This window comes from Lolium perenne, chromosome 6, assembly GCF_019359855.2.
Source record: "Lolium perenne isolate Kyuss_39 chromosome 6, Kyuss_2.0, whole genome shotgun sequence".
In the NCBI taxonomy this organism is placed as follows: Eukaryota; Viridiplantae; Streptophyta; class Magnoliopsida; order Poales; family Poaceae; genus Lolium; species Lolium perenne.
Window position 1 is genome coordinate 202,024,357 of NC_067249.2, and position 72,089 is coordinate 202,096,445.

General features: G+C 41.9%; 1 protein-coding gene and 2 long non-coding RNA genes across 8 annotated transcripts; 2 read left to right on the forward strand and 1 right to left on the reverse strand.

Annotated features, from left to right (window-relative positions):
* The first annotated feature begins 22,421 nt into the window (after positions 1–22,421).
* On the forward strand, positions 22,422–26,527 carry LOC139832884 (uncharacterized). Of its 4 annotated transcripts, none has more exons than XR_011747560.1 (5): positions 22,422–22,559; positions 22,648–22,681; positions 22,910–22,986; positions 24,115–24,226; positions 25,965–26,527. It is a non-coding gene; the product is annotated as an uncharacterized lncRNA (long non-coding RNA). The 4 variants fall into 4 exon arrangements; XR_011747562.1 differs by having other exon boundaries at positions 22,422–22,523; positions 22,605–22,681; positions 25,965–26,526; XR_011747559.1 differs by lacking the exons at positions 24,115–24,226; positions 25,965–26,527 and having other exon boundaries at positions 22,910–23,038.
* A 4,013-nt stretch (positions 26,528–30,540) lies between these two features.
* On the forward strand, positions 30,541–34,515 carry LOC139832885 (uncharacterized). 3 transcript variants are annotated; one of them, XR_011747565.1, is made up of 6 exons: positions 30,541–30,738; positions 30,820–30,896; positions 31,125–31,201; positions 32,086–32,161; positions 32,331–32,442; positions 34,179–34,515. It is a non-coding gene; the product is annotated as an uncharacterized lncRNA (long non-coding RNA). The 3 variants fall into 3 exon arrangements; XR_011747563.1 differs by having other exon boundaries at positions 30,542–30,774; positions 30,863–30,896; XR_011747564.1 differs by lacking the exon at positions 32,086–32,161 and having other exon boundaries at positions 30,543–30,774; positions 30,863–30,896.
* A 6,483-nt stretch (positions 34,516–40,998) lies between these two features.
* On the reverse strand, positions 40,999–43,354 carry LOC127306382 (aspartyl protease AED1-like). Its single transcript, XM_051337006.2, has 2 exons — positions 43,002–43,354; positions 40,999–42,568 (listed from the first exon to the last, which is right to left on the reverse strand). Exons 1-2 carry the CDS (start codon positions 43,180–43,182, stop codon positions 41,340–41,342), a joined length of 1,410 nt encoding a protein of 469 aa, XP_051192966.1. The 5' UTR covers positions 43,183–43,354; the 3' UTR covers positions 40,999–41,339.
* Positions 43,355–72,089: the final 28,735 nt, after the last annotated feature.

Here is a 72,089-nt window from a genome sequence, read left to right on the forward strand (position 1 = left end):
CCCTAACCCTGTAAGATGTCGAGAGAGAAACCTGCCCCCCTTCGATGCAGTTTTGTTTTAAAAGCGCGAAATTTCCCCGGAATTTACGATGCAATGCACATCCCTTTCTAAAATCTACCCCTCGATCGTCTCTAAACCTGGGACATTACAGCCTTTCCCCCTTAAAGAAAACTTCGTCCCGAAGTTGTGGTTGTAATACCTGAAGATTTCGCGGTATGTTTTCCTCAGGTCTTCCTCCTTTTCCCAGGTCGCTTCTCTCTCGGGATGATGCTTCCATTGTATCTTGCAGTATTTTATGGCTCGATTACTGAGTTGTTTCCAGTTCTCCTCGAGAATCTTCGCTGGCTTCTCGATGTAGGTCAAATCTGGTTGTAACTCGAGCTCTTCATGTGATACTGGCTCATCTGGGGTCTTCAAACACTTTCTGAGTTGCGACACATGGAATACGTTGTGAACTTGGGATAACCTTCCCGGTAGTTCCAATTCAAAGGCTAACCCTCGGTTTTGACTCAGAATCTTGAAAGGTCCGATGTATCTAGGGCTTAACTTCCCTTTTACTCTGAATCTCTGAAGTCCTTTCATCGGGCTTACCTTGAGATATACCATGTCTCCAACTTGTGGCTCCCATGTCCTTCTCTTCTGATCGGCATAACTCTTCTGTCGGCTTTGGGCTATTTTAAGCCTGTCTCTTATAATGTCAATGATTTGTTGCTTTTCCTTGACATAATCAGGATTGAACTCTTTGCTTGCTCCAGCTTCATACCAGCATATAGGTGATCTACACTTTCTTCCATACAGAGCTTCGAACGGTGCCATCTTGATGCTGCTTTGATAGCTATTATTGTATGAAAACTCTGCTAGTGGCAAGTGCTCCTCCCATGATCCTCCGAAGTCTAGGGCACAAGCCCTAAGCATATCCTCTAGGATCTGGTTAGTTCTCTCGGTTTGTCCACAATACGAGGATGATAGGCGGTACTATAGTCCAACTTGGATCCTAAAGCTTCATGTAGTTGCTTCCAAAATGCTGATGTGAACACGGATCCTCGATCCGACACGATCTTCTTGGGCACTCCATGTTTACTCACGATCTCTTTGATGTAAAGATCGATGAGTTTTTCTCCTTTATCCTGCTGATTTACCGCTAAGAAGTGTGCGCTTTTCGTCAACCGGTCCACGATTACCCATATCATGTCCTTCTTTTTATTGGTCATGGGTATTCCGGTGATGAAATCCATTCCTATCTCCTCCCATTTCCATTCTGGGATTGGTAAAGGTTGTAACTTTCCTGCCGGACTCTGATGTTCAGCCTTCACTCTTTGGCAGGTGTGGCATTCCGCCACGTATTGTGCTATTTCTCTCTTCATATTATTCCACCAGAATAACTCTTTGAGATCCATGTACATCTTTGTACTTCCCGGATGTATGGAGTATGGTGTTTGATGGGCTTCCCGGAGTATTACTTCCTTGATCTCAGCAATATCCGGAACGCAAATCCTCTTCTGAAACCATAGTGATCCTGATTCTCCTCGGTGAAATTCTGATGGTCTTCCTTCATCTATCCTTCTCATCTCCTCTACGATGAACGGATCGTCCAATTGACCCATCATTATCTCATTCTTTAAGTTAACATTTAGCTCATCGGCTACTTGTAAAGCCGATAGTCCTTCATGAGCTTCTTTCTCCCAAAGTTGTATTTGGGCTTGGCTTATTTCCTTCCTCAACTTCGGTGATAACTCTTGTTCCATTCCTCCAGTGCTCTTCCTACTCAAGGCATCTGCTACAACATTAGCTTTTCCTGGAGTATAATTGATGGTCAAATCATAATCCTTGATTAGTTCTAGCCATCTTTTCTGCCTCATATTGAGTTCCTTCTGAGTGAAGAAGTACTTGAGACTCTTATGATCCGTATAGAGCTCACACTTGGCTCCATAGAGAAAATGTCTCCATGTTTTAAGTGCAAATACAGCTGCTACTAATTCTAAATCATGTGTTGGATAATTCACTTCATGAGGTCTGAGTTGCCTCGATCCATAAGATATTACCTTCCGATCCTACATGAGTACGCAACCCAATCCATGTTTGGATGTGTCACAGTACACGGTGTAATCTTTACCAACTTCAGGAACTGCTAACACCGGTGCCGTGGTGAGTTTCTCTTTCAGAGTTTGAAAACTCTTCTCACACTCCTCTGACCACACGAATGGTGTGTTCTTTCTTAACAGCTTCGTCATAGGTCCTGCTATCTTGGAGAATCCTTCAATGAATCTCCGATAGTATCCTGCCATTCCTAGGAATCCTCGGATCTCCTTGACAGTCTTGGGTGCTTCCCATTCTAAAACTGCTGCTACCTTGCTCGGGTTAACAGCTATTCCATCTTTGCTAATGACATGACCAAGAAATTCCACTTGATCTAGCCAAAATTCACACTTGCTGAACTTGGCATAGAGTTGATGTTCTCTTAGTGTTTGCAACACTAACCTCAGATGTTCAGCATGTTCTGCTTTGTCTTTGGAATAGATCAAGATATCATCAATGAATACGATGACAAACTTGTCTAGATATGGCATGAAGATCTTATTCATGAGATTCATGAAAATTGCTGGGGCATTGGTTAATCCAAAAGGCACTACAAGGTATTCATGATGTCCATACCTTGAGACAAAGGCGGTTTTCGGAACGTCTTCCTTCTTGATCTTAATATGATGATAACCGGACCTTAGATCAATTTTGGAAAAGACTCCCGCGCCTCTAACTTGATCAAATAGATCTTGTATTCTAGGAAGTGGGTACTTATTCTTGATTGTGACATTGTTCAAATTCCTGTAATCCCCGCACATCCTTCTACCTCCATCTCTTTTATCAACGAAGATCACAGGTGATCCCCATGGTGAAACACTCTCTTGTATGAATCCTTTCTGTTCCAAGTCATCCAATTGCTCCTTAAGTTCTTTCAACTCCTTAGGCCCCATTTTATATAGTGCTTTAGCAATCGGAGCTGTTCCTGGAATTAGGTCGATAGTGAATTCTATCTCCCTATCTGGTGGCATTCCAGGTAATTCCTTAGGAAACACATCCTGGAATTCATTCACTACAGGTATATCCTCCAACTTCACCTCCTTCATGCTGTTCAGCTGTAGCTCGACTTCGATCTGTGTATGCTTGTCTCCTTGGTAGATCATTCTACTTCCATCGGGACTTTTCAAAGATACAGTCTTGTTCACACAGTCGATCAATGCTCCATTAGCTTCTAACCAGTTCATACCAAGAATGACATCAATGTCCTTCATCGGTAAAATGAACAGGTCCGCGTCAAACGCGCATTTGTTGATCATGATGACTTGTTTTTGTTTGGTATGGGTTACTACTATCGTTCCCCCCGCAGAAAGTATGGTTATGGGTGTATCTAACTTAGTGCAACTAATCCCATGTTTGATGATGAATTGCTGAGAAATGAATGATGTAGTTGCACCAGTATCAAAAAGTACTTTGCCAGGATGAGTGAGTATCTGGAGCGTACCTATCACTGCCTGATCGGAGTTAACCACCTCCTCCAAGCTGGTGCAGTTTAACTTACCGAAGGGTTTCTTGTTCTTCCAATTCCCTCCGGTGTTTCCTCCTCGGCTTCCTCCTCCTCCAGACTGACCTCCTCCAGTATTTCTCTTGGGGCAGTCCTTCAGCATGTGCCCCTCCTGGCGACAACCAAAGCATATTATCCTTGGTTTCTTGCAATCCTTAGCAAAATGCCCTGGAAGTCCACAGCTTCGGCAAACCATTTGATTTGCAGTCTGAAACGCTTGGTTCCTCCTGCTACTGTAGTAGTTGCTGTTGTTGTTGTTGTTGTTGTACCTTGGCTTGAAACTCAAGCTGGTATTGGGCTTGTTACTGACAAACCTCTTAGGCTCAAATTTGGCCTTTTTCCTCTTCTCCTCCTGCAGCCGTTTGAAGTCATCTTCAAGAGTGATGGCTGCATCCACCAACTCTTGGAACTCAGTCGCTCTCATCATTCGTAGCTGTACCCTGAACTGGGGACTTAACCCCCGCAAGAACCTCTTCTTTTTCTTGTCCTCGGTGTTGACCTCCTCAACAGCGTACCTGGACAGCTTTGAAAACTCCCTGACATAAGTCAGGATGGCCTTATCTTTCTGCTCGAGACTTTCAAATTCTCGACGCTTCAGTTCCACAATGCTTTCAGGAACATTGGATTCCCTAAACTTTCTCGCAAACTACTCCCAGGTGAATACCTTTCCAGCCGGATAAACGGCTATGATGTTGTCCCACCATGATGAGGCAGGTCCACACAACAAGTGTGTAGCATAACGGACCTTCTCCAGGTCGTTGCAACCAACAGTGTTGAGCTTTCGCTCAGTGTCCATAAGCCAATCCTCCGCGTCCATTGGCTCGGGCACGTATGCGAAAGATATAGGCTTTGTGTTTTGGAAGTCTGACAAGGTGACTCCCTGATTCTCGGGTCTCTCTACCCTGTTCTGTTGCAGCAGTTCTTGGAAGAATTTATTCTGCTGCTCCAACGTTATACGTTGCCTCTCTTCCATCATCTGCATGTACTGGACGAAATTCAGCTGCGTCATGGGTGGTGGTGGTGGTGGAAACTGATTTCTGGCTGCTTCGTCAGCCTCTTCCTTTTGCTTCGCCTCGCGCTCCATGCGCTGTGCTTCACTCTCCTCACCTACCGGTCCCAACATACCCCCCTAGTTCTGCAACACAAGATGATACTCATAATTACTCCATGCGCAAGTTTTCTGAGCTCAACTTTGTGCACAGAACTAGTCACGCAATGGAAATCAAGAAGAAAATTCAAATCATACAAAACATATACCATGTATATACATACTTAAGTGGTCTTATTACAATACTCAAGTCGATGTGAGTATGCAAACTCACTTATTGAAGTATATGTACAAATATCTACAAATATTACACACTACAATACACGTGGTACTTGTGTATTGTAGTCTCGCCTCCCTTGGTGGTCTCTAATCGATCTTCACTCCCGGTACATTCCAGGCTTGCATCCGATCGAACGTGTCGTCCTCCTGACAGAATCTGGAACGTAGGGTCTTCCCGTTGGCTGGTAGTCGGAATCAGAGGATGATCCGAGGGAGAAATCTGTGTTCATGAATTGATTATTCAAAACATCATAATCCACCCATCGGGTATATTCCCCTGTGACTCCGCCATAGGTATTACCTCCATCAGTATCTGACTCAACCAGTATAGGGTAATCCTCATAGTCACCCCTATTATACTGATTACCCTGGAACTGGTTTGTGGCGTCCTCATTCATCTCCGCATTATTTCTGACAGAATTGCCAGAGTTTCCTGTGTCTGACCCCCAATGCCAACCTGTTGAGTTCTCTATAGGAGTCTCGGAACGCTGATTGTTTCCGGATTCCTCTCCCCCCTCATATCCTCTATAGGAACTACTAATATAGTTCCCAGGTGTAATGGGTGTAGTTTCTAATTCAGGGTGGTCAATACTAATGTAGTCACCAGCTGAGTAAACTGGTGTGTGCACCTCATTCTCCATGGGTTCCTTCCCCTTAGTCTCCTCCTTGGGTTCAGTAAACTCCTCTAGCATTGTATCAATTGCTCCCGACAAGTGTCGGTTCAACTGAAAGAACAATGACAGTAAGTTGCGGCTATTGTCCATATACTTTGCTGCTTCTGCTGGTTTGCGTTTAGCAAATTTGAAGTGGTTAAGCATGGGATCATCTTCCTCCTCCATATGAGGAATGTGTGAGAATTCGGAACCCATAAGCTCTTTCGTCTTATGCTCCCGGATATCAGTGATGGCTCTCATAATGGCGATATGGTAGGCTGTTTGGATAGTTCTGGCCTCACCTGCTGGCATCACTATGCTCATTCCTAGGGATTCTGGGAGTCTTAGTCCTACCCTACACTTTGCTAATACAGTACCGTCGTAGTACATGTATTTCTTTACTTGGATCTGGGGATCACACCCAAATTCAAGTAACATGGCACGTAGAATATCTGCGAGTCCTCCATCATATTCACTCAGTGTTGAATCCATCACTTTCACGTTTCGTCCCAGACGTGAACATGCCATAGTTGGCTGTAGAAATAGAAAGAATATAAGATTAGTAATAATGCATCATAATAGAGATAATAAAGAATTATCGCACTAAAAGATATGATTGTTGTATTCTCAATTGAATATACACCATATTTTTAGAGAATTCTTTACTAGTCCTATTTGACTCCTAACGTTCGGTCCCATTTACTAGGTTCCAACCTAAGGTCAAAGCTTTTGCTCTGATACCAACTGTGGTGACCCTGCATACCACTGCATGTTGTAGTATGCCAGTCGTTGATATAACATTCACGAAGTACCATTCCGCAAATATTACATCCCTCAGAGTAGTACAACAGAACATAGCAGGTCCATAACTCATTCATTTATTATTACAAGCATAATATACATATCGTCTCGGAGCTCCTCTTGGGTCCTGAGAGGGATACTCCTGGGTTCGAGGCGAACCCACCTTAACTTACAATATAGAAGTTTCACTAGGTTATACATTTATTACCTCGAGCAGCTAAGTACTAAGGGTTCGCACTGCTCGGTTACTGCTACTACTCGGTGATTCTAGACTTGTTCTCCTCCGGAAGCCTCCCCGGTTCCGTAGACTATAAGGTAGTCTATGCCTTCAACACCTCCAGAGAGGTCTGGTTCTTCATAGCCGATGATCTCGGCTCCTTCAGGGTTGTCGTAGTCCTCCTCCAGATGGTTCAGACAATCTAAGCAAGGGATTTAAGAGTGGGATGAGTACGAGCGTACTCAACAAGTTCATTATAGATAAGAGGTGTTTAATGCACTAGCTACGATATTAGGCCAGAAAGCCTAATACTGATACGTCTCCGACGTATCGATAATTTCTTATGTTCCATGCCACATTATTGATGATATCTACATGTTTTATGCACACTTTATGTCATATTTATGCATTTTCTGGAACTAACCTATTAACGAGATGCCAAAGAGCCAGTTGCTGTTTTCTGCTGTTTTTGGTTTCAGAAATCCTAGTAAGGAAATATTCTCGGAATTGGATGAAATCAACGCCCAGGGGCCTATTTTGCCACGAAGCTTCCAGAAGACCGAAGAGTCAACGAAGTGGGGCCACGAGGTGGCCAGGAGGTAGGGCGGCGCGGCCCCACCCTTGGCCGCGCCGACCTGTCTCCTAGGCCCCTCGCGACGCCCCCTGACCTACCCTTCCGCCTACAAATAGCCTTCGTTGCGAAACCCCCAGTACCGAGAGTCACGATACGGAAAACCTTCCAGAGACGCCGCCGCCGCCAATCCCATCTCGGGGGATTCAGGAGATCGCCTCCGGCACCCTGCCGGAGAGGGGAATCATCTCCCGGATGACTCTACGCCGCCATGGTCGCCTCCGGAGTGATGTGTGAGTAGTCTACCCCTGGACTATGGGTCCATAGCAGTAGGTAGATGGTTGTCTTCTCCTCATTGTGCTTAATTGTCGGGTCTTGTGAGCTGCCGAACATGATCAAGATCATCTATCTGTAATTCTATATGTTGTGTTTGTTGGGATCCGATGAATAGAGAATACTATGTTATGTTGATTATCAATTCATGTCTATGTGTTGTTTATGATCTTGCATGCTCTCCGTTACTAGTAGATGCTCTGGCCAAGTTGATGCTTGTAACTCCAAGAGGGAGTATTTATGCTCGATAGTGGGTTCATGTCTCCAGTGAATGCGGGAGTGAGAGAAACCTCTAAGGTTATGGATGTGCTGTTGCCACTAGGGATAAAACATTGATGCTATGTCCGAGGATGTAGTTATTGATTACATTACGCGCAATACTTAATGCAATTGTCTGTTGTTAGCAACTTAATACTGGAGGGGGTTCGGATGATAACCTGAAGGTGGACTTTTTAGGCATAGATGCATGCTGGATAGCGGTCTATGTACTTTGTCGTAATGCCCAATTAAATCTCACAATACTCATCATAATATGTATGTGCATGGTCATGCCCTCTCTATTTGTCAATTGCCCAACTGTAATTTGTTCACCCAACATGCTGTTTATCTTATGGGAGAGACACCTCTAGTGAACTATGGACCCCGGTCCAATTCTCTATACTGAAATACAATCTACTGCAATACTTGTTCTACTGTTTTCTGCAAACAATCATCATCCACACTATACATCTAATCCTTCGTTACAGCAAGCCGGTGAGATTGACAACCTCATTGTTTCGTTGGGGCAAAGTACTTGGTTTGTGTTGTGCAGGTTCCACGTTGGCGCCGGAATCCCTGGTGTTGCGCCGCACTACATCTCGCCGCCATCAACCTTCAACGTGCTTCTTGGCTCCTACTGGTTCGATAAACCTTGGTTTCATACTGAGGGAAAACTTGCCGCTGTACGCATCACACCTTCCTCTTGGGGTTCCCAACGGACGCGTGCTGTACGCGTATCAAGCTCTTTTTCTGGCGCCGTTGCCGGGGAACGAAGAAAAGTTACACCACAAAGATTTTCAACTCCCACGTCAATAGCTCTTTTTCTGGCGCCGTTGCCGGGGAGATCAAGACACGCTGCAAGGGGAGTCTCCACATCCCAATCTCTTTACTTTGTTTTTGTCTTGCTTAGTTTTATTTATTACTTTGTTTGCTGCACTAAATCAAAATACAAAAAAAAAAGTTGCTAGTTTTACTTTATTTGCTATCTTGTTTGCTATATCAAAAACACAAAAAAATTAGTTACTCGCATTTACTTTATTATCATGTCTAGTCCCGTAGTTGTTACTCTATCACCTGAGGAGTCAATCTTCACTTTTAAACAAGGAGGTGAAGAGAATTTTAAAGAAGCTTGGTCTAGAATTTTTGATTCTTATAGTAAAACTGAACCTAAAATGACCTTAAGTTTGCTTCTTAGTAATTTTTATTTTGGGCTTATTCTTCGCTATAGATATGCCTTAGATGCTGTAGTGGGAGGAGATTTTCTTCATTGTGATGGGGATCAAGCTTTTAATGCCATAAGGAAATTGATTACATCATTTAGCTCCGATAATAATTTTGATCCATCTCATGCTAGCATGCATAATAGATTAAACACTATTGAAACAAACATATCCTGTTTAAAAGAAGTGTATAACCAAATTCGCGAATACTATGATTATGTTCCATTAAGCTTCGAACCTTCAATGTGGGTGCCTACCGTTAAAGCTACTATTGGTGGTGAAACTTTTCCTGCTCGTTGTGATATTATGTCTGAGTTTTGCCTTATGCCTAAAAGTATTTATGAATCTTTGACACTTTGGGAACTTACTGAAGGGGGAGAAGAAATAACTCTTACGGATAACTCTGTTGTAATTCCTAAGGGTATAGCTGAGGGTGTTTTCACAACCTTTCTTGGAAGGACGGTATCCACTGATTATCTCGTTATTGAATGTGTAGGGACAGGACAAATCACGCTTGGAAGATCCCTGCTGAAACTCATGGGAGCAGTCATAGATGTTGGGAAAGGCACTCTAAATTTTACCTCTACACCCGGATGCGGTCATGTATTCCCTAGACCAAAGAGTAGGAATAAGAGTAAGAAGGGTAAGAGAAACACCCCTGGTAAGAATGCCAATGCTCCATCTTTTGATAACACTTGATGCACACTTTCTGCGCCTAGCTGAAAGGCGTTAAAGAAAAGCGCTTATGGGAGACAACCCATGTTTTTACTACAGTACTTTGTTTTTATTTTGTGTCTTGGAAGTTGTTTACTACTGTAGCAACCTCTCCTTATCCTAGTTTAGTGTTTAGTTTTGCCAAGTAAAGTCGTTGATAGTAAGGTTCATACTAGATTTGGATTACTGCGCAGAAACAGATTTCTTTGCTGTCACGAATCTGGGAAAAATTCTCTGTAGGTAACTCAGAAAATTATGCCAATTTACGTGAGTGATCCTCAGATATGTACGCAACTTTCATTCAATTTGAGCATTTTCATTTGAGCAAGTCTGGTGCCTCAATAAAATTCGTCATTACGAACTGTTCTGTTTTGACAGATTCTGCCTTTTATTTCGCATTGCCTGTTTTGATATGTTCGATGGATATTTCGATTCCATTGACTTTCAGTAGCTTTGTGGAATGTCCAGAAGTGTTAAGAATGATTATGTCACCTCTGAACATGTATATTTTGATTGTGCACTAACTCTCTAATGAGTTGTTTTGAGTTTGGTGTGGAGGAAGTTTTCAAGGATCAAGAGAGGGAGATGATACAACATGATCAAGGAGAGTGAAAGCTCTAAGCTTGGGGATGCCCCGGTGGTTCACCCCTGCATATATCAAGAAGACTCAAGCGTCTAAGCTTGGGGATGCCCAAGGCATCCCCTTCTTCATCGACAACATTATCAGGTTCCTCCCCTGAAACTATATTTTTATTCCATCACATCTTATGTACTTTGCTTGGAGCGTCGGTTTGTTTTTGTTTTTGTTTTGTTTGAATAAAATGGATCCTAGCATTCATTGTTTGGGAGAGAGACACGCTCCGCTGTAGCATATGGACAAGTATGTCCTTAGGCTTTACTCATAATATTCATGGCGAAGTTTCTTCTTCGTTAAATTGTTATATGGTTGGAATTGGAAAATGATACATGTAGTAATTGCTAAAATGTCTTGGATAAATGTGATACTTGGAAATTGTTGTGCTCATGTTTAAGCTCTTGCATCATATGCTTTGCACCCATTAATGAAGAAATACATAGAGCATGCTAAAATTTGGTTTGCATAATTGGTCTCTCTAAAGTCTAGATAATTTCTAGTATTGAGTTTGAACAACAAGGAAGACGGTGTAGAGTCTTATAATGTTTACAATATGTCTTTTATGTGAGTTTGCTGCACCGCTTCATCCTTGTGTTTGTTTCAAATAACCTTGCTAGCCTAAACCTTGTATCGAGAGGGAATACTTCTCATGCATCCAAAATCCTTGAGCCAACCACTGAGCCATTTGTGTCCACCATACCTACCTACTACATGGTATTTCTCCGCCATTCCAAAGTAAATTGCTTGAGTGCTACCTTTAAAATTTCTATCCTCTACCTTTACAATATATAGCTCATGGGACAAATAGCCTAAAAACTATTGTGGTATTTAATATGTACTTATGCACTTTATCTCTTATTAAGTTGCTTGTTGTGCGATAACCATGTTCCTGGGGACGCCATCAACTACTCTTTGTTGAATATCATGTGAGTTGCTATGCATGTTCGTCTTGTCTGAAGTAAGGGAGATTTACCGCTAGAATGGTTAGAGCATTGCATAATGTTAGAGAAGAACATTGGGCCGCTAACTAAAGCCATGATCCATGGTGGAAGTTTCAGTTTTGGACAAATATCCTCAATCTCATATGAGAAAATTAATTGTTGCTACATGCTTATGCATATAAGAGGAGTCCATTATCTGTTGTCTATGTTGTCCCGGTATGGATGTCTAAGTTGAGAATAATCAATAGCGAGAAATCCGATGCGAGCTTTCTCCTTAGACCTTTGTACAGGCGGCATAGAGGTACCCCTTTGTGACACTTGGTTAAAACATGTGCATTGCGATGATAATCCAGGTCTAATTAGGACAAGGTGCGGGCACTATTAGTATACTATGCATGAGGCTTGCAACTTGTAAGATATAATTTACATAACACATATGCTTTATTACTACCGTTGACAAAATTGTTTCTTGTTTTCAAAACCAAAGCTCTAGCACAAATATAGCAATCGATGCTTTCCTCTTTGAAGGACCTTTCTTTTACTTTTATTGTTGAGTCAGTTCACCTATCTCTCTCCATCTCAAGAAGCAAACACTTGTGTGAACTGTGCATTGATTCCTACATACTTGCATATTGCACTTGTTATATTACTCTATGTTGACAATATCCATGAGATATACATGTTATAAGTTGAAAGCAACCGCTGAAACTTAATCTTTCTTTGTGTTGCTTCAATGCTTCTACTTTGAATTATTGCTTTATGAGTTAACTCTTATGCAAGACTTATTGATGCTTGTCTTGAAAGTACTATTCATGAAAAGTCTTTGCTATATGATTTAGTTGTTTACTCATGTCATGTACATTGTTTTGATCGCTGCATTCATTACATATGCTTACAATAGTATGATCAAGGTTATGATGGCATGCCACTCCAGAAATTATCTTTGTTTATCGTTTACCTGCTCGGGACGAGCAGAAACTAAGCTTGGGGATGCTGATACGTCTCCGACGTATCGATAATTTCTTATGTTCCATGCCACATTATTGATGATATCTACATGTTTTATGCACACTTTATGTCATATTTATGCATTTTCTGGAACTAACCTATTAACGAGATGCCGAAGAGCCGATTCTTTGTTTTACGCTGTTTTTGGTTTCAGAAATCCTAGTAAGGAAATATTCTCGGAATTGGACGAAATCAACGCCCAGGGGCCTATTTTGCCACGAAGCTTCCAGAAGACCGAAGAGTCCACGAAGTGGGGCCACGAGGTGGCCAGGAGGTAGGGCGGCGCGGCCCCACCCTTGGCCGCGCCGACCTGTCTCCTGGGCCCCTCGCGACGCCCCCTGACCTACCCTTCCGCCTACAAATAGCCTTCGTCGCGAAACCCCCGGTCAGAGAGCCACGATACGGAAAACCTTCCAGAGACGCCGCCGCCGCCAATCCCATCTCGGGGGATTCAGGAGATCGCCTCCGGCACCCTGCCGGAGAGGGGAATCATCTCCCGGAGGACTCTACGCCGCCATGGTCGCCTCCGGAGTGATGTGTGAGTAGTCTACCCCTGGACTATGGGTCCATAGCAGTAGCTAGATGGTTGTCTTCTCCTCATTGTGCTTAATTGTCGGGTCTTGTGAGCTGCCGAACATGATCAAGATCATCTATCTGTAATTCTATATGTTGTGTTTGTTGGGATCCGATGAATAGAGAATACTATGTTATGTTGATTATCAATTCATGTCTATGTGTTGTTTATGATCTTGCATGCTCTCCGTTACTAGTAGATGCTCTGGCCAAGTTGATGCTTGTAACTCCAAGAGGGAGTATTTATGCTCGATAGTGGGTTCATGTCTCCGTGAATCTGGGGGAGTGAGAGAAACCTCTAAGGTTATGGATGTGTTGTTGCCACTAGGGATAAAACATTGATGCTATGTCCGAGGATGTAGTTATTGATTACATTACGCGCAATACTTAATGCAATTGTCTGTTGTTAGCAACTTAATACTGGAGGGGGTTCGGATGATAACCTGAAGGTGGACTTTTTAGGCATAGATGCATGCTGGATAGCGGTCTATGTACTTTGTCGTAATGCCCAATTAAATCTCACAATACTCATCATAATATGTATGTGCATGGTCATGCCCTCTCTATTTGTCAATTGCCCAACTGTAATTTGTTCACCCAACATGCTGTTTATCTTATGGGAGAAACACCTCTAGTGAACTGTGGACCCCGGTCCAATTCTCTATACTGAAATACAATCTACTGCAATACTTGTTCTACTGTTTTCTGCAAACAATCATCATCCACACTATACATCTAATCCTTTGTTACAGCAAGCCGGTGAGATTGACAACCTCACTGTTTTGTTGGGGCAAAGTACTTGGTTTGTGTTGTGCAGGTTCCACGTTGGCGCCGGAATCCCTGGTGTTGCGCCGCACTACATCTCGCCGCCATCAACCTTCAACGTGCTTCTTGGCTCCTACTGGTTCGATAAACCTTGGTTTCATACTGAGGGAAAACTTGCCGCTGTACGCATCACACCTTCCTATTGGGGTTCCCAACGGACGCGTGCTGTACGCGTATCAAATACCAATGCAGGTTTTGATAAACATTTCTTCAAGAGGTTGCTTTTATTTCAAAGATCTATGTCCGTCAGCCTTCACCGGTTTACTAGAACTTCATGGAGCTCCTTTCCGGCCGCGTTCGCAGTTCCATATCCCGGAACAGGGAGTGACAGGTCACGGTTCTTTACACTCTGCAGAGGTGTGTTGCTTTACCCATAAGAGATCTTAACCTTGGTGCCAACCGGGCAGCTTTCCCGTCCACACTTCCTATGGTGTGAGGCCCGGTATAAGGTCTAGCCAATCATGTTCCTCCGCTACCTCGCACACCCACCCTTTGTTGCATACCCCGACCCTGGGTCCACGTCGGTCCCATTATTCCCATATATTTCAGGGTGGACCCCGACCACGACGACAATGCAGGGCTCTACCATACATTCCTACGCCGGTAGCTGCAACCCATCATAGACCGCAATACCGTGGGGACTTAAGGCTTCCCCAGCCAACCGCTTGTTCTTCGGGCGACAAGTGTCTACGGACTATGCCGTGGGGACTTAAGGCTTCCCCAGCCAACCGCTCGCCCCCGACAGATACAAGTGTCTACGGTAGAGCGCATCCGTTGATGTACGAGAGGTGGAAACACTTTTGACTACTCCGTCCCACTCCGGATCTTATGGTTAACACGGGTATTACGGCACAAGAATCACTGGACGACATGTGTTGTTTAATCCTAGATGGATATAAACCCTTGCAATGGAACCTCCACCATATCCACACAATCTGTGGTTCCATTGCCCACCACATAGTCATATTCATAGTTATGAAAATAGTGGTTTTGGTTTTTACGCAATAGTGATAATCATAGTACTTTGCAAGTAATTTGATAAAGATACTCAAATGGTATGAGCAAGCGATGAACTTGCCTGAACACTGCAAAGTTTTGCAGTTGGATGGTGTGGACTGACCCTTGTCCTCTGTTTATGAAAAATAGCATCATTGTCCGATAAGGGCAATGGTTAAAGAAGCAATTATGCATGATTCCAGTTTTATGGTTTGTTCCCCCCTTCCGATGTCATTATTATTTCATGTAAGAGGTTAATACTAAGAATGATTTGGGGATAATCTGTTTAGGGCAAAATACAACCTTGAAATGTTGTCAAGGTGTTTTTAAAGTCCAAATGCATTTAGGGACTTATTTTCATTATTAAAAATAATATATGTGTTTTGAATGATTATTTTAATCCTCAAATTTCAACTTATTCATAGTTGTCTTCAAAAATTCACTTTGATATTTTATTTAGATAGAGCATTTTATGCTGATCAATTTTCATATTTTTAATTATTTTTTAGAGCTATTAAATATTTCTTGTGTATTTTCAAAATTTCTGTAATTAAAAGGATTTGTGAAAAGACAATAATGCCACTGGGCCCACCTGTCAGGGTGGCCCAGCGGGTTAACCCTAACCCGAGCCACACTTGGGCTCGGTCGGTCGCACCGACCCCTTCTCTTCTTCCTCGCGAAACCCTACCTCTCTCTCTCGCTCTCGCGATACCGTGGTCGCCTCGCCGTTGCCGAATTAAACCGGCCGCCTCCGGCCAGCTCCGGCGGCGAGATCGGTGCCAATCGAACTGCCGTTCGACGGCGCACCAATTGGTCCGCGCCGATCTGCTCTCCCTCGCCGCCACCGTTCTTCCCCAACACCCCTGCGACATGGCCGTGGGGAATCCGCGGTGATCTCGTCGTTGCCGACGAGCCTGGCGCCGTGGTGTGGCCTTGTGCCCCGCCGTGGCTGCGTTGGAGCCCCTGCGCCTCGGCGATGAACTTGCTTGGCTTGGTCATGGCCTGGTGCCGCCGTTCGCCCGGCGTGTGCCGCCGTGCCACCATGGCTGTGCCCTTCTCCGTCTAATTGGTAAGTTCTCACTGCCTCCCTTCTGCTCTACTGCTTGTTCTTCCTCTTCTCCTTTCCTTCTAGGCTAGCTCTGGCCACTGGCCTGCTGTTCCTTGTGCCTATATTGTGCCGAGCTCTACTGGCCATGGCCATTGCTTAAGCTGCTGCTCTACCTCTTTGTGCTCTGCTGCATGTGCTTGCTGTAGATGCGTGTGTGCTACTGCTTCTCTTCTAGCTACTGGCCCTACTGGCCCTGGCTAGTGTTGCCCAGGCCATGCTAGTGCTTGCTATCCTTACTGAATTCCTGTTATGTGCCTCTATTCTAGTTGCTATGCTTGCCAGAGTTCAAGTGTATTCATGTATGATTCTCTGGCTTGATTGCAGTGTGCAATTCTTGCACATTTGCAAGTGCCAGAGCAATTGTGGCTTATTCTGGTGCTCAATTTTATGATTATGCTCAATTGAGCATTACTGTGGGCTTAACAGTGTTAATCAATAATGATTTGGTGTGTGCCTTGCTTTTGCATCTTGATCCAGTGGCTCATCATGCCTTTGATGTGCTTCTAGATATAATTATAAATTATTATGTGATTATCTGTGGGCATCTATTGATTAACTGTGGCTACTACCTTTATATGATTTATGAATTGATGTCAGGATTGATTCTAGCCTGCCTTAACAGGCTCTAGCAAGCTCTGGTGATCAAATGATCATCACTTGCTTGTTGATTGCATGCTTACTTACTGTTTGTGCCTATCTGGTGCTCATCCTGGTGTCTGTGTGACACACATACTTGTGCTGGTGTGTGTTGCTGCTTGCTCAAGCATCATCTGATGCTTGCAGTGATCCATTGGGTCACTGGCAAGATGATGGTGCTTTGATTACTTGTCTGTTTCATTTATCTGTAATTCCTTGCTTTATTAGATGGATAAATGATGTGAACTGTTTAGCAGTAGTGATCATATGGATGGATTTGATGTAGCTAGAGGGATGCCAACCACTGGTTGGGTACCCTAGCTCATACTGAACCCACTTGGGTGATGATGTGATGTCTGGAAGTGTTGACTGTGGGTTGAGGTGGCCCTGACAGCCCCTTGGGTGCTGTCATGGTAGCTCCCCCTTTCTCTGTGGCTTGCTGTGGTGAATAATGGCTCACTGGTTGATCCAAATCTGGACCTCCAGTGGCCTTTTGATGTTGATAAAGTATATAGACAACAAATTGTCTATAGTCTGATGGCATCAATAGCTGTAGGTGTTAAGTGTGTGGGCTAGGCTAGCTGTGTCTTCATCTTTTGCTGGATTTCTTCAGTTATGCATTAATTTACATAACTGCTGTTCCCATAGGATGATTTCCTAATGGCCTTTACCATATTTGCTTGCACCAAATGGCTTAGTAGCCAGATGATGATACAAACTGGGTACTCACACCCTTTTGCTTGTGTGTGTTTGATGCACATGCTTATTTATGAGCAAGACAGATGCTTGCTCATGATTCTTTGTGTATACCTCACTCCAGCTCCTAGAATGAGTTGTTGGTGTAGAGGATTTCTTCTGGTTTGGATTTATGAGCTTGCCCTGCTCCTCCTGGCTTGCTGGTGATGCTTGATTACTTTTTGGTGATTGTGGAGTGGATGAGACAGCTTTAGCTGTTCATCTGTTCTTGGTGTTCTTGAGCTGTTCTTGCTAGCTAGTTGCTTACCCTGCTGCCTGTCGATGGATGGAGCTAATGGCTAGGGTTTTGGCTGTGAAAAGCTTTTATATGATCTTCTTCTTCTTCTCTGATCGACAACAAGGCCTGGCATGTGTTGGTGACTCACTAGTTGTGTGTGTGGCCTGATACTTTGCATCTGGCTTGGGACTTGGCTGTGAGATGGATCAGCTCGGCTGATCTTTGATCATATCCACTTCATTTCATTATTTTTGCTAACCTGCCAAGTGGCAATGCCAATTGGCATAACACTTGTCTTTGTTCTTGTTTGTGTGAATGCAGGGAACAAGATGATGATCCAGATGAACATCAAGTTGTAGTTTAGGAATTCCATTTGAATTGTAATCTTCTTTATTTTGCTTTTTTCTATTTATTCCAATTCATGTAATATGTTGTAATATTTCATATTTCATTTCTGGATATTGTAATTGACAATGTATCATATGTGATTATCAATAAAGCTCCAATTTTCCTTATTGAGCTTTATCTAATTGTTGTACTAGTTACATTCTTGATTACTTATAATTGTTTATTGAATTATCTTAAGTTTTAATTATGGAATATCAATTTGATGTTTGAATTTGAAATTCAAATTCAAATTTGGTTTGAATTCAATCATGCAACTTATGATTGTGATGTAATATCTCTTCTCTCTTCTCAAAACCCTAATTTAGATGAGTAGGAACAAGTTTGTCGCACTCTCGAAACCCTAACCCTGTAAGATGTCGAGAGAGAAACCTGCCCCCCCCTTCGATGCAGTTTTGTTTTAAAAGCGCGAAATTTCCACGGAATTTACGATGCAATGCACATCCCTTTCTAAAATCTACCCCTCGATCGTCTCTTAACCTGGGACATTACATTCCCCCATGGACTACGGGTTCTAGCAGTAGCTAGTTCGTACTCTCTCTCCCATGTACTTCAATACAATGATCTCATGAGCTGCCTTACATGATTGAGATCCATCTGATGTAATCGGTGTTGTTTGTTGGGATCCGATGAATTGTTACATTATGATTAGTCTATCTATAAAGTTTGTGAAGTTATTATTGCTGCAATCTTGTTGTGTTTAATGCTTGTCACTAGTGCACGAGTGGCATGATCTAAGATTTAAGCTCTATAATTATTGCTTAGATTGTATCTACAAGTTGTTTGCACATGTCTATGTCCGGAACCCGAGGCCCCAGAGTGACAACAACTGGGATAACTGGAGGGGATGGCTTAGATATGAGGATCACATGTTTTCACCAAGTGTTAATGCTTTGCTCTGGTGCTCTATTAAATGGAGTACCTTAATTACCAGTAGATTCCCTTGAGGCCCGCTGCCACCGGCTGGTAGGACAAAAGATGTTATGCAAGTTTCTCATTGCGAGCACGTATGACTATATATGGAAAACATGCCTACATGATTAATAATCTTGATGTTCTGTATTAATGCTTTCAATCCTATCAATTGCCCAACTGTAATTTGTTCACCCAACACTTGTTACTTTTTTATTGGAGAGTTACCACTAGTGTAGATAGCTGGGAACCCCGGTCCATCTTTCATCATCATATACTCGTTCTATATGTCATTGGAAGTAGTATCAACTATTTTCTGGTGCCATTGCCTCTGTGTTACTGTTACTATTGCTCTCATACTACTGCTGCTTCACATCACCCCTGTTACTAGTGCTTTTCCAGGTGCAGCTGAATTGACAACTCAGTTGTTAAGGCTTATAAGTATTATTTACCTCCCCTTGTGTCGAATCAATAAATTTGGGTTTTACTTCCCTCGAAGACTGTTGCGATCCCTTATACTTGTGGGTTATCAAGACTATTTTCTGGCGCCGTTGCCGGGGAGGCATAGCTCTACTCATAAGTTCACCTGGGGAGTACACTCTACCTCTCTCTCTATTTTTATTTTATTTTATTTTGTTTTGCTTAGTTTACTTTTGTCTAGTTTATTTGTGCTTAGTTTATTTCTGTCTAGTATTATTTTGCTTAGTTTACTTTTGTCTAGTTTGTTTTTATCTTGTTTTATTTTTCTTATATACCCGAAAATCCATAAAAATTTGAAAAACCGAAAAATTAAAAACTGTTGTTATGGAAGAACTCATACCCATTACGGAGCTTATAGAATTATATAAGAATTATAGAGAATCAAGAAAGGGTGAAGTCATGAGTGCTGTGTTAAAAAAATTGAATATAATTGCTAAAATCTTGCTTAAACGCCATGATATAAACTGTTGCTCTAAATAGGATACTAAACATCTTAAACTCCAATGTGGCTTTAGTGAAGAAGTTTTAATTATGAACTACAATTGGAATAACTATATTCATCTTGGGTTCGAAGAGGTAGAACAATTTGTTTTATTTATGGGAGCCTCTAAGATAGAATCCTTCATGGCTAAAAATTATGAAACTTGTATTGTTTGTAAGGACCTTAAAGATTATGTCTCTTCTATCTTTAATTTTTGCATAGAAAGTTACAGCGATAATCCTTATATTATTGATTATAAAGAGAGACCCATTAATGCACAAGAATGCACTCACAATTTGCAGGAACATATGAAAGAAGAAATTGATGAACCTGAAAGCTCATTGGATAAAAAAAAGAGGAGGAGAGTGATGAACAAAAGGAGGAAGAATGGATTAGCTACCCATGCCAACCTTCTAATGAGAGTAACTCTTTATCTCTTACACTATTTGATTGTCCTCCATGCTTACCAAAGGAGGATGAATGTTATGTCCCTATGGATTCTCTTGAAATATTACCTATGAGTAAAACTTGTGAGAATAATTATGCTACTGTTATCTATGATAATCCATGCTATTTTGATAAATCTTATGATAATGCTTTGTTTGTGCCTGATGTCGAAATGCATGGTACTAAAGAGTTTTGCGTAGCAAATGTTTATGATAAATGTAACACCCCAACTTTTGCAACCTTGATTAATTGTCCATATTGCAAAAATTAGGGGGAACAAAAACTTTTTCTATAGACTAATTTAGATGAATTGCCGTGATTTGTTTGTTGTGATGAATTGCTTTGATCTGCCGCTAGATATATTGTCTTGATTTCTTGTTGAGTTCTGTCTTGAGTACCTCAAAGAACAACACCTCTAGTGGTCAGACATACAACTCACCTAATAAAACACATGTGTGACTTAGGTAAAATTGTTTTCCTTTTTACTACATCAAACTCTTCTCCTGATGGCAACATGAGTGTGCCATCTTGATATTCCTATTTGTGTTAGTCCAGCTCAAACCATCCTTGAATCCAAAATTTGGGATCATCTACCCTCATCACATCCTTCTCTTATACCCACTCATCATAGGTTGATTCTGAAGCCAAGTCAACAATCTGTTTTGGCAAGCTTATAAGTTCCAGACTTTGGCAGTTGATATCTAAGCAACCACCACTGTTATTGTTGACCTCAATGCATGGATCTCATCTATGCAACATCCTCTTCAACCTCCACGTCTTGCATGTCTCAGTCAATCCTTGCAGCTCATATATTCAACTTGATCTTGTATCCTATTCAATGTTTCAACTCTAGATCACTTCCTTCAATTTTACCTCTTGTCTTTATTCAAGTTTAATCTTCACAAAACCAAGAGTGGGAATGGTGGGTACATTTTGTAGCCATCATCTACCCTTGAGAACACTTCTCCCTAAGTTAGTTTTCTCTCTCAAAAATCCTATTAATTTTCCTTCTCTAGTTTTGATCACAAAACTACTTCTAGTTTTATTAAATATTTTCAAGATAATTCTTCAAAGAGAACAAGGAACTGAAATGGGTTTTGTTTTCTCATCCCATTTCTACCAAGCACTGATTTCTAAAACATTACTCTCTATGTTGCTTTGTTTTTAACAAAAGGCTTGTTTATGGTACCCATACCATTTCTTGTTTACTTTAAATTTGAGAAAAACTCTACTTTACTTGAGAAAGTAGAATATGTTGAACCCCTATGTTCCAACTAGTTTTCTCTCAACATCTTCAAAATTCCATTCCACTTGAGTTCATTCCCAATTGTGTCTAGACAATTGAGGTGTTCCATATACTTTTCAAATGAATCCTTTCTCAAATGGCAAAACTTGCACATCTTATGCACATCTCTGATCTACCACATTGTATCCCCTCCATCCTCCAATTCTTGATCAAATGGATAATCATTTGATACTTTCAAATCACTCCCAATTGACCTCTTATTTGAAGAGCAACTTATATTTCATTATGCCTATCTCACTCCTCTATTATTTTCCATCATCACCTTGACCTCATGAATTGATGATGTATGTCAATATATTCATCCTTGTGAGTATATGGTTACTTCACTCACCATCTCTCCTAGCCTTGCTCTACCATTGTCTAAATCACCATCACCACCATCATCTCTTGGACACATCTTTTATCAGGTCGAATGTCACCACCATCTACTTTAGCACCCTTGTGCATTAGTATCACTTTGCCTAAAATTGTATATCTTTTTAGGCCACCATTTTAGTAATTTGTGAGGCACTCAACCTTGGGTGTCATGCATGTGTAGCAATTATCTCTTGTTGATCACTTGTGCATGGCCAAAAATATGTGGCCGGCCATGCCATGGCACACATGCATCATGCCTCTCCATTTCCCTCTCTCTCACATAATTACTCCACCTTGGGATGCCTCTCCTCCTTTGTCCCTTCCCAATGCCACAAATAAATTCAGCTTGGGTCAAATATCTCTTCCCCAAACCAGCCTCCCAACTAACCCAATCAATGAAGAGGCTACCTCCCAACCAACCCAATCAATGAGGAGGCAGCCCACCCCCTCTCCCTCTATATAAAGGGGCTTGGCAGCCCACCCCCTCCTCACTTGCTCTCACTTTTCCACTCCCCACTCTCTCCTCCACTCCCACACACTCTCCTCCTACCTCTCCCCACGAAATTGCTGCTCCTCCTAGCTTCATGGCTGGCCATGGCCATGGAAAGCTCACCACGATGCAGCTCCTTCCTCCCTCAAGCTCATCCTCACCATGAGAGCCTCCCCTCCATCTTCTCCCCAACCTTAGATGGTTTAATCTCCTCTTCTTCTCCCTCCATTGCTAAGATTGGATCTTGATGCAGGTGCATGTTGGTCCAAGCATGGAGAAGGTTGAGCTATCCTCAGATCTGAAGTTCTTGAGCAAAGTTCGTCCAAAACCTTGCAGTAATTTCTGTTTCTTGCTGTTTCAGATTCTGGTACGATCTTGTAAAATCCGCCAATTCTCGTGTGCAGATCCAAATCGAGTGGTTCAAAGTTCTGCAGATAGGTAATGAAAATATCTACAACTTGGCGTTTGTCTCATCCTCAAATTCGTTACGGATTTTGCATGATAAATAAAGTTCTGCAAACATGCAGAATCATTGTTTGTTAGATTTCTTCCGTTTTACAAAACCTTTTTGAGCAAACTCAATTTTGGGTGAAAGCCCTCTCCAGTACCTTCATTTTGGCGTTGGGTTCACTTCAAATGACCTAATGGAATTGAAATGGTTCACAGATCAAGATCTGGTCAGATCTGACTTTGTCGAATTAAATCAGGAGCTTGGAAACGAATTTTTGAATGAAACCAGTTGGGTAAGAACCACCTTTACAATACCTTTCAGATGCAGCTGACCTCATATTTTTATGAGTTGTGTACGATTTGTGGTGAATTAAACTTATTCTGTGTGTTCTGCAGACATGGCTGTTAGCTTTTAATTCATCAAAAATCCATTTTGGAACCTAATTGAGTGATTCCACTTCTGTAGGATTGCTGAATGTTTTCTTAATCATCTCAAACAAGTTTCAAACCTTTATCTGTTCTGCAACTCCATAGTTAAAGCAAATGGTGAAAACATGCAGTGAACTTGTAAATCCATTTGTGAGAGTTTCAGAAATATTTTGAACCCAAATCCAATTGCGTGTGAATCTCTGTTTAATTACCTTTCAAATGCCAGTGGCCTCATATTTTTAGGATGTTTCTACGATTTATGGCTTACAGATCTTGTTTTCTGTACAGTCAGATTCAAAGAAATTCCTAAAATTGTAGGTTTGATATTTTTGGGTGTTTCCAATTGGGTTAGTCTTGTATTAGTACTGGCCATCTAGGAAAAATATTATTAGTCTCTGTTCATACATTTCTGTTGATGTTAGTAATGTTTATGTGTGACATGCATTGTTGAAGCAAAACTTTTCGGTTTATTTAAAACCCTTGACCAACTCTTTTTAGTAGAGATGGGCAACCTTTGTTTTATGCTTGCAAAACAAAACCTCTGCAATTTAACTTTAGCTCTTTTGTTTTGCTTAAGTTTTCAAATGGTGGGGCATATCATTTGCTTCCTATTCTTGTGTAGTGTTATGTAAGCTTTATAAAATAGGGAGAATGATTGCCCGCTTTTGCAAAAATGTTTCAAATTATAATGTGAATGTTTTTGATGCCAAACTAATGCACTTGTCATCTTTATGATGTTATCTACCAGGGATATTTGGTTGATACCCTGGTGATAAACGAGAGAGGCAATTGCTAAGTTGTGATACTCTCATACCTTTACTAGGTAAATAAAATGGGTTCTCTTTTAGTTGCTTTGTAGTATCTATAAGTTCTTTGTATGTTAGCCCGTAGTAAGGTGGTTAGCTATTGCTTGTTGATTGTTGAATGTTGCATGCTTGTTATGATTGGTGCAATGTGATTGATTGTGTTCCTTTTATATTTTTCGACGATAGATGCGAACGATTCCGGAGAAGAAGAAGAAGTGGTTCGGACAAGGATTTTATTTATATTGACGGGATTCTTATATTGATGAAGTTGAAGAAGTCCAGGGACAAATAAGCCAAGGCAAGCCATCTCTTGATCTCTGAATGTTGAACCACATATTGTGGTTACTTTGCTATTATTATTGTCTCTCGATCTATCTTGTGTGATTTCTACTTTTGTTGTCGGAGCATGCTTACCGTGAGCATGTTTACTCTCTTTGGCACCTCGCCGACAAACCCCCTTTGTGTGAATGGTGGTTGTCAACATCATGATCATGGTGTACCCTCTAAATGTGATGGGTATGCCCACTTACCTTGAGTGTGTCGACCTCTTGACACCCTTTTTGCACCCCTTAGTGGTATGATGGTTAGTATCATGCCCTTGTTATACCTTCTACCTTGTGATGCTATGCATACTTACTCCCAAGTGTGCCGAACCTCTTGTTGATGCTATACATACTTACTCCCAAGTATGTTGAACCCCTTGTTGTTGTTATGCATGCTTACCCCGAGCATGTATGCCCCCTTGACCACCTATTTTACCATCTTCTTAGTGGTATGATGATCAACATCATGACCCTTTGTTGAATCCTCCTACTTATGTTGTCCCCATGCGTGCTTATCCTAAGCATGTATGATCCCCTTGACACATCAATTATCATCTCCTTAGAGGTATGACGGCTAGCATCATGCCATTGTTATATCTTAGCTCCTACATAAAACTTTAGGTTGGGAACCCCTCAAGGTTTACCTTGTTGTAAATGTTTATGAAAACCTTGGGTAAGATAACCTTACCCAAGTGTATGGTTTATGAAGGCAAAAAGGATCTTGTCAAACATGTTTGAGAAAAGGAATGTGTGTGTGACTTGGGTTTTGAGAAAAAAAAAAACGACACATGGTTCTTTGTATTCGCCCGGAACAATTACACAGCGCAACCATAGCTACTCCAACGTGGGCACGGGGCTTAACTTGACGTTTGTTCTTCTTAGCATGAGGCACCGCACAACTATACAAGGGTACGGTTACCACCGATTCCGGTTTCTCGAGGATGGGACAATAGTATAACGGGAGGCCTTCGGGGCTGACCCGTCCGGAAGACACTATGGGTCTCCTGGCTTGGCGGTGGAGCCACGCTCAAAAGGAGGTGAGCTGCCACGGTGCCGGGGAGGTACATACTCCATAGGGTAGGACCTCGTGTTAAGTCAAATGGGCGAAAGGTTATGTCCGGGTATCCGTCGTGGCATATGTCGTTATGCGGGGATGATGCCCACACGATAGGTATCCGGATAGTTGTGGTGAAAGTGTGCAAACTCTGCAGAGTCAAAACTATTCGAATAGCCGCGACCGCGGTCATGGACGGTTGGGATGGCCGTTACAGAGCTGTGTCGAGTTTTGGTTTTAAAAATGATTTCCAAAGGAAATGTGTCTTGGAAGTACCGGAAGGGTACGGGAAAGATGTTGTGCCGACCATGTGGAGATGGTCGAGGAAAATGAAACAAAAGCGGGTGACCCTTCCTAGTGTTTCATGTAGAGGAACTCTTCTTTAACAAAGATATAGAGATGTCATAGAAATGTCTTATCACCCTCTTAGTGTCCCCTTCAACTGTGATGTGGGATGCTATATCCACAAGAGAAACTGATTCTCTTTCACATTCTATATCCACAAGAGAAATTGATTCTCTTTCACATGCTATATCCACCAGAGAAACTATTCTTCCTCTCTTGTCTTCTTTAGTTAGAATTGTTATCACCTTCTTGATGGTTTGCGAGTACAATTCAAATGTACTCACGGCTTTGTCCCTGGCTATTTACTTGGCCAGACCTGGAGGACTTCGACAGATGAAGAAGGAGTTGACGACGTCTATGCGAGCTAGGAACGTCTTCCCAGTCAGTTGCCTGTAGGGTTAAGGCAGATGACTTGGGCTCTACGCTGCTGAAGTGATTCTGCTACTCTGATGATTAGATTAGGCCCTTCGAGGCTATCTTGTAAAAAATGGGTCATGTGACTTTATTGTAATTTTCTTATTCCATTTTGTAAAGGATGATGTAATTTGATATCAGTTCGGTTATGTGTTCACGGCACACTGATCATGGGAACGTGAACTGTATACATAACAGGGTATTTCGGACAGCTAGTCCGGGGTCCCCACAGAGCTGGTATCAGAGCCATCCTGACTGTAGGAGACCTTAGTTAGCATGGACGTTAGTTAGGAGACAAGTAATTGGGAAAAACTATTTACGAAACAAATTATTTCTTTAGTAGGAAGCATAGCTTCTACTCCTCTTATTTCTTCAAAGCTTCTAAATTCTTATCCCTCCGCTTTATTAAAATGTTTGAAAATTCTTACTCTATTGTCTCATCCACTTCAAACCCACATGTTAGACGATGTCCCCAACTCAGACCGGAGACTCAAACTCAAAGATGGATCAATCCCTCGGGAATTCTCGTGTATCTCCAACGACAGCTATTGAAGATTGGATGCCGACTTAGCCGTGCACATAAAGGGATAAAGGATCATGTCTTTGGTTGTCACCAAAGTCTGTCAGGAGCTGACCTTCTTCCTCCGTGGACTTGCACTTTTTGCAGTCATCTGGGATCAAGTCCTCAGTTCTTGACTAGTAATTTTTAGGCCAGCTACAAGAAGTTGACGATTTCGGGAGTACCTCAACAACTACCTCTTCGAAGACCTCACGTCCCCGGGATGTTGAGCAAGAAGACTACGCAGTTTTCTCCTCCACCTCAACATAGAAGACCGAACACCAGGCCTGCTTCGCAACCAACTGCCCCGAAAATCCATGTTGGAGTCCATAAGAGCAAAATGAAGACGGCAACATATGTGACCAGCCCCCAAACCAATAGGATGGATAGGACAAACTCAATCGCTTTGATTGAGCTACCCCCACGCATTAGGCATTCCATGGGTACTTAGGTTACCATGCCTGGTTTGATGATTGCTTGTAGTTCCCTTGTGTGCTGCCTTGAGTGTCTTTTGTTTGTTTGATGTGTGTATAATTGTCTTGGCTTTTCGGTCTGAAAAACACCCTTAGTGTGATAAACTAGCTTAGAAAGCCTCCCAAAGATGTTTTCACCCTCACCTCCCTCGCCGATGTTTTGCTAACTGCTAGTTAGTTGGATAAGTTAACGAAAAGCTCTAACTCTACCCCCGTTAGCAGTTGTTTTTCAAACATCAGGAAAACTAACCCAAACCCCCATCTACGCTAACTTCCTTCAATATCAGCTGGAGCATCTCGACTACGCCAAGAAAGAAGAAGCCCTACCTTCAAGAATGACTGCACCTCTGCGAGAAGACATACTAATTTGGACTAACCTTGGAGCATAATCGCGCTAACCTCGAGGATATTTTCTTGAAAACTACCCTCTAACACACCGTCTAACAAGTTGAGTGAACAATAGCGTCAAAGCCAAGCTACATCACATGGTTCATCTGGTCCTCATCAAGTGAAGGCTCCTGAAGATACCTCAAGACTCAAGACTTTAGGCGTAGTTTACCCGCTAACTTCTTAGTTGCTACTGAAGTCAGCACCGACCCTCAAGCTGAAGATTGTCTTCGACGACCCCTGTTGCTGCTTCATATGGGTACCAACCAGGCGTTTCATCAACTTATTAACTCACGGCGCGTCCCCTATGGTTTAGTTAACACCGTGAGTGCCTCTTGAAGTTGCGGTCTGCACGTCGCCCCTGAAGATTCTTCAACTGAGTACGGAAGATCGATGACTCCTTCAGAAGCCCCCGACAGGACCGCAAGGCAGAATCTCTAAGATTTTCCGAAAGCCCGATGAAAAATCTTAAGGGTGGAAGTCTTCCACTAAAAGTTGGAGCTAACCCTAACATTTTAAACCTTTCTAACACACCGTTGGAAATGTGGGATGCACTAACCCCTCTTGAAGCCGTGGACTACTCAACGCCCGCTGAAGATGTTCAACTCCAAAGATCAATGGCTTCTCCAAAAAGCGCCCGACAAGACCCGTGGCCGAAGCTTACAGTTTTTAACGCCCCCTCCCCGATGAACAATTTTAAGGGTGGAAGACTTCGTCTTCCACTAAATTTAAGCTAACTCTAAAAAGTTTTCAACCCTACTCAAGCACCATTGGGTGCACTAACTCTCCCACAATCATGAACCCCGCTAGGATCATTAAGAAGGTATAGATCCAACATCTGCACGGAGTCGTCAGCCTCTTCATGAAGCTCGCCATCGTCAGAAATCCATCATGTCTCTCACAAGCTGAAGTTGCGACCCTCTCCACACAAAGGCATGTCTACATAAAAATGGAGTCTAATTTTCGTTAAACTTTACAACCCCTCCAGTTCTACGCTCAGTAATCTCGGGACGAGATTATTTTAAGGGTGGAAGATCTGTAACACCCCAACTTTTGCAACCTTGATTAATTGTCCATATTGCAAAAATTAGGGGGAACAAAAACTTTTTCTATAGACTAATTTAGATGAATTGCCGTGATTTGTTTGTTGTGATGAATTGCTTTGATCTGCCGCTAGATATATTGTCTTGATTTCTTGTTGAGTTCTGTCTTGAGTACCTCAAAGAACAACACCTCTAGTGGTCAGACATACAACTCACCTAATAAAACACATGTGTGACTTAGGTAAAATTGTTTTCCTTTTTACTACATCAAACTCTTCTCCTGATGGCAACATGAGTGTGCCATCTTGATATTCCTATTTGTGTTAGTCCAGCTCAAACCATCCTTGAATCCAAAATTTGGGATCATCTACCCTCATCACATCCTTCTCTTATACCCACTCATCATAGGTTGATTCTGAAGCCAAGTCAACAATCTGTTTTGGCAAGCTTATAAGTTCAGGACTTTGGCGAGTTGATATCTAAGCAACCACCACTGTTATTGTTGACCTCAATGCATGGATCTCATCTATGCAACATCCTCTTCAACCTCCACGTCTTGCATGTCTCAGTCAATCCTTGCAGCTCATATATTCAACTTGATCTTGTATCCTATTCAATGTTTCAACTCTAGATCACTTCCTTCAATTTTACCTCTTGTCTTTATTCAAGTTTAATCTTCACAAAACCAAGAGTGGGAATGGTGGGTACATTTTGTAGCCATCATCTACCCTTGAGAACACTTCTCCCTAAGTTAGTTTTCTCTCTCAAAAATCCTATTAATTTTCCTTCTCTAGTTTTGATCACAAAACTACTTCTAGTTTTATTAAATATTTTCAAGATAATTCTTCAAAGAGAACAAGGAACTGAAATGGGTTTTGTTTTCTCATCCCATTTCTACCAAGCACTGATTTCTAAAACATTACTCTCTATGTTGCTTTGTTTTTAACAAAAGGCTTGTTTATGGTACCCATACCATTTCTTGTTTACTTTAAATTTGAGAAAAACTCTACTTTACTTGAGAAAGTAGAATATGTTGAACCCCTATGTTCCAACTAGTTTTCTCTCAACATCTTCAAAATTCCATTCCACTTGAGTTCATTCCCAATTGTGTCTAGACAATTGAGGTGTTCCATATACTTTTCAAATGAATCCTTTCTCAAATGGCAAAACTTGCACATCTTATGCACATCTCTGATCTACCACATTGTATCCCCTCCATCCTCCAATTCTTGATCAAATGGATAATCATTTGATACTTTCAAATCACTCCCAATTGACCTCTTATTTGAAGAGCAACTTATATTTCATTATGCCTATCTCACTCCTCTATTATTTTCCATCATCACCTTGACCTCATGAATTGATGATGTATGTCAATATATTCATCCTTGTGAGTATATGGTTACTTCACTCACCATCTCTCCTAGCCTTGCTCTACCATTGTCTAAATCACCATCACCACCATCATCTCTTGGACACATCTTTTATCGAGTCGAATGTCACCACCATCTACTTTAGCACCCTTGTGCATTAGTATCACTTTGCCTAAAATTGTATATCTTTTTAGGCCACCATTTTAGTAATTTGTGAGGCACTCAACCTTGGGTGTCATGCATGTGTAGCAATTATCTCTTGTTGATCACTTGTGCATGGCCAAAAATATGTGGCCGGCCATGCCATGGCACACATGCATCATGCCTCTCCATTTCCCTCTCTCTCACATAATTACTCCACCTTGGGATGCCTCTCCTCCTTTGTCCCTTCCCAATGCCACAAATAAATTCAGCTTGGGTCAAATATCTCTTCCCCAAACCAGCCTCCCAACTAACCCAATCAATGAAGAGGCTACCTCCCAACCAACCCAATCAATGAGGAGGCAGCCCACCCCCTCTCCCTCTATATAAAGGGGCTTGGCAGCCCACCCCCTCCTCACTTGCTCTCACTTTTCCACTCCCCACTCTCTCCTCCACTCCCACACACTCTCCTCCTACCTCTCCCCACGAAATTGCTGCTCCTCCTAGCTTCATGGCTGGCCATGGCCATGGAAAGCTCACCACGATGCAGCTCCTTCCTCCCTCAAGCTCATCCTCACCATGAGAGCCTCCCCCTCCATCTTCTCCCCAACCTTAGATGGTTTAATCTCCTCTTCTTCTCCCTCCATTGCTAAGATTGGATCTTGATGCAGGTGCATGTTGGTCCAAGCATGGAGAAGGTTGAGCTATCCTCAGATCTGAAGTTCTTGAGCAAAGTTCGTCCAAAACCTTGCAGTAATTTCTGTTTCTTGCTGTTTCAGATTCTGGTACGATCTTGTAAAATCCGCCAATTCTCGTGTGCAGATCCAAATCGAGTGGTTCAAAGTTCTGCAGATAGGTAATGAAAATATCTACAACTTGGCGTTTGTCTCATCCTCAAATTCGTTACGGATTTTGCATGATAAATAAAGTTCTGCAAACATGCAGAATCATTGTTTGTTAGATTTCTTCCGTTTTACAAAACCTTTTTGAGCAAACTCAATTTTGGGTGAAAGCCCTCTCCAGTACCTTCATTTTGGCGTTGGGTTCACTTCAAATGACCTAATGGAATTGAAATGGTTCACAGATCAAGATCTGGTCAGATCTGACTTTGTCGAATTAAATCAGGAGCTTGGAAACGAATTTTTGAATGAAACCAGTTGGGTAAGAACCACCTTTACAATACCTTTCAGATGCAGCTGACCTCATATTTTTATGAGTTGTGTACGATTTGTGGTGAATTAAACTTATTCTGTGTGTTCTGCAGACATGGCTGTTAGCTTTTAATTCATCAAAAATCCATTTTGGAACCTAATTGAGTGATTCCACTTCTGTAGGATTGCTGAATGTTTTCTTAATCATCTCAAACAAGTTTCAAACCTTTATCTGTTCTGCAACTCCATAGTTAAAGCAAATGGTGAAAACATGCAGTGAACTTGTAAATCCATTTGTGAGAGTTTCAGAAATATTTTGAACCCAAATCCAATTGCGTGTGAATCTCTGTTTAATTACCTTTCAAATGCCAGTGGCCTCATATTTTTAGGATGTTTCTACGATTTATGGCTTACAGATCTTGTTTTCTGTACAGTCAGATTCAAAGAAATTCCTAAAATTGTAGGTTTGATATTTTTGGGTGTTTCCAATTGGGTTAGTCTTGTATTAGTACTGGCCATCTAGGAAAAATATTATTAGTCTCTGTTCATACATTTCTGTTGATGTTAGTAATGTTTATGTGTGACATGCATTGTTGAAGCAAAACTTTTCGGTTTATTTAAAACCCTTGACCAACTCTTTTTAGTAGAGATGGGCAACCTTTGTTTTATGCTTGCAAAACAAAACCTCTGCAATTTAACTTTAGCTCTTTTGTTTTGCTTAAGTTTTCAAATGGTGGGGCATATCATTTGCTTCCTATTCTTGTGTAGTGTTATGTAAGCTTTATAAAATAGGGAGAATGATTGCCCGCTTTTGCAAAAATGTTTCAAATTATAATGTGAATGTTTTTGATGCCAAACTAATGCACTTGTCATCTTTATGATGTTATCTACCAGGGGATATTTGGTTGATACCCTGGTGATAAACGAGAGAGGCAATTGCTAAGTTGTGATACTCTCATACCTTTACTAGGTAAATAAAATGGGTTCTCTTTTAGTTGCTTTGTAGTATCTATAAGTTCTTTGTATGTTAGCCCGTAGTAAGGTGGTTAGCTATTGCTTGTTGATTGTTGAATGTTGCATGCTTGTTATGATTGGTGCAATGTGATTGATTGTGTTCCTTTTATATTTTTCGACGATAGATGCGAACGATTCCGGAGAAGAAGAAGAAGTGGTTCGGACAAGGATTTTATTTATATTGACGGGATTCTTATATTGATGAAGTTGAAGAAGTCCAGGGACAAATAAGCCAAGGCAAGCCATCTCTTGATCTCTGAATGTTGAACCACATATTGTGGTTACTTTGCTATTATTATTGTCTCTCGATCTATCTTGTGTGATTTCTACTTTTGTTGTCGGAGCATGCTTACCGTGAGCATGTTTACTCTCTTTGGCACCTCGCCGACAAACCCCCTTTGTGTGAATGGTGGTTGTCAACATCATGATCATGGTGTACCCTCTAAATGTGATGGGTATGCCCACTTACCTTGAGTGTGTCGACCTCTTGACACCCTTTTTGCACCCCTTAGTGGTATGATGGTTAGTATCATGCCCTTGTTATACCTTCTACCTTGTGATGCTATGCATACTTACTCCCAAGTGTGCCGAACCTCTTGTTGATGCTATACATACTTACTCCCAAGTATGTTGAACCCCTTGTTGTTGTTATGCATGCTTACCCCGAGCATGTATGCCCCCTTGACCACCTATTTTACCATCTTCTTAGTGGTATGATGATCAACATCATGACCCTTTGTTGAATCCTCCTACTTATGTTGTCCCCATGCGTGCTTATCCTAAGCATGTATGATCCCCTTGACACATCAATTATCATCTCCTTAGAGGTATGACGGCTAGCATCATGCCATTGTTATATCTTAGCTCCTACATAAAACTTTAGGTTGGGAACCCCTCAAGGTTTACCTTGTTGTAAATGTTTATGAAAACCTTGGGTAAGATAACCTTACCCAAGTGTATGGTTTATGAAGGCAAAAAGGATCTTGTCAAACATGTTTGAGAAAAGGAATGTGTGTGTGACTTGGGTTTTGAGAAAAAAAAACGACACATGGTTCTTTGTATTCGCCCGGAACAATTACACAGCGCAACCATAGCTACTCCAACGTGGGCACGGGGCTTAACTTGACGTTTGTTCTTCTTAGCATGAGGCACCGCACAACTATACAAGGGTACGGTTACCCCCGAGTCCGGGTTGTCGAGGTTGGGACAATAGTATAACGGGAGGCCTTCGGGGCTGACCCGTCCGGAAGACACTATGGGTCTCCTGGCTTGGCGGTGGAGCCACGCTCAAAAGGAGGTGAGCTGCCACGGTGCCGGGGAGGTACATACTCCATAGGGTAGGACCTCGTGTTAAGTCAAATGGGCGAAAGGTTATGTCCGGGTATCCGTCGTGGCATATGTCGTTATGCGGGGATGATGCCCACACGATAGGTATCCGGATAGTTGTGGTGAAAGTGTGCAAACTCTGCAGAGTCAAAACTATTCGAATAGCCGCGTCCGCGGTCATGGACGGTTGGGATGGCCGTTACAGAGCTGTGTCGAGTTTTGGTTTTAAAAATGATTTCCAAAGGAAATGTGTCTTGGAAGTACCGGAAGGGTACGGGAAAGATGTTGTGCCGACCATGTGGAGATGGTCGAGGAAAATGAAACAAAAGCGGGTGACCCTTCCTAGTGTTTCATGTAGAGGAACTCTTCTTTAACAAAGATATAGAGATGTCATAGAAATGTCTTATCACCCTCTTAGTGTCCCCTTCAACTGTGATGTGGGATGCTATATCCACAAGAGAAACTGATTCTCTTTCACATTCTATATCCACAAGAGAAATTGATTCTCTTTCACATGCTATATCCACCAGAGAAACTATTCTTCCTCTCTTGTCTTCTTTAGTTAGAATTGTTATCACCTTCTTGATGGTTTGCGAGTACAATTCAAATGTACTCACGGCTTTGTCCCTGGCTATTTACTTGGCCAGACCTGGAGGACTTCGACAGATGAAGAAGGAGTTGACGACGTCTATGCGAGCTAGGAACGTCTTCCCAGTCAGTTGCCTGTAGGGTTAAGGCAGATGACTTGGGCTCTACGCTGCTGAAGTGATTCTGCTACTCTGATGATTAGATTAGGCCCTTCGAGGCTATCTTGTAAAAAATGGGTCATGTGACTTTATTGTAATTTTCTTATTCCATTTTGTAAAGGATGATGTAATTTGATATCAGTTCGGTTATGTGTTCACGGCACACTGATCATGGGAACGTGAACTGTATACATAACAGGGTATTTCGGACAGCTAGTCCGGGGTCCCCACAATAAAGCTCTAGATGATGGTCCTATGTTACTTGATAATATTAATTGTACTAGTAATGAAAATGGGATTGGAGAGGTCTTGACTTTATCTAGGAGTCCCATATCTTTTGAGATTGATCAATCATCTTGTTATATTATTGATAAAAGTGGGTTTGAAAGTTTTAATCCCACTATTTTTGAGCTTGATAAAAATTATGTGTTCGTGGATCATGAAAAGCATGATGTATGTGATAGTTATATTGTTGAGTTTGTTCATGAAGCTACTGAAAATTATTATGAGAGAGGAAAATATGGTTGTAGAAATTTGCATGGTACTAAAATACCTCTCTACATGCTGAAAATTTTGAAGTTACTCTTGTTTTATCTTCCAATGCTTCTCACTTTTTTCTTCATGAATTTATTTGTGTACAAGATTCCTATGCATAGGAAGTGGGTTAGACTTAAATGTGTTTTGAACTTGCTTTTTGATGCTCTCTTTGCTTCAACTCTTATTCCTTATGTGAGCATCATTAATATTGCTGAGCCCATCTTAATGACTATAAAGAAAGCACTTCTTGGGAGATAACCCATGTTTTTATTTTTCTACTGTTTTGTTGTGTCTTGGAAGTTGTTACTACTGTAGCAACCTCTCCTTTTCTTTATTTTATTGCATTGTTGTGCCAAGTTAAGTCTCTAATAGAAAGTTGATGCTAGATTTGGATTTCTGTGCAGAAACATATTTTTAGCTGTCACGAATTTGAGTAGATATCTCAGTAGGAGAACCTAAAAATTCTGCCAAAATTCATGCGTGTTCCTTAGATATGTATGCAACTTTCATTAGTTTTGAGTTTTCTGATTTGAGCAACGGAAGTACCTCTAAAAAATCCGTCTTTACTGGCTGTTCTGTTTTGGCAGATTCTATCTCTGTTTTTTGCATTGTCTCTTGTGGACTTTAAGTAAGGCTTTCTAGACGTGGAGAGCTGTAGCTAATGTTTTATTGAGTTCTTGCAATGTGTCACTACAGGTCTAAAGTGGATTAAAGTTTTTTGAGTACTAACCCCTCTAATGAAGTTTATGAGAAGTTTGGTGTGGCAGAAGTTTTCAAGGATCAAGAGAGGAGGATGATATATGATCAAGAAGAGTGAAAAGTCTAAGCTTGGGGATGCCCCCGTGGTTCATCCCTGCATATTTCAAGAAGACTCAAGCGTCTAAGCTTGGGGATGCCCAAGGCATCCCCTTCTTCATCGACAACTTATCAGCTCACCTCTAGTGAAACTATATTTTTATTCGGTCACATTTTATGTGCTTTACTTGGAGCGTCTGTGTTTTTTTTTTCGAATAAAATCGGATCCTAGCAATCCTTGTGTGGGAGAGAGACACGCTCCGCTTTTTCATATGAACACTTGTGTTCTTTGTTTTTCATATTCATGGAGAAAGCTGAAAGCTGCTGCACTTATTGCTATTTGGTTGGAAACAGAAAATGCTTCATATTGTCTTGAATGATTTGATACTTGGCAATTGTTTTGAGCTCTCAAGTAGATCATGTTTAAGCTCATGCATCATGTAGTTTAAACCTATTAGTGGAGAACTGCCGTAGAGCTTGTTGAAATTGGTTTGCATGATTGGTCTCTCTAAGGTCTAGATATTTTCTGGTAAAAGTGTTTGAACAACAAGGAAGACAGTGTAGAGTCTTATAATGCTCGCAATATGTTCTTATGTAATTTTTGCTATACCGGTTCATACATGTGTTTGCTTCAAACAACCTTGCTAGCCAAAGCCTTGTACTGAGAGGGAACACTACTCGTGCATCCAAAACATTGAGCCAAAACCTATGCCATGTGTGTCCACCATAACTACCTACTATGTGGTATTTCTCTGCCATTCCAAGTAAATACTTCATGTGCTACCTTTAAACAATTCAAAAGTTATTATCTCTTATTTGTGTTAATGTTTTATAGCTCATGAGGAAGTATGTGGTGTTTTATCTTTCAATCTTGTTGGGCAGACTTTCACCAATGGACTAGTGGCTTCATCCGCTTATCCAATAATTTTGCAAAAAGAGCTGGCAACGGGGTTCCCAACCCCAATTAATCAACTTTCATTAATAATTCTCTTCACATGTTTTGCCCTGATTCATCAGTAAGCAACTTAATTTTGCAAATAGACACTCCTTCATGGTATGTGAAATGTTGGAAGGCACCCGAGGATTCGGTTAGCCATGGCTTGTGTAAGCAAAAGGTTGGGAGGAGTGTCATCCATAAATAAAACTAAAGTACATGTGTAAACAAAAGAGAAGAGGGATGATCTACCTTGCTGGTAGAGATAACATCCTTCATGGGAGCCGCTCTTTGAAAGTCTGTTTGATGAGGGGGTTAGAGTGCCCGCTACCATTCGTTGACAACAACAAACACCTCTCAAAACTTTACTTTTATGCTCTCTACATGATTTAAAAACTTAAAAAGCTCTAGCACATGATTTAATCCCTGCTTCCCTCTGCGAAGGGCCTTTCTTTTACTTTATGTTGAGTCAGTTTACCTACTTCTTTCTATCTTAGAAGCAAACACTTGTGTCAACTGTGTGCATTGATTCCTACATACTTGCTTATTGCACTCATCATATTACTTTGTGTTAACAATTATCCATGAGATATGCATGTTGAAAGTTGAAAGCAACTGCTGAAACTTAAATCTTCCTTTGTGTTGCTTCAAAACCTCTTATTCAGAATTTATTGCTTTATGAGTTAACTCTTATGCAAGACTTTTTGCTTGTCTTGAAAGTACTATTCATGAAAAGTTTTGCTATATGTTATCTATTTGTTAGCAAACTATAGATCATTGCCTTGAGTCACTTCATTCATCTCATATGCTTTACAATAGTATGATCAAGAATATGTAAGTAGCATGTCACTTCAGAAATTATTATTTTTATCGTTTACCTACTCGAGGGCGAGTAGGAACTAAGCTTGGGGATGCTTGATACGTCTCCAACGTATCTATAATTTCTGATGTTCCATGCTAGTTTTATGACAATACCTACATGTTTTTCTCACATTTTATAATGATTTTATGCATTTTTCGGGACTAACCTATTAACAAGATGCCAAAGCGCCAGTTCCTGTTTTCTGCTGTTTTTGGTTCCAGAAAAGCTGTTCAGGAAATATTCTCGGAATTGGACGAATCAAAAGCCAAACCTTCTATTTTACCGAGATGGACCCAGAACACCGAAGGAGAGACGGAGAGGAGGCCCACAGCCTCAAGACCACCAGGCGACGCGGCCTAGGAGGGGGCGCACCCAGGTGTGGTGTGGGCCCCTCGGGACCCCTCCGACGCCGCCCTTTCGCCTATATATTCCTCGCGACGCGAAAACCCTATAACAATCGATCATATTCCAGAAAGACTCCAGGGGCGCCGCCGTCATCGCGAAACCAAGATTCGGGGGACAGAATCTCTGTTCCGGCATGCCGCCGGGACGGGGAAGTGCCCCCGGAAGCCATCTCCATCGACGCCACCGCCTCCATCATGCTCCGTGAGTAGTTCCCCCATGTACTACGGGTTCTGGCAGTAGCTAGTTGGTACTCTCTCTCCCATGTACTTCAACACAATGATCTCATGAGCTGCCTTACATGATTGAGATCCATCTGATGTAATCGGTGTTGTGTTTGTTGGGATCCGATGAATTGTTACATTATGATTAGTCTATCTATAAAGTTTGTGAAGTTATTGTTGCTGCAATCTTGTTGTGTTTAATGCTTGTCACTAGTGCACGAGTGGCATGATCTTAGATTTAAGCTCTATAATTATTGCTTAGATTGTATCTACAAGTTGTTTGCACATGTCTATGTCCGGAACCCGAGGCCCCAGTGACAAGAATCGGGATAACTGGAGGGGATGGCTTAGATATGAGGATCATATGTTTTCACCAAGTGTTAATGCTTTGCTCCGGTGCTCTATTAAAAGGAGTACCTTAATTACCAGTAGATTCCCTTGAGGCCCGGCTGCCACCGGCTGGTAGGACAAAAGATGTTATGCAAGTTTCTCATTGCGAGCACGTATGACTATATATGGAAAACATGCCTACATGATTAATAATCTTGATGTTCTGTCTTAATGCTTTCAATCCTATCAATTGCCCAACTGTAATTTGTTCACCCAACACTTGTTAGTTGTTATTGGAGAGTTACCACTAGTGTAGATAGCTGGGAACCCCGGTCCATCTTTCATCATCATATACTCGTTCTATATGTCATTGGAAGTAGTATCAACTATTTTCTGGTGTCATTGCCTCGTATTCTTTATTCAAGTATCGTATTCTTTGTTACTATTGCTCTCATACTACTGCTGCTTTCACATCACCCCTGTTACTAGTGCTTTTCCAGGTGCATCTGAATTGACAACTCAGTTGTTAAGGCTTATAAGTATTCTTTACCCCCCTTGTGTCGAATCAATAAATTTGGGTTTTACTTCCCTCGAAGACTGTTGCGATCCCCTATACTTGTGGGTTATCATCTTGCTAAGTGGGTTGAGTTCATTGAGTCTTTTCCATACATTATTAAGAATAAGAAGGGAAAAGATAATATTGTTGCTGATGCTCTATCTTGGAAGAATATGCTGTTAACTCAACTTGATGTTAAAATTTCTGGATTAGAAGTACTATGTGATTTGTATGCTACTGATTATGATTTTGCTGAACCATATCGCTTGTGTGCTATTGGTAAAGCATGGAAGAAATATCACATACATGATGGGTTCTTGTTTAGAGCTAGCAAACTATGTGTTCCAGAATCGTCTGTGCGTTTGCTCTTATTGCAGGAATCACATGCTGGAGGTTTGATGGGTCACTTTGGGCGTGAGAAGACTCTACTCATGCTCACTGATCACTTCTATTGGCCAAAGATGAGGCGGGATGTGGACAGATATGTGAAGACATGTATTACTTGCAACAAGTCCAAGTCCAAGCTGAAGCCTCACGGTTTGTATACTCCTTTATCGGCACCTACTACACCATGGGAAGATATTAGTATGGATTTTGTGTTGGGTTTGCCGCGTACTAAGAGAGGCCATGATTCTATATCTGTGGTAGTGGATAGATTCTCTAAGATGTCACACTTTATTGCCTGCCACAAAAACGATGATGCGTCGCATATTGCTAACATGTTTTTCAGGGAGATTTTACGTCTACATGGAGTCCCGAAGACTATTGTTTCTGGTCGTGACGTGAAATTTATGAGCTACTTCTGGAAGACACTTTGGGGAAAGTTGGGGACGAAGCTACTTTTCAACACTACTTATCATCCCCAAACTGATGGTCAAACTGAGGTGGTGAATAGAACATTATCACAACTGTTGTGATCCATGATCAAGAAGAACTTGAAGGAGTGGGAAGATTGTTTGCCGCATGTGAAGTTTGCTTACAACAGGGCGGTACATTCTAACACAGAGCTGTGTCCCTTTGAGGTGGTGTATGGTTTCAAACCCATTACTCCACTTGACTTATTGCCTTTGCCCAGACATGAGAGAGTCAATACGGAGGCATCAAAGAGGGAGATTATGTACGAAAGATACATGTGAAGACTAAAGAGTTGATAGAGAAGAAAGGCAAGAGCAATGATGCAAGAGTGAACAAGAAGCGTAAGGAGATGTTGTTCAAGCCTAGTGATATGGTGCTCGCGTCGATGAAGTGGACCATTCGTCATTAGATCGATTCGGAAACCTAGGCATTTGTGCAGCTTGACGCGAGCGGCGATGGTGACCGTGATGACGTTGAGGGCGGATGTGTAAATAAGGGGACCAGTGCACCGGCGTGCAGAGAGTGAGAGGAGGCTCGCCATATTGGCCCGTTGCTCAGCGCCGGTGGCATCGTACTTTGTCTTTGTGCGATGGATTCTGGATTTCTAGGTACATAGCGATGATAGGCCTATCCTCTGAACCTCCGTAAGGCAACCAGTATCAATTCTACTGGTCCTGTTTCTAGTACCAGTATAAATGAATATAGGCCTTTGGATCAATGAAAATGAACGGCTCTTATTTATTTAAGGGTACCACAAAAGACCTCAAAATCAAACCCCAACGCATGGTGTTTCAGAAAAGGAACACTAAAGTCAGGTCTCCCTGTCTCCAACAAGGTAACAAAATCTAACTCTTGATCCGTAGCTGTCTCATGAACAAACTGATGCATGTTAGGGTTGGGAAAATCCTCACTATCCATGTCATTCCTTTTAAACCTTGCATCTTATAAAAAAATCATTAATTTTGCACCTAGGGCTCCTACGAGCATTAGATACATCATATATATTATTTTTTACTTTTGCCCTCGAGGAATTTTAACGGTTTCAACTAGAACATTGAAATAATGATTATCTAGTTCTGCAGCCTCTTCATCATTTAAATCTTCACAATGGTTCATATTCTAGATAACAACAAATTACTAAGACCATCATTTTTTATTTTCTGACTGATAGACATTTTTCTAGATATAGATATATCCTAGAAATATTTTTATTGTAGATATATCCGTGCCTAGAAAAAGTTGAGATAGTTATTCTAGGACGGAGGGAGTACAAGTTTAAAACAGCTGACCAACAGCACATAACATCATGTTGCTGTCACAAAACAACCCAAAACGTAGTATAGTAGTAGTTGACAACATTGGCCCACTTTAGAGCTCGTTTGGATGCACCTACTCTAATTCAACCGACTTATTTGGATTGGGAGGGATATTGGTTTATCCCGTCAATCCAAAAGGGTTAATCAAATTATTTTGTACCCAAACGAGTCCTTCGTGTGCCTTACCTAGCAAGTCGCAACCACAATTCACAAACAAGTGGGCGATGCACCTTGCCCTAATTTCAAGTAAATCAGCACGCGTCCGACCGAAACCCGAAGACGCCCTGGCCGACATCGTGCAGCACCTCAAAAGTTCGCTGCTGCACGTTGCCAATGAGGCTGAGGCTGCTAGTGGCAGCGAATGCGAGGCATTCGGTGACCATAGTGTCGTCGCCGATGGCTACCATGATGCCGTTGTAGACTAGGTCGACCTCCACGCCGCCGTCGAACACCAGAGTGACGGCGGGTACCGAGACATTGGCCAGATCCAGCCCCGTGAAATCGAAGCAGGTGTCGAAGAGGCTGACGGTCGGTGCCCTCGGGTATCCCCTCATGCCCGCCCTGAACGCCGACGAGAGCGCCGAGTACGCCCTCGCTGGGAGCCGCGTGATGATCGTGCCCGAGTCCATCACGGACCCCGCGGAGAAGACGGCGGGCGATATACCGAGCGGGTCCCCGCCGACGGCGATGTCCTGGAGGAGAATGCCGTAGTAAGTGGACACGTTCTCGAACTTGTACATGGGCGTCGTCGCGAAGCCCGACGTGCTGTTGGGGGCACCGAGCGTGAGGAACCCCGGGTTGCGCGAGGTCTGCGGGAGGCAGTACGAGAAGGCCTTGCCGTAGGTCGCGGCCGTCTGCGACACCAGAGACTCCGCGTCGCCACCCAGCCCCATGAGACCGTCGGTTTTGTCGTCGAAGCCCTCCTCTTTGTGGCTGCACCCAAAGTTGAAGTTGGCGACGGTTTCGGAAGTGGTCAGCGCCAGCGTGTCGGAACCGTAGGTGCCGGTGGTGTTGGAGCCGTCGCCGTACGTGACCATGTACTGGCACTGCGAGCTGGAGCAGCCATTGCCGTCCTCGCCGAGCTGCGTGCACGGCGTGGAGGTGCAGGAGAAGGGAGAGTAGGTGCTGGACTTGACGGGGTCGAAGAGGACCGAGCCGTTCGGGCTGGAGCAGTGCACCCACGACACGTCGCTACCGGTGTCGATAATCATTTTCTGGGTCACGGCCGGGGAGCCGATGCCGACGGTGATCACGTACTGCAGCGTCTCCAGGGCTGTTCCCAGGTTAGTCGGCACGGTAATCTTCGATTGATCCAGCGCGTCGTCGCCGCTGTAGAACTTGCGTTGGACGTATTCAGCTCGGAGTTGGTCACGCTGGAGAAGCTCCGCCATGGTTGGCTCGTCCGTAGATGGCGCCGGCGAGCACGGGCCATACCGGTGGCTTAACTGCAGCGTGGCTCCACTGGACGACGATGGAGTCACTGCAAACCACGGCGAAATATTAGAAAATGCGTCTGGGCATGCGTGGACCATAGTTTAGAAACCCGACCGGTGAATGAGCCAGTGAGGTCATTGGATCACTGATTCGATGGTCGTACCACATGTTCATTTGGTTCGATGGCGACAAAAATTCATTATTTTTAATTAAAATTTAAGCAACTTTTGGAACAAAATGACCATAGAAGATGTACATATATAGAGCATATTTCAATATGCAATAACAAAACATGTTGAATCCAAGTATTGTTGGGTGTTATGTGGTGCTATTTATTCCATATAGGTCATCTTTTTTTTTCTGGTTTTTTAATATTTGGACTGGTACCTCTCAAAAAACCGATGAAGCTGTCGGTTCAGGTTTTTTCAGTCGAACCACCGTACCCACCCGGTTTTTAAAACTATGGCATGCACGAGTACCTTGTGGGTCGGCGCAGGCGGCTTCAGCCTTCTGTGAGCCGGCGGCAGGAACCTTGTAGATTCTATCTGCATCTCCTGCACGAGCAGCAGTAGAATGGTAGCTGCACAGCAGGAGAAGCAGCAACATCTTAACACAAGTCTTGCCAGTTCGATCCTCGCTAACTTCTCTCTCAGAGCCCATGTTGCTGTTGGATAGATCGATGGAGCTGCTTAATTTGCACCTCTCAACTGAAATGCCGGCCTATATAGCCGAGTTGGAGGTCTTGGAACGGGCTTCGTAGTTGACATTGCACATCAAGTGCACTACTTCGGACGACCAAATGCGTGCATGCGTAGGAAGATGATCTATACTGTATATGGAGTTTTGCATATGTCTTCCCTGGCTTGGTCAGCATCTAATGTACAGTGTGCTACTGTGAATATATACGCAAGTACGGATTACGTAGTGTTGGAGATTTTTTCTTCAATGCTGATCTGTGATGGTATTGACACGGGATTTTCAAATTTAGTGGCACTATCTGCTGCGGTAACTTAACTAGCAGGTCGTGGTCTAGACCAAGCCCACACGTTGTCCATGGAGAGACGATATTCATGAATGTGATCTTTAGCCAATCTTAACGCACAGACTCAAAGGGTCGAATTACTATTCATGCCTGTAGTGCTTATCCGGGTAGGTGTCCTCTTCATTGTCTACATATATGTCGTTGTCTTTACATACAGTTTTATGTCCTGAATTCTTCTCATTCTGATCATAGAAGCTAGAGTTCGAGCTGAGCGGTGAGAGGCAGAGATTGCACCCATTGTCACCAACACATGTGTCTTGAACCTGATAGTGTGGAATAATGTTGACTACACTAGAATCGACATTTCATATTTCCAGCTGCTTGATTTTTCATCTTCACCCTAGCAACGCACTCGTATTTAGCTAGCTAAAGCCTAAAACGTAAAATCCTTTCATAAGTGTGTCGGCATAAGAATCCACGGAAATCGTCCTAACAACACCAGCTCGGCATTTTGATTTAATTTTTTTTCCAGATGAAAGGCTTGAAATGAGCCCGACTTTGAATTGACGAAGCCATCAATCGCATACGAGTTACACCACCAGTTACAACACACACGCGCAAAGTGCACATGAAAACCAACAAAAAAAAGACAACATAATGTCAAGCTGGAGCGCTAGCTTGATCCAGGATGAGGGAACCTTCTCTTCTATTGCGGAGCAATCACGACCATGTCCACACCAATAATCCTCCACCGCACCAAAACTACAACCCATGCGGAACTCGTAGACGGGCTGGCAGCATAGCAAAGCTTGAGGATCCAAAGGATGGGGGGGGGGGGGGGGTCTTGCGATGACCCCTCCAAAAAGGTACATGGTGCAAGCACCCAACGTCGGTATAGACTGATGTACTGCAAAGTTTTCACCCAGATCCGAAACCACCACCCCTAGATTCCATGTTAGGTCTACACCAACAAACGCAACATCTTCCACTGCCGTTGGTAAAAGGCATACCGGCAACATCTATGGCCAGACACCGACCTATAGCAAAGCCCCACAAAGCGCTAAGAAAACTGTCAGCTACTGCAGCAAAACCGTGTAAAAGCAACCAGTCCAACATTGCACGAGGGCTGCAACATTAGCGAGAGGTCACAAGGTGATCCACAAGTCACTACCAGAGAGGCTAACCTGAAGCGAGGCCATAGAGGGACACAGTTTGAGGCGGAGGGACGGAGTCCATCAATTAACTACAGGGACACCATCGGGATTCCTTCAACAAGAGAACGACATCCACAGGTGACGCCGTCACCGGCACAGGACAACGCCATGCGTAGTTTTTACCGAGGTCCAAACCGGTCAAAATTTCGGTCACCATCGTGAGGACGTAGAGCAGAGAGAACCGCCGCGCCACCAACCCAAGTCACACTATCGTCTAGCCCCACCTATACTCACCTGCGGAATGAATGCAAGAGATGGTTGGCGAGACCCGGCCAGACACAGATCTAGACGTCACCAACATTGCTAGATCAGTGATACATCCAATTTGCATCACTATTTTATATCATAATTTACTGTTATTCATTGATATATTTCATATTTAGAGGTGATACTTATGTTATTCCATCAATTTTTGCATGTTTGATAATTATTGGAGAATTAACCACCGGAGCCAAGATTCTGCTGGAAAAAGGACCATCAAGACACCATATTTCTGTAGAATAACAATTCCCAGAAAATATACAGAAAATCCTATTTTGCTAGATGACGGAGTAAGCCAGAAGGGAACAGCGAGATGGGCCAGGAGGGGGCCAGACCACCCCTAGGCGCGGGCCAAGCCCTGGTCGCGCCTAGGCATGGTCTGGGCGCCCTAGCTCACCTCCGACATCGCCCCCTTGCGTATTTCAACCCCCGAGGAACCTAATACGGGGGGAGCGACCAGAGAAATATTCTGCCGCCGCTACAGGGCGGATAACCAGAGAGAGAGAGAGAGAGAAAAGCTCTCCGGCAGGCAGAATTCTGCCGGGGAAATTCCTTCCCAGAGGGGGGGGGGGGTAAATCGTCACCATCGTCACCGCCATCGAGCTGGACTTCATCGGGATCATCATCACCATCATCTCCACCACCAGTACCATCGTCACCACCGTCTCCACGCCGTCCCGCAGTAACATCTTGGGTTTGATACTTGTCTAGGTCATAGGGGAAGCTTTTCCGATGTTGATTACTCCTTGTAGTTGATGCTATTGAGTGAAACCATTGAATTAAGGTTTATGTCCAGATTATTATTCATCATTATATCACCTCTGATTATGATCCATATGATGTCTCGTGAGTAGTTCGTTTCGTTCTTGAGGACATGGGAGAAGTCATGATGTTAGTAGTGGAACTATGTTGAGTAATATGCAATGATTTGATATTTAAGTTGTGGTGCTATTCTTCTAGTGGTGTCATGTGAACATCAACTACATGATACTTCACCTTTATGGGCATAGGGGAATGCATTGAGTATTTGGCTACTAATTGTGGGGTTGTGGGAGCGACAGAAACCCAAACTCCCGTTAGGAAACCGGTGCGCGAGGGATTGTAGGATCTCAAAGTTCAAGGTTGTGGTTAGATTTATCTTAATTACTTTCTTGTAGTTGCATACACTTGCAAGAGGTATAATCACAAGTATGTATTAGTCCAATATGGGGTAGTGCATTACCATAGGTTCACCCACACAACACTTACCAAACCATTGAAGATTATTTAGCTATGTGAAGCGAAAGCACTTGACGAAATTTCCGTGTTTCCTCAGGAATGTTTGATCATCATAAGTATAACAACCGACTTGTCCTTTGCTATAGAAAGGATTGGGCCACTCGCTGCAATTATTATTACTGCATTTTATTTACTCGTACTTTATTTATCTTCAATATCAAATACCCCTGCAAACATGTTTGCTAGTGTTTTACAGTGAATCCTTGATCGAAATTGCTCATCAACACCTTCTGGTCCTCGTTGGGTTTGACACTATTATTTATCGAAAGTACTACGATACACCCCTATACTTGTGGGTCATCAAGACTATTTTCTGGCGCCGTTGCCGAGGAGTGAAGCGCTATTGAAGAGTGGAATTGGTAATTGTAACTTTTAATGTAAGTGCTGTTTTTATTTCTATTTGTTACTGATTTATTGGATGCTTCTTGTTCTGGATCATTTACATGTATAAAAGAAGAAGCTAAATGGGATCTTGTCAACCGCATTCAGGAAAATACTGAAGGATGGGAGAATGATAAAGGAAGAAAGTCAGGTATTAATTATGATATGAATGCATTGAATCTTTTATGCAAAGTGATGACTTTCGTAATACTAGTGTTGTTTATGGTCTTGATTCTTAATTTTTTGCAAATTGTTCCCAAAAAGGAGTGGAACAAGTACCATGCACCTTATAAGATATTGTTAATTGTGTTCCTGCTAGAAATATTGAAGTTTGTACTGCTGATCGTGTTTTGCCTAAACCTTATATTGAGACAGTACCTTTCCCTGTCAAGTTAAAGGAGCATTCTATTATAACAAGTGTGGTTAATAAAAGTAAAAAAGAAAGCTATAGAACCTGATGAGAAAATAACTATTTAACCTGGAGTAGCAATAGTAAAGGACTTGGTTACTGAAAATGTAGAAGATGGACATATTATTTTCTGTGAAGATGCTTCTAATATTGTTTCACATCCTAGTAAAAATACAAGAGAACTATTGTTCATGTACTTTATGTCAGAATAGGTGATAATTGCTATTATGGTTTATGTGATATTGGTGCAAGTTCTAGTGCTATTCCTTATGAGCTTTATAGGGAAATTATGCATGAAATTGGCTCTTGTGAACTTGAAGAAATTGATGTGGTTATTCAGCTTGCTAATAGAGAGACCATCTCTCCAATTGGTATTGTTACAGATGTGGACGTTTATGTGTAAGATTAAATATCCTGCTGATTTTCTAGGACTTGGTCCAGCTGCTAGTAAGACTTGTCCTATAATTTTTTGTAGACCTTTCTTGAATACTTGTGATGATATTATAGATTGCAAGAAGGAGAAAATTCTTACTAAATTTGATAGAGAGTCTTATGAGTTTAATTTGTCTAAGTTTTCTAAAGTTCCTTATAAAACTAAATTGTCTAATGAAGATTTTAGAGTTGAACAACTTGCTTCTATTGCTCTTGCTCCTAACAATGCTTTGCAGCAATATATGGAGGATCACGAAACTGAGGTCTTTATGGAGGAAAGAAATAAAATTGATGAGGTTTTTCTTCGTCAACCGGAGATGCTTAAGCACGATTTACGTGTGGAAGACTTGGGTACCACACTACCACCCAAGGAAGATCCTATTTTAGATTTAAAACCTTTACCTGATGATCTTAAATATGTCTATATTGATGATAACAAAATATATCTTGTTATTATTAGTTCTAAACTTTCAGGATAGGAAGAGGAAAGATTATTGGGAGTATTGAAGAAACACCGAGGAGCTATGGGATATACACTTGATGATTTGAAGGGGATTTCTCCTACTATATGTCAGCATGCTATTAATATGGAACCGGATGCAAAGCCAGTTGTTTAACATCAACGTCGTTCAATTCCGAAGATGAAGGATGTGGTAAGAAATGAGGTATTGAAACTTCTTGATGCTGGTATTATTAATCCTATTGTTGATAGTAGATGGGTTAGTCATGTGCATTGTGTCCCTAAGAAAGGAGGAATTATTGTTGTGCCTAATGAGAATAATGAACTTATTCCTCAAAGAGTAGTAGTTTGTTATAGGATGTGCATTGATTTTAGAAAAGTTAATAAAGTTACTAAGAAAGATCACTATCCTTTACCTTTTATTGATCAAATGTTAGAAAGGTTGTCTAAGAAAACTCATTTTTGTTTCCTTGATGGTTATTCTGGATTTTCTCAAATTGTTGTTAAAAAGCAAGATCAAGATAAAACCACCTTTTGTTGTCCTTATGTTACTTATGCATATATACATATGCCTTTTGGTTTATGTAATGCTCCTGCTACGTTTCAAAGATGCATGTCTGCTATCTTTCATGGTTTTTGTGAAGAAATTGTGGAAGTATCCATGGATGATTTCTTCAACTATGGGACTTCTTTTGATAACTGTTTGCACAATCTTGATAAAGTTTTGCAGAGATGTGAAGAAACTAATCTTGTTCTTAATTGGGATAAATGCCACTTTATGGTAAATGAAGGAATTGTTCTTGGACATAAAATTTCTGAAAGAGGTACCGAAGTCGACAGAGCTAAAGTGGAAGCAATTGAGAAAATGCCCTATCTCGGGGATGTTGGTATTCGTAGTATTCTTGGTCATGTTGGTTTCTATAGGAGGTTTATTAAAGATTTCTCTAAAATTTCAAAGCATCTTACTAATCTTCTCCAAAAGGATGTACCTTTTGTTTTTTATGATGATTATAAGGAAGCTTTTGAAACTCTAAAGAAGGCTTTAACCACTACTCCTATTGTTCAACCACCTGATTGGATTTTACCCATAATTTCACTAGCATCACACATAATTTCTTGGACAGCGAGTAGATAAGAAGTTGAATGTTATTCATTATGCTAGTAAGACTCTTGATGCTGCTCAAAAGAATTATGCTACTACTGAAAAAGAATTTCTAGCTGTAGTCTTTGCTTGCGATAAATTTAGACCTTATATTGTTGATTCGAAAGTTACTATTCATACTAATCATGCTGCTATTAGGTACCTTATGGAAAATAAAGATGCTAAGCCTAGACTTATTAGATGGGTGTTGCTTTTGCAAGAGTTTGATTTGCATATTGTAGATAGAAAGGACGTTGAAAATCCTATGGCTGCTAATTTTTATAGATTGGAAAACATTTCTTATGATTCTATTCATGTTAATGATAGTTTTCTCAATTAACAATTGGCTGCAATAAAAGTAACCTCACGTGAGAGCCCTTGGTATGCTGATTATGCTAACTTTATTGTTTCCAAGTACTTGCCTCTAACATTTACAGCTCAGCAAAGAAGGAAATTCTTTTATGACTTGAGGTATTATTTTTTGGGATGACCCACACTTAAATAAAGAAGGAGTGGATGGTATTATGCGAAGATGTGTTCAGGAATATGAGCAACGGGAGATATTGAGAAAATGGCATGGTAGTGCTTATGGAGGACATCATGCTGGAGATAGAACTACACAAAAGGTTCTACAATCAGGTTTTTATTGGCCTACCCTCTTTAAAGATGCAAGAAGGTTTATTTTATCTTGTGATGAATGCCAAAGAGTTGGTAATATTTCTAGACGCAATGAATGCTATGAGTTATTCTCTTGTTATTGAACCATTTAACTGTTGGGGATTTGACTTTATGGGTCCTTTTCCTCCTTCAGAGGGTTATACTCATATACTTATTGTTGTTGATTATGTTACTAAGTGGGTGTAGATGCTATACCTACAAAGAGTGTTGATGGTGAGACTTCATTAAAACTGCTTAAGGATGTTATTTTCCCTAGATTTGGTGTGCCTAGATATCTTATGACTGATGGAGGTTCTCATTTTATTCATGGTGGTTTTAGAAAGACCCATGCTAGATATGATGTTAATCATAGAATTGCTTCATCTTATCATCCTCAAACAAGTGGGCAAGTATAATTATCAAATAGGGAGATTAAATCTATCTTGCAAAAGACTATTAATAAATCTAGAAAGAATTGGGATAGTAAGTTAAATGATGCTTTATGGGCTTATAGAACTGCTTACAAAAGTCCTATGGGTATGTCTCCTTATAAAATGGTCTATGAAAAAGCTTGTCACTTGCCTTTAGAATTAGAACACAAAGCTTATTGGGCTATGAAAGAACTTAATAGAGACTTTAAACTAGCGGAAAAGGTTGCTTGACTTGCGTTCTCTAGATGAATGAAGGAATGAAGCTCATGAAAATGCTAGACTCTTTAAAGATAAGGTTAAAAAGTGTCATGATAAGAGAATTCTTAAGAGAGAGTTCCATGTTGGTGATAAAGTTCTATTGTATAGGTCTCGTCTCAGATTTTTTGTAGGAAAATTACTCTCGAAATGGGAAGGACCTTTTATTATTGAAGAGGTGTATTGTTCCGGTACCATAAAAATTGCTTCATTGAAGGATAACACTACACAAGTGGTGAATGGGCAAAGACTCAACATTATATTTTTGGAGATTCTTGTAATGAAGATATTGAAATTATTCAAGTGGTGACTCTGGAAGAATCCATTAAGGAGCAAATTTAGGAATCTCCAGAGTCCATTTTCGAATAGGTAATAGTTTTAGCAAGTAAAATTTCGCGTTAAACTTTCCAGGTTATGTTTCTATCATTTTTACTAAATATGAAAAATTACGAGACGTAAACGGGTAGGATAAGGTGCACAGGGGCACCTAACCAACCCTAGGCGCGGGCCAGCCCCAAGCCGCGCCTAGGCATGGTCTGGGCGCCTTGGAGTCCCTTTCTGACCCGATTTCGCCTTGTTCACTTCCTTTTGTTACGAATTTTTTTGCTATATAATCCCCCGGATCCCCTAAGGTCCGTATATCGTGTTTTCGTCGTGTTTTCATTTCGATCTGTTTCTGCCAGGATTTATTCTTGGTTTTAGAGGCACCATGGTCTCCACCAACAACAAGCGCAAGGAGCTGCCGAAAGATGATCTCCAAGATCCCAAGCCGGAGGAGGAGGTCAAGAGAGAAGCTGAAGAGGAAGTAGAAGAAGACCGATGCTCACCTCCTCGCACCATCATTGCAAGTATTGGAGTGGTGGAAGACCCTCTCAAGTTCAAGAAAGGAGCATAGATAAGTGCAGAGGAGGGATTCCACGTCACATCCTTGCAGAGAGGACACCATCTTCAAGAAAACGTAAACCATTCCATACTTTAATTCATAAGCATCAATTCGAAAGGGTGCCTCAGGCGGAGTTACCCTCAGGATGGGGTATGGATCGTTCTAACAATGCAGGGAAAGGAAGCTCTGAGTCTAAGGAAGGATGGGGGAATAATTCCAAGAGCTGGGATTCACAGTCTGATGATACGTCTCCAACGAATCTATAATTTCTGATGTTCCATGCTTGTTTTATGACAATACCTACATGTTTTGTTCACACTTTATGTCATTATTATGCATTTTCCGGAACTAACCTATTGACGAGATGCCGAAGTGCCAGTTCCTGTTTTCTGCTGTTTTTGGTTTCAGAAATCCTAGTAAGGAAATATTCTCGGAATTGGACGAAATCAACGCCCAGTATCTTATATTTCAAGGAAGCTTCCAGAGCACCGAAGAGGGGCCAGAGGAGAGGCCCAGGGCCACCACACAGGGTGGCGGCGCGGCCCAAGGGGGGGCGTGCCCGCCTATTGGCTGGTCCCACCAGGGGCCCTCCGAGGCTGCCCTTCCGCCTACTTAAGGACTCCATCGCGAAAACCCTAGAGGAATAAGCCACGGTACGAGAAACCTTCCAGAGCCGCCGCCATCGCGAAGCCAAGATCTGGGGGACAGGAGTCTCTGTTCCGGCACGCCGCCGGGACGGGGAAGTGCCCCCGGAAGGCATCTCCATCGACACCACCGCCATCTTCATCACCGCTGCTGTCTCCCATGAGGAGGGAGTAGTTCTCCCTCGAGGCTAAGGGCTGTACCGGTAGCTATGTGGTTAATCTCTCTCTCCCATGTACTTCAATACAATGATGTCATGAGCTGCCTTACATGATTGAGATTCATATGAGCTTTGTATCACTATTAATCTATGTGCTACTCTAGTGATGTTATTAAAGTACTCTATTCCTCCTCCATGATGTAATGGTGACAGTGTGTGCATCATGTAGTACTTAGCGTAGTTTATGATTGTGATCTCTTGTAGATTATGAAGTTAACTATTACTATGATGGTATTGATGTGATCTATTCCTCCTTTCATAGTATGATGGTGACAGTGTGCATGCTATGTTAGTACTTGGTATAATTGTGTTGGTCTATCATGCACTCTAAGGTTATTTAAATATGAACATCGAATGTTGTGGAGCTTGTTAACTCCGACATTGAGGTGCTCTTGTAGCCCTACACAATTAGTGGTGTTCATCATCCAACAAGAGAGTGTAGAGTGGTTTTATTATGTGATCAATGTTGAGAGTGTCCACTAGTGAAAGTATGATCCCTAGGCCTTGTTTCCGAATAGAAAAGTCACACCACAAAGATTCCTATCTCCCACGTCAACTGCACGCCAGCAAGTATTTTCTGGTGTCATTGCCGGGGAGGTCACTATTTGTTTACTGTTCCACTGCATGTTTACTCGCTGCCATATTTTATTCAGATTGCTATTTCCACTCATATACATTCATACCACTTGTATTTCACTATCTCTTCGCCGAACTAGTGCACCTATACATCTGACAAGTGTATTGGGTGTGTTGGGGACACAAGAGACTTCTTGTATCGTGATTGCAGGGTTGCTTGAGAGGGATATCTTTGACCTCTTCCTCCCTGAGTTCGATAAACCTTGGGTGATCCACTTAAGGGAAAACTTGCTGCTGTTCTACAAACCTCTGCTCTTGGAGGCCCAACACTGTCTACAGGAAAAGAAGCGTTAGTAGACATCAAGCTATTTTCTGGCGCCGTTGCCGGGGAACGAAAAGCTACACAACAGAGATTTCCTCCCACGTCAACCACGCGCCAGTTGTAGACAGTCAAGTATTTTCTGGCGCCGTTGCCGGGGAGGAAAGGTAAAAGGCATTCACACTCCGGTCCCAGGTAACTAAGTTATTTTCTGGTGCCGTTGTAAGTGCTCGAAGCTATTTCCTTTAGATCCTGCAATTGCATCTTTTTGTTTCTTGTTTTTATTTCACTAGTTAGGCATAATGGAAAGCAACATGGAGCTTTTTAATCTATTTCCCGAGTTAAGACATGGATTGTTTGATGCGAAAATTAAAAAACCTATGGAACATATTAGTATGAACGCTTTGAACACCATTGTTGCTAATGATATGGAAAATTCTAAGCTTGGGGAAGCTGGTTTTGATGAGCATGATATTTTTAGTCCCCCAAGCATGGAGGAGAAAATTTACTTTGATGATACTTTACCTCTGTAGTGACCTCACCCGGTAGGGTGCCGATCCCTGTGCTTTATTGTGCTAGTCCCTGGATCAATCGCTAGCACACACAGTTTAAGATGTAATACCAAGAAACAAAGGTCTTTATTACATCGCATGATCCATATATACATAATGACTTACAAATTGCATAGCACAAGGCTAGCATTACATCAGAGTTTTACAACGAACAAACATATAGCATGGAGTCCTTCATCTTCATGTGCCACAGGCGAGCATGTTGAGGATAGACCCGTAACCCTATTCGAACCTTACTCGTCGAAAATCTGCAACAGGTAAAGTTACAGCCAAAAACATTTGGTCAATACTTTGAATGTATTGGCAAGATGTCACTATTTAGTGGACACAAATTGCGCCTAATACCTACATGTATATTTGGCTGGTGGAGTTTGGGCTCTTTGCAGAAAAGCGAGCATTTTCCCTACCTTTTGTAAACATCATTTGTCTTTGAAAATATAACCCTAAAAGCATGAACCCAAGTTATCATCACGCTGGCTCACCAGGGATAGACACTAGAGTCCAGCTTAATGCTACCCAAGTTTACCCATCAAGTTTTATTATGAAATTGGGATGAGAGAGATCTTCCAACAGCTCCAGATCCAATTGCTCAAAATTGTCCATAACCGGGGACACGGCTAAGTACTTAGTTTTTAACACTCTGCGGAGGTTTGTACACTTTACCCGCACGACTTAGTCAGCCCCTTTTCCACCATGATGCTCATTTTGCTCAAATGGTTGGGAGAAGACTAAGACGAGACTATTTTCGGAAGTAATACCCTGAGCCCTCAGGACGGACCCGTACCAACCTACACATCTACATCTGCTGGTCACGTCGGGACAGGTCCCTACAACCTACTTAGTCAAGACAGAGCCCATATGACATGCGGCTGTACAAGAAGCTACTAAACATGAAACCTGTCCAATCTCTTTTGTTCCTGGGCGGCGGACCCCACCAATTTTCACCGTGCAGACGCTCCACTCGTACCAATCCGCCCAGGTGTTTCGTTTATCAAGTTGTTTTCATTTATAACAAAAACATATTTTATTCGTCTCATCTCATCATGATATCCCCAACCACGTATCTAGTAGCATGGCTAAGCAAAACTACTTACGATGGCAACTTAAGGTAAACTAGAGGAATCCTAAGACTATAGGATCAACATAGCATAGCATATATACTCTTGAAAACATCCTACACATGCAATATCTACTAAGTAAAAACTACATGCGTAGAAAACAATAGGACATGAGTGACACTTGCCTTTTTGTAATTGATGATCGTACACTTCTCATAATCACACGCGTTGCACTCCGTACAAACTATAAGATAAAAGTAACACAACATAAACACACCATTCCATAACAAAATCATCAAGCAATACAAACAATACAATTGCAAGTTTGGTTATTCATTTTATATTTTGAACTTTATCTATCTTATGGGCCAATTGGAAAGAATGTATGGCAAGAGACAGGGCTTGCAAGATAGGGCATTGAGATAGTTATGACATTGGGTAATGGAAAAGTGTCAAAATGGTTTGTGCGGATATGTATGATCATAAGCTCTTTGCCAAAAGGATCATATTGAAAAGAACTGTAGAATTTAAGTTGTGACAAACATACTCAATATCCCGCATTTAAGATTCGAATATTTCATATTTATTAAAACTTGAAACTAACGGTTCCATTAGATTGTATATTTCCTAACGAACTCAGCGATACCAAAATTGCCAGATTCGGATGAGCGGAACTTAAGATATGATTTTTAGAAGTTTCCGCCTAGAAAAGATAGAAAACCGAAAATTGGAATTGTCTTAGACACGTGACGAATTTCTATTGGTGTTACTGATTCAAAAAGTGAATTAACAGGACCGCTTGATTTTAATCCTAAGTCACTTGCTGGTTTGACTCAGCTCAAGTTCTAATCGTGTACGTGGGATCCATATATTGGACACCCTAGATTGGCATGATCCTATTGCTTATGTACATTAATACTAATACAGAAACTGATCAGGCTAAAATGCATGGACAGCTGTGTACGATTCATACTAAACCTAAACGTGTCGGAGCTAACCTTTGTATAGGCTTAACCACATGCTTGTTCTATTTGCATCAAGCTAGTTGTATACATGTTATCTTAGCAAAGCGGGTCTGATCGGTAGAGAGCACAGCAGCAGCGACAGTCAAGTGTTTATTAGGATCAGGAATTCAGGATACATGCGTGGAGCAGGATATGGACACCGTTTCAGTTAAGAGAATGAACTATAACCGTGAGACCTAGATCCTATGGTGGCTAACCAGTTCAACCAACAACGTAAACATGATCACATGACTCAAAACAGGGGAGCTCACCTAGGGAACGGTTTAGCAAGCCGTAAACGCATGCATGACAGCGCCGGGCTTGCGCTTCGCGTTCACGTCGATGAGAATGCCTATGGAGTCGAAGAAGACGCGTACAACACAGATGATGTTGAGGCGAAGATGATGGTGACCTTGGCGGCCTTCGGGAGGGCTCCAGATGATGGCGGAAATCGCGATCGGCAAGGTATGAACGGTACAGAAATAAACTCGATCGTCCTCATGGAAGAACCTCCAGCTGCCTATCGAGAGAATGGAAGGCAACAAGATATGAGCACGGTCTAAATAAAAGGAAAAACAAAAAGAAGAACCAGGGCTTGAGTCCCTTGCTACCCGACGAAAAATGACGACGCCATTGCCATGACCGGCGGAACAACGGCGACGAGTCCAACATCGACTATATGATGGAGGACCATGTCCTGGAGGTAGGTGACGTCGAGGAGAGTCTTCTGGTGCTAGGAATCGACGAGATGATCACCAAGCGCATCGGAATCTAGTGATGAACTTGATTATGTGGTTGATTTTGGCATGGTTATGATGTGCTGCACAGAGCTTCTCTCGGAAAGGTTTGAGAACGAAAATGATGGAGAACCATGAGGGACACACGGTGCTTCCCATGGTTTGTATCTATATGGGCAGAGGAGGGAGATCGGCATGTAAATGTCAATGAGCGGCATTCGGGGCACCGTTTTCGTTTGGGCAATTAAGTCAATGAAATGGAGAGCTAATTCCCTGAACAGTTACCCAATTGGATTTCCAACAAATTTCGTGTTGATGGTTAGTGGAAACGTCCACTGGAATCAATGAGATAGGGAACGCAAGAGTAGCAGCCATGGTTGTGCGTTACAGGTCTTCCTCAGAAATATGCACGAGGGAGACGAGCTCTCAGCTCGGTTGATCGATCGGCCAAGATGGGCCATCGGCCCATTTAGGCTGACATTTTTTTTTCTTTCCTTTTTCTTTTCTAGATTTTTATTACGCATCCAAATTGATTCAAACAAATTTGAATAACATATCAGCGCAAAGATAAATAAACATAACACTTCGAAAATGGGTTTGTTTGAAAACAAAATTGTGAAAAACTAAATGATCCACATAAGCTCATAGAGCTTATTTATAAATGGATTTTTTGTGGGTTTTGTTTTAATACCTCTTTCAAAAATATTTTGAAGGCAAAAAACAAAATATATTTTAAGACATTGAGGTATTATTTTTCTCCATTAAACGAGACATAAAATACTTTTATGAACTTTGGCATATAGGCTACTTGCGCCTTATTTGTCAAAGTAGTGTTTAGGCCTTTTTATTTTATCAAAAAAAATCCTTTTATAATTCCAAAACCTTGAAAGAAAGTTATTTCTACTGAAAACATTTGGATCCCCAAAATTTTATGAAATCACAATTTTGAGAAAAAGTATTTAACTACCACACAAAAGTTTAAATTCCATGTGGAATTTCAATCAAGACAAACAATTCAAACATTCTAATTTATTAATTTTAACATTCCAAAATTTGGAAAATTTTGGGATGTTACAAACTACCACCCTTAAAAGGAATCTCGTCCCCGAGATACGAGAAGGCTAGAAAGAATGATGGGTTTGGGATATGTTGGGGTGGGCTACCACCCTTAAAAGAAATGTTTGTAGGTAGTCTAGGTCTAGGTTTCATAAGGGGTTCATCTTGGGTATGAATTGGCACTGGGTCACCTTTTGGAACATCTATGGATTCTGACTTAATATCCGATAGGCGGTTGTTTATTCACATACAGTGAACAAAATATCTCTTCAAGGTGAATTGAGTAGATCTTTCCTCATAGTAGGGATTTTAATCCAAATGGTTGGTTTTTTGACTACTTTTGACGCTGAGGGGTCACTCTCTGGATAATCTGAAAACCAAAATGAGTATAATTCACGTCATCCTTCATCATTCTTCTTGTTGGTGTCTTCGACGGTCTTCCACTATACTTTAAAATGTTGCAAGTGTTCAACCTCACCGTAATCCTACGTTTGGCAGCACTTGCCTACTATAAGGGTATAATATTTATCCACCCAAAGGTTTAGGCTTATCGGAGACATCTCACTTGTAGGTATGTCTCTCTAGATTCGCAAAGTCAACATTACGAAAGCGAATAATAAGAGTAGTAGGAATGGTGATCAATCCATCCTGCACCCAGATCATTACTTCACAATTGATTTATTGAATCTCGCATTCTAACACTTGGTCAACCTCACAAGTTTGATAAATTTGTCAATGGAGAATTGAATCAATGTTTCAATCCCCATTATTGAATTGTTTTGAAAACATTTCTATCGATCCCTAACTAGGGTTTTGCGTATCTCACAAACTATACATCTTCATCTTGATAGGAAACATGTGGGTTGGTTTTGCTAAAGTAGTCTTCATGGCGATTTGCTGAGAAAACATTCTCTAGGTTGGGTGTAGATGAGAATAGATAGAAAGATTCTAAAGAAGGTTCCTACCCAAACACATCAGATAAAGCCAATTCATATCACAAACAACATCTATCAAGCAACACGATTCAAACACAAACAACCCGGTATGGTCATACCACAATTTGGTAAGATCAATACTTTGTTACGATATCGTTGGTAAATAAAATAGAGCAAATGGTGATCTCGTCTATTTCTATCTCGAGTGCTTATGTTTCCTCTTTTACTTCTTCAACTTACTCCTGGGTATTGTGAAGTCTGGATCGGATTATTTCTTCAAGTTCTTTATTTGGACCTCTATGCAACACTTCTTGTGGAGTCAGAGAATAACATGCGAATCATCACTCTTCACGCTTTAGGCACTGGGTCATCATCAGTTTTTCATTGACGGTTTTCATGAGGTAGGTTATCTAAGGAAAGAGGAAAACACTTTTGAAGTTCGAGTAGGTAAGAATACTAGAAGTTCACAAAACACATTTTTTTAATAGAAACTTGATTAGCTAGATTTTTCATCCTAGGGTCTTCCTATTTATAATCCAAACCTAGGGTCACGAACCTACGGTCAACACAATGCTCTGATACCATCTGTAGTGACCTCACCCGGTAGGGTGCCGATCCCTGTGCTTTATTGTGCTAGTCCCTGGATCAATCGCTAGCACACACAGTTTAAGATGTAATACCAAGAAACAGAGGTCTTTATTACATCGCATGATCCATATATACATAATGACTTACAAATTGCATAGCACAAGGCTAGCATTATATCAGAGTTTTACAACGGACAAACATATAGCACGGAGTCCTTCGTCTTCATGTGCCACAGGCGAGCATGTTGAGGATAGACTCGTAACCCTATTCGAACCTTACTCGTCGAAAATCTGCAACAGGTAAAGTTACAGCCAAAAACATTTGGTCAATACTTTGAATGTATTGGCAAGATGTCACTATTTAGTGGACACAAATGGCGCCTAATACCTACATGTATATTTGGCTGGTGGAGTTTAGGCTCTTTGCAGAAAAGCGAGAATTTTCCCTATCTTTTGTAAACATCATTTGTCTTTGAAAATATAATCCTAAAAGCATGAACCCAAGTTCTCATCACGCTGGCTCACCAGGGATAGACACAAGAGTCCAGCTTAATGCTACCCAAGTTTACCCATCAAGTTTTATTATGAAATTGGGATGAGAGAGATCTTCCAACAGCTCCAGGTCCAATTGCTCAAAGTTGTCCGTAACCGGGGACACGGCTAAGTACTTAGTTTTTAACACTCTGCAGAGGTTTGTACACTTTACCCGCACGACTTAGTCAGCCCCTTTTCCACCATGATGCGCATTTTGCTCAAATGGTTGGGAGAAGACTAAGACGAGACTATTTTCGGAAGTAAGGCCTGAGCCCTCAGGACGGACCCGTTCCAACCTACACAACTACATCTGCTGGTCACGTCGGGACAGGTCCCTACCACCTACTTAGTCAAGACAGAGCCCATATGACATGCGGTTGTACAAGAAGCTACTAAACATGAAACCTGTCCAATCTCTTTTGTTCCTGGGCGGCGGACCCCACCAATTTTCACCGTGCAGACGCTCCACTCGTACCAATCCGCCCAGGTGTTTTATTTATCAAGTTGTTTTCATTTATAACAAAAACATATTTCTTCATCTCATCTCATCATGATATCCCAACCACGTATCTAATAGCATGGCTAAGCAAAACTACCTACGATGGCAACTTAAGGGAAACTAGAGGAAATCCTAAGACTATAGGATTAGCATAGCATATACTTTGAAAACATCCTACACATGCAATATCTACTAAGTAAAAACTACATGCATAGAAAACATTAGGACATGAGTGACACTTGCCTTTTTAGTAACTTGTAGAGCGTTCTCTTTATCTCAGCAATACACGTAACTCTCCGTAATATCTATAAGATAAATAACACAACATAAACACACATTCCAATAGCAACAAAATCAAGAAGAGCAAACAAACTATTTTGGAAAGATTTGTTATGCATTTGGTTTTAGTCTTTTATATCTGTTATGGCTCAATGTGAAAATTAGTATAGGACATTTCGGATGGCTAGGCAGGAACAGATCAAGATTAAGTGTGCAAATATTCTGGTGGATAGCTATGTCTCCAAAGAATAATTTTTGCAACAGAATTTATGCCCAAAATAATTATAGAATCAAATATATTGTGAACATACTCAAATTCACTTCAATAAAATTTGAGTTTTGAAATATCTTTTCAATATTCAAATTTAAAGAAGTGAATTTGAGTATGTTCACAATATATTTAATTCTATAATTATTTTGGGCATAAATTCTGTTGCAAAAATTATTCTTTGGAGACATAGCTATCCACCAGAATATTTGCACACTTAATCTTGATCTGTTCCTGCCTAGCCATCCGAAATGTCCTATACTAATTTTCACATTGAGCCATAACAGATATAAAAGACTAAAACCAAATGCATAACAAATCTTTCCAAAATAGTTTGTTTGCTCTTCTTGATTTTGTTGCTATTGGAATGTGTGTTTATGTTGTGTTATTTATCTTATAGATATTACGGAGAGTTACGTGTATTGCTGAGATAAAGAGAACGCTCTACAAGTTACTAAAAAGGCAAGTGTCACTCATGTCCTAATGTTTTCTATGCATGTAGTTTTTACTTAGTAGATATTGCATGTGTAGGATGTTTTCAAAGTATATGCTATGCTAATTCTATAGTCTTAGGATTTCCTCTAGTTTCCCTTAAGTTGCCATCGTAGGTAGTTTTGCTTAGCCATGCTATTAGATACGTGGTTGGGATATCATGATGAGATGAGATGAAGAAATATGTTTTTGTTATAAATGAAAACAACTTGATAAATGAAACACCTGGGCGGATTGGTATGAGTGGAGCGTCTGCACGGTGAAAATTGGTGGGGTCCGCCGCCCAGGAACAAAAGAGATTGGACAGGTTTCATGTTTAGTAGCTTCTTGTACAACCGCATGTCATATGGGCTCTGTCTTGACTAAGTAGGTGGTAGGGACCTGTCCCGACGTGACCAGCAGATGTAGTTGTGTAGGTTGGAACGGGTCCGTCCTGAGGGCTCAGGCCTTACTTCCGAAAATAGTCTCGTCTTAGTCTTCTCCCAACCATTTGAGCAAAATGCGCATCATGGTGGAAAAGGGGCTGACTAAGTCGTATGGTAAAGTGTACAAACCTCTGCAGAGTGTTAAAAACTAAGTACTTAGCCGTGTCCCCGGTTACGGACAACTTTGAGCAATTGGACCTGGAGCTGTTGGAAGATCTCTCTCATCCCAATTTCATAATAAAACTTGATGGGTAAACTTGGGTAGCATTAAGCTGGACTCTTGTGTCTATCCCTGGTGAGCCAGCGTGATGAGAACTTGGGTTCATGCTTTTAGGATTATATTTTCAAAGACAAATGATGTTTACAAAAGATAGGGAAAATTCTCGCTTTTCTGCAAAGAGCCTAAACTCCACCAGCCAAATATACATGTAGGTATTAGGTGCCATTTGTGTCCATTAAATAGTGACATCTTGCCAATACATTCAAAATATTGACCAAATGTTTTTGGCTGTAACTTTACCTGTTGCAGATTTTCGACGAGTAAGGTTCGAATAGGGTTACGAGTCTATCCTCAACATGCTTGCCTGTGGCACATGAAGACGAAGGACTCCGTGCTATATGTTTGTCCGTTGTAAAACTCTGATATAATGCTAGCCTTGTGCTATGCAATTTGTAAGTCATTATGTATATATGGATCATGCGATGTAATAAAGACCTCTGTTTCTTGGTATTACATCTTAAACTGTGTGTGCTAGCGATTGATCCAGGGACTAGCACAATAAAGCACAGGGATCGGCACCCTACCGGGTGAGGTCACTACAACCTCCTATTTATGATGATTATAATGATAGTGGTCTTTTGGTGCCGCCTACTATGGAGGATAAGTTCAATTATGATTACAATATGCCTCCTATCTTTGATGATGAGAATAATAATGATAGCTACTTTGTTGAATTTGCTCCCACTGCAATTAATAAGAATGACTATGCTTATGTTGGGAGTAGTAATTATTTTATGCATGAGACTCATGATAAGAATGCTTTATGTGATAGTTATATTGTTGAGTTTGCTCATGATACTACTGAAAGTTATTATGAGAGAGAAAAATATAGTTGTACAAATTTTCATGTTACTAAAACACCTCTCTATATGCTGAAAATCTTGAAGTTGCGCTTGTCTAGTCTTTCTATGCTTGTTGCATTATGCTTCATGAATTTGTTTATTTACAAGATTCCTTTTCATAGGAAGTGGGTTAGGATTAAATTTGTTTTGAATTTGCTTTTTGATGCTCTCTTTTGCTTCAACTCTTATTTCTTGCGAGTGCATCATTGAAATTGCTGAGCCCATCTTAATGGCTATAAAGAAAGCACTTCTTGGGAGATAACCCATGTGTTTATTTTACTACAGCAATTTTGTTTTATATTTGAGTCTTGGAAGTTGTTACTACTGTAGCAACCTCTCCTTATCTTTATTTTATTGCATTATTGTGCCAAGTGAAGTCTCTAATAGAAGGTTGATACTAGATTTGAATTTCTGCGCAGAAACAGATTTCTTGCTGTCACGAATTTGGGAAGGGTTCTCTGTAGGTAACTCAGAAAAATCTGCCAATTTACGTTCGTGATCCTCAGATATGTACGCAACTTTCATTAGTTTGAAGTTTTCTCATCTGAGCAAGTCTGGTGCCTCTAAAAAATTTGTCTTTACGGACTGTTCTGTTTTGACAGATTCTGCCTTTTATTTCGCATTGCATCTTTTGCTATGTGCTGGAATTTGGGGCATTTGGCCTTTGGCCTATGGCCCATTATCAAATTCTGAAACTCACATGGCCCATTCCAAAAATCAGTGGCAGCACTAGTGGGGGCTAAAGTTTAGTCCCACATTGCTAGTTGGGAGAGAGTTGGAGTGGTATTTAAGGTGGGCTGTTCTAGACCTAGTAAGTGAGTGAGAAGAGAGAGAGCCCTCGCGCACTCCTCCTCCTCCGCCGCCCGCCTCGCCACGCCGCGCCGCGCCGCGGGAATCTCGCCGAGCCGAGCTGATCTTTTTGCTTTTACTCAGCCGTTTTGCCTTCCGGTTTTTCTGGATCGTGGCTGTGCCGACTCGGACGTGGGCTATGCCCCACGACCTTCCCGAACCGCACTATATAAGACCCTGCGCAACCCTAGCCGCCGTAACTAGACGCATACGCGACTACCTGTTTCCAGTTCATTGCGCCGCCGCCTCCGTCTTCCTCATCCCGTCCGTCGGCGTGCACCGACTGCCGGGACAGTAGGCCTCCGGAACCTTGCCTCTCGTGAACCTGTACGGGTGAGGGGCAATCAGGTTTTTGGGGAGCGCTCCGGCGCGACTACTGGAATCACGACGTCGTCATCAGACGACGAGTTTCTCCACAACGACAACTTCTTCCCGGATCTCAGCGACTTCTTCGACAACCTCAACATGGGCGACAACGAAGCTGCTGCGAAGTATGTGTTCTTGTCGTTTCTCTTTCAGTTTCTGTTAGAGCTTCTTCTTCTAGTTTGTGTGGTAGATGTGATCAGTTTATCTTGTTTAGACGTGATCTGTTCATCTACCTTACTAATCTGCATGATTAGTTTATTTGTTATTTTCGTAGTCATGATTTATCAATTACTTGTACGGATTATTTCATATGGATATTTGCTTATATATTCAACAATCCAAAAACCTGATTATAGGCAAATCAATTCAAGCAGCGTTGCTGCCGCTACTCGACCTCCCCTCTTTGATGGTATGCATTACAAGAGGTGGCGCACAAAGGCAGTTCTATGGTTTACAAACCTAGGCTGTTTTAGCGCCACAGATGCTAGACCTGAGGGGCCTCTCTCTGCAGAGGAGCTGGAAAAGTTTGAGAAGGTCGACGCCATGTTTAAGGCGGCCTTGTTCAGCATTCTTGGGGACAACATTGTTGACCCGTACATGGCTTTCGACCATGGTAAAGATGCGTGGGATGCGCTCGAGGCCAAATTTGGGGTCTCGGACGCACCGAATCGTATGTCATGGAGCAATTCTATGACTACAGGATGACTGATGAGCGCTCCGTGGTTGAGCAGGCTCATGAGATTCAGTCCCTTGCCAAAGAACTCGAGCAGTTTAAGTGTACCTTACCGGACAAATTTGTGGCCGACGGCATTATTGCCAAGCTTCCTCCCTCGTGGAGGAACTTTGCTACTTCTCTGAAACATAAGAGACAAGAGTTTTCCGTTTCGGATCTCATTGGCTCGCTTCATGTGGAAGAGAAGGCGAGAGCAAAGGACACACGTGCTCGTAGTTTTGAGGGAGGTTCTAGTGCCAATGTGGTACAGAAGAAGAACTTCCAATCTCACAAGTCTAAGAATAAGAACAATGGAAAAGGCAAGTTTGACGTGAAGAACAAAGCCTCCAACTCAACCAACTTCAAGAGGAAGACTCCTTATAAGAAGAAAGGGAACTGTCATGTTTGTGGCGCTCCTGGACATTGGGCTCCTGATTGCCCAGAACGCCATGATCGGCGTGAGAACAGCGGCAAGTCCGCAAATGTTGTTATTGGTGTTGATACTGAGATGAAGGACGTTGGGTATGGTACTTCTCCTACTGTCCTTTCAGTATGTAATTCTCCTGATTGGTGGATAGACACCGGAGCCAATACACATGTATGTTCTGATGTCTCTATGTTTTCTTCTTATCAGGTCGCAAGGACTTCTTCCGTGTTGATGGGAAACGGCTCACATGCTTCTGTTCGTGGTGTTGGTACGGTGGATCTGAAGTTTACTTCGGGAAAGACCATCCAGCTGAAGAATGTGCAGCACGTTCCTTCCATTAATAAGAATCTCGTTAGCGGATCGCTTTTATGTCGAGATGGTTTTAAGTTGGTTTTTGAGTCCAATAAAGTTGTAATTTCTAAGTGTGGACAATTTGTTGGAAAGGGTTATGTGTGCGGAGGCTTGTTCCGCTTATCTTTGTCAGACTTATGTACTCAAATTATTAATCACGTTTGCAATGATAGTGAGTCCGACATTTGGCATTCACGACTTTGTCACATTAATTTTGGGTGCATGACGCGGCTAGCGAATATGAATATAATTCCGAAATTTGCTATTGTCAAGAAATCCAAGTGCCAAGTATGTGTGCAAGCTAAGCAACCATGTAAGTCTCACAAGACTGCGGAGGCAAGAGACTTGGCACCGCTGGAGCTTATACATTCAGATCTTTGTGAAATGAATGGTGAATTGACAAAAGGAGGAAAAAGATACTTCATGACTTTAATTGATGACTCTACTTGATATTGTTATGTGTATCTCCTGAAATCTAAAGATGAAGCTCTTAACCACTTCAAAATCTTTAAAGTTGAAGCAGAAAACCAACTTGATCGAAAGATCAAGCGGCTAAGGTCTGATCGTGGTGGAGAGTATTTTTCCAACGAGTTTGATTCTTTTTGTGCGGAACATGGTATTATTCATGAGAGGACGCCTCCCTACTCACCTCAGTCGAATCGGGTGGCCGAAAGAAAGAACCGTACTCTAACTGATTTGGTTAACGCCATGTTAGATACATCGGGTCTATCCAAGGCATGGTGGGGGGAGGCGATATTGACTGCATGTCATGTCCTAAACCGTGTTCCCACAAAGAACAAAACCATTACCCCGTTTGAGGAATGGGAAAGGAAAAGACTGAAACTCTCTTACCTACGAACTTGGGGCTATATGGCGAAAGTAAATGTGCCGATACCCAAGAAACGCAAGCTTGGACCAAAAACCGTGGATTGTGTTCTTCTGGGATATGCATTTCATAGCATCGGCTACAGATTTTTGATAGTAAAATCTGAGGTATCCGACATGCATGTTGGTACAATTATGGAGTCGAATGATGCGACTTTCTTTGAGGACATCTTTCCTATGAAAGAAACGTCTAGCTCATCAATTCAGGAGATGCCCAATTCATCTACTCAGGAATTATTTCCTGAACCTACCATGGCTATAGAACACATTGAGAATCCTGTGGAGGATGACAATGAAGCTCCCAAAAGGAGCAAGAGACAGAGGACTGCAAAGTCCTTTGGACATGATTTCATTGTGTACCTCGTGGATGATACTCCCACTTCTATCTCAGAAGCCTATGCATCTCAGGATGCTGACTACTGGAAGGAAGCTGTCCACAGCGAGATGGATTCCATCTTAGCTAATGGAACTTGGGAGGTTATTGATCGTCCTTATGGGTGCAAACATGTAGGATGCAAGTGGGTGTTCAAGAAAAAGCTTAGGCCTGATGGTACTATTGAAAAGTACAAGGCACGTCTTATGGCCAAGGGTTATACCCAGAAAGAAGGTGAAGATTTCTTTGATACATACTCACCTGTTGCCAGATTGACCACCATTCGAGTACTACTATCCTTGGCTGCCTCACATGGTCTTCTCGTTCATCAAATGGATGTTAAGACTGCCTTCCTAAATGGAGAGCTTGAAGAGGAAATTTATATGGAGCAGCCTGATGGATTTGTAGTAGATGGTCAAGAAGGAAAGGTGTGTAAATTACTGAAGTCTTTGTATGGGCTTAAGCAAGCACCTAAGCAGTGGCATGAGAAGTTTGAAAGAACTTTAACCGCTGAAGGCTTTGTTGTAAATGAAGCTGACAAGTGTGTATACTATCGCCATGGTGGGGGCGAGGGAGTTATTCTTTGTCTCTATGTCGATGACATATTGATATTCGGGACCAGCCTTACTGTGATTAAGGAGGTCAAGCAGTTCCTATCTCGTTGCTTTGAGATGAAGGACTTGGGAGTAGCTGATGTGATCTTAAACATCAAGCTGCTGAAGGATGACGATGGTGGGATTACATTGCTTCAGTCCCACTATGTGGAAAAGATCCTGAGTCGCTTCGGGTATAGCGATTGCAAATCTTCTCCAACGCCTTATGATCCTAGTGTGATAATTCGTAAGAATAAAAGAATTGCTAGAGATCAATTGCGATATTCGCAGATCATTGGCTCGCTTATGTATTTAGCCAGCGCCACGAGGCCCGACATCTCCTTTGTTGTAAGTAAACTCAGCCGTTTTGTGTCTAGACCTGGAGATGTTCATTGGCATGCTCTTGAAAGAGTTTTGCGCTATTTGAAAGGCACTGCGAGTTATGGCATTCACTATACTGGGTATCCAAGGGTACTTGAGGGTTATAGTGATGCAATTTGGATATCTGATGCTGATGAGACTAAGGCCACAAGTGGTTATTTGTTTACACTTGGAGGTGGCGCTATTTCCTGGAAGTCTTGCAAGCAGACCATCATTACAAGGTCAACTATGGAAGCAGAACTCACAGCATTAGACACAGCCACTGTTGAAGCAGAGTGGCTTCGTGAGCTCTTGATGGACTTACCTGTGGTTGAGAAACCAATACCCACTATTCCTATGAACTGTGATAATCAAACTGTGATCGTCAAAGTAAACAGTTCTAAGAATAATATGAAGTCATCAAGGCATGTGAAGAGGAGACTGAAAACTGTCAGGAAAATGAGAAACTCCGGAGTTATAGCGTTGGATTATATCCATACGTCTAGAAACCTGGCAGACCCCTTCACAAAGGGACTATCACGAAATGTGATAGAAAATGCATCGAGGGAGATGGGTATGAGACCCACACTATGAGCTGCCCACGGTGGTAACCCACTTTATGTGATCGGAGATCCCGTGAATTAGAGCTGGGAGACAAGCCGTTGGTCAGCTGGGAGGAGAGTATATATCCCTATAGCAATTTTACCACTCCGTAAGATGCAATACTCTCCTAATCTGCATGGCAGGATGATAATTATCTTAATGTGTTCTAAGTGGCTTATTTTAGCAGAGATGTTGTCCTGCAGAACATCTTTTGAAGAACACACCTATATGAGTCTGATTGTTAAACGTCGCAATCTATGAGAGTTGGGTGCTCTCTAGTAAACTCATGATAGGCCCTGGAGTATGACGTATAAGCTCCAAACCGCGAGGAAGCCTCGCGGCAGCCTAGTATCGGTCTAGGCTTTGTATGAAGCTAGTGCGCAGAAAACTTGTAGTTCAAGGCATAGTCCACTATCCAAGTTGCAATCTAGTGTAATATGAAGCTTTAAGTGGAAGTTCAACTTAACAGTCTCCACGACATACCGGTATATAAAACAATGTTCTGGAAACTTATTGATGAGATGTGCCAATGAGAGTTTGTGGGGGATTGCTGGAATTTGGGGCATTTGGCCTTTGGCCTATGGCCCATTATCAAATTCTGAAACTTACATGGCCCATTCCAAAAATCAGTGGCAGCACTAGTGGGGGCTAAAGTTTAGTCCCACATTGCTAGTTGGGAGAGAGTTGGAGTGGTATTTAAGGTGGGCTGTTCTAGACCTAGTAAGTGAGTGAGAAGAGAGAGAGAGCCCTCGCGCACTCCTCCTCCTCCGCCGCCACGCCTCGCCTCGCCACGCCTCGTCACGTCACGACGCGCCGCGGGTTGCGGGAATCTCGCCGAGCCGAGCTTATCTTTTTGCTGTTTGGAAATTAATTGTGTAATCAATTTTGAGTCATTAACGGACGCGTTACTCAGCCGTTTTGCCTTCCGGTTTTTCTGGATCGTGGCTGTGCCGACTCGGACGTGGGCTATGCCCCACGACCTTCCCGAACCGCACTATATAAGACCCTGCGCAACCCTAGCCGCCGTAACTAGACGCATACGCGACTACCTGTTTCCAGTTCATTGCGCCGCCACCTCCGTCTTCCTCATCCCGTCCGTCGGCATGCACCGACTGCCGGACACTAGGCCTCCGGAACCCTGCCTCTCGTGAACCTGTACGGGTGAGGGGCAATCAGGTTTTTGGGGAGCGCTCCGGCACGACTACTGGCATCACGACGTCGTCATCGGACGACGAGTTTCTCCACAACGACAACTTCTTCCCGGATCTCAGCGACTTCTTCGACAACCTCAACATGGGCGACAACGAAGCTGCTGCGAAGTATGTGTTCTTGTCATTTCTCTTTCAGTTTCTGTTAGAGCTTCTTCTTCTAGTTTGTGTGGTAGATGTGATCAGTTTATCTTGTTTAGACGTGATCTGTTCATCTACCTTACTAATCTGCATGATTAGTTTATTTGTTATTTTCGTAGTCATGATTTATCAATTACTTGTACGGATTATTTCATATGGATATTTGCTTATATATTCAACACTATGTTGGATGATTTCTTTGTTCCATTAACTTCCAGCAGCTTTGTGCAATGTCCAGAAGTGTTAAGAATGATTATGTCACCTCTGAACATGTGAATTTTTGATTATGCACTAACCCTCTAATGAGGTTGCTTCGAGTTTGGTGTGGAGGAAGTTTTCAAGGGTCAAGAGAGGAGGATGATATATGATTAAGAAGAGTGAAAAGTCTAAGCTTGGGGATGCCCACGTGGTTCATCCCTGCATATTTCAAGAAGACTCAAGCATCTAAGCTTGGGGATGCCCAAGGCATCCCCTTCTTCATCGACAAATTATCAGGTTCCTCTAGTAAAACTATATTTTTATTCCGTCACATCTTATGTACTTTACTTGGAGCGTCTGTGTGCTTTTATTTTAGTTTTGTTATTTTCATTCTCTGAATAAATGCTTGTGTGGGAGAGAGACACGCTCCGCTGGTTCATATGAACACATGTGTTCTTAGCTTTTAATGTTCATGGCGAAGGTTAAAACTGCTTCGTTAATTGTTATATGGTTGGAAACAGAAAATGCTACATGTGGTAGTGGTATAATGAAACACTTGCATAATCTTGTAGATCATTGAGCTTTGATAACTTGATTCTTTGCAAACGTTTTGAGGTATTTAGATGGTAAGGCTTGTTGTTTGAATAAGTTAAAATTAGTAGTGGATTGTTGTCTTTAAGCTTGTGCCGTACTACAAACTCTATTTAAATAGTTGAAGGTGTAGTTGGACTTGATAGCTTTCTATGTCTGAGAGTTCATCGTAATAACTAAGTTGTGCTGAAGGTCGAGGGAGCTAGCGGGGTACTTGTGCCACCGTGAACGGCCCTCCTTGGAGTAAATTTTAATCATGCTCTTAATGTTGAACCTGCTAGATGTTTGCAATAAGCTTGTGAGTTCTTTTTGACTAATGTTAAGCTACGGTTTTTGGCACTTCCACCATCCAAATTTGCTAGCCTCTTCGGTACTGTGCATTGCCTTTTGCTCACATTGAGAATTGTGCATACTTCGCCAGTACATCCAAACCCGTGGGAGGACTTTCTCTTGTTCTCCTACACATAAGCTCATACATCTCCTCAAAACAGCCACCATACCTACCTACCACAGCATTTCCATAGATGTTCCGAGATATATTGCCATGCAACTTCCATTTTACATTACATGCCATGTTTTCATTCATTATTTATATATTGCTTTGCATGATTCTATATAGCTGATGTGTGTGATACGCGTACAACACGCGTCCGTTGGGAACCCCAAGAGGAAGGTGTGATGCGTACAGCGGCAAGTTTTCCCTCAGTATGAAACCAAGGTTTATCGAACCAGTAGGAGCCAAGAAGCACGTTGAAGGTTGATGGCGGCGGGATGTAGTGCGGCGCAACACCAGAGATTCCGGCGCCAACGTGGAACCTGCACAACACAACCAAAGTACTTTGCCCAACGAAACAGCGAGGTTGTCAATCTCACCGGCTTGCTGTAACAAAGGATTAGATGTATAGTGTGGATGATGATTGTTTGCAGAGAACAGTAGAACAGTATTGCAGTAGATTGTATTTCAGTATAGAGAATTGGACCGGGGTCCACAGTTCACTAGAGGTGTCTCTCCCATAAGATAAACAGCATGTTGGGTGAACAAATTACAGTTGGGCAATTGACAAATAAAGAGGGCATGACCATGCACATACATATTATGATGAGTATAGTGAGATTTAATTGGGCATTACGACAAAGTACATAGACCACTATCCAGCATGCATCTATGCCTAAAAAGTCCACCTTCAAAGTTATCATCCGAACCCCTCCGAGTATTAAGTTGCTAACAACAGACAATTGCATTAAGTATTGCGCGTAATGTAATCAGTAACTACATCCTTGAACATAGCACCAATGTTTTATCCCTAGTGGCAACAGCACATCCATAATCTTAGAGATTTCTGTCACTTCCCCAGATTCACGGAGACATGAACCCACTATCGAGCATAAATACTCCCTCTTGGAGTTACAAGCATCTACTTGGCCAGAGCATCTACTAGTAACGGAGAGCATGCAAGATCATAAACAACACATAGACATAACTTTGATAATCAACATAACAAGTATTCTCTATTCATCGGATCGCAACAAACGCAACATATAGAATTACAGATAGATGATCTTGATCATGTTAGGCAGCTCACAAGATCCGACAATTAAGCACAATGGGGAGAAGACAACCATCTAGCTACTGCTATGGACCCATAGTCCAGGGGTAGACTACTCACACATCACTCCGGAGGCGACCATGGCGGCGTAGAGTCCTCCGGGAGATGATTCCCCTCTCCGGCAGGGTGCCGGAGGCGATCTCCTGAATCCCCCGAGATGGGATTGGCGGCGGCGGCGTCTCTGGAAGGTTTTC

Coding starts and splice junctions, on each gene's coding strand:
- LOC127306382 (XM_051337006.2), bottom strand. CDS start 43,182: ATGGGCTCTGAGAGAGAAGTTAGCGAGGATCGAACTGGCAAGACTTGT. Junction 42,569..43,001: donor CGCCTGCGCCGACCCACAAG/GTACTCGTGCAT, acceptor CGTGGTTTGCAG/TGACTCCATCGTCGTCCAGT.